At 42.1% G+C, this 72,089-nt stretch overlaps 1 protein-coding gene, 2 non-coding genes and 2 pseudogenes across 3 annotated transcripts; 2 read left to right on the forward strand and 3 right to left on the reverse strand.

The window, feature by feature from the left end:
• Positions 1 to 3,828: 3,828 nt before the first annotated feature.
• LOC136526226 (uncharacterized) lies at positions 3,829 to 16,819 on the reverse strand (annotated as a pseudogene).
• Positions 16,820 to 19,152: 2,333 nt separating this feature from the next.
• LOC136529842 (G-type lectin S-receptor-like serine/threonine-protein kinase B120) lies at positions 19,153 to 25,428 on the reverse strand (annotated as a pseudogene).
• Positions 25,429 to 43,029: 17,601 nt separating this feature from the next.
• On the reverse strand, positions 43,030 to 43,136 carry LOC136530236 (small nucleolar RNA R71). The gene has a single exon (XR_010777720.1). It is a non-coding gene; the product is annotated as a small nucleolar RNA R71 (small nucleolar RNA).
• A 4,199-nt stretch (positions 43,137 to 47,335) lies between these two features.
• LOC136530043 (small nucleolar RNA R71) lies at positions 47,336 to 47,442 on the forward strand. The gene has a single exon (XR_010777551.1). It is a non-coding gene; the product is annotated as a small nucleolar RNA R71 (small nucleolar RNA).
• Positions 47,443 to 55,547: 8,105 nt separating this feature from the next.
• Positions 55,548 to 68,593, forward strand: LOC136529841 (ABC transporter A family member 7-like). The gene is made up of 18 exons (XM_066522897.1): positions 55,548 to 55,797; positions 56,826 to 57,207; positions 57,324 to 57,400; positions 57,486 to 57,630; positions 58,346 to 58,465; positions 58,551 to 58,678; positions 59,076 to 59,234; positions 59,368 to 59,530; positions 59,612 to 59,737; positions 59,838 to 59,921; positions 60,151 to 60,512; positions 60,857 to 61,057; positions 66,151 to 66,260; positions 66,361 to 66,445; positions 67,469 to 67,597; positions 67,675 to 67,780; positions 67,897 to 67,985; positions 68,075 to 68,593. Exons 1-18 carry the CDS (start codon positions 55,552 to 55,554, stop codon positions 68,372 to 68,374), a joined length of 3,012 nt encoding a protein of 1,003 aa, XP_066378994.1. The 5' UTR covers positions 55,548 to 55,551; the 3' UTR covers positions 68,375 to 68,593.
• The last annotated feature ends 3,496 nt before the right edge of the window (positions 68,594 to 72,089 follow it).

Here is a 72,089-nt window from a genome sequence, read left to right on the forward strand (position 1 = left end):
CTTTCGGAGGAATACCCATTTGCATCCTACAGGGATGACCTTTGGAGATGTTGGGACTGCAGGCCCAGAAACCTCTCTTTGGTAAAGCGAGCGCAACTCTGCCTCAATTGCTGCTTTCCATTTGTCCCAATCAGAGCGCTTTCGGCACTCTATCATGGACTTTGGTTCTGGGTCCGGATCCATCGAGTCAGCAATTTTGAGGCAAAATATATGTCGACAACAGTAGTCTTTCTTTTATTTGACTCTCCTGACTCCACATAATTAGTGGCGATCTCCTCATGATCATCCTCCCACTCATTGTGATTTCCCATAATGATTGAGCTAGGGCATTTTGATCTACCAATGTGATAGTGTGCGCGCAACGCATTAGGATTTCCATCTTCAGGATGGGGTCCTTCAGGGACCATCTCAACTTTAGGTTGAGTTGCCTCTTTAGGGGTGTTCTCAACTTTAGGTTGAGCTTCTTCAACTGATTCCTTGAGTGATGCAAGTGGCTCAGGTCCCCGTCTTCGCGGACATCTCCGTGAAACCTTATCCTGAGCACTCGGAGTTCTTGCCCTCTTCCTAGGATTAGGGAAGACAGTAGAGATGGTAACCTTCTAGAGTACTTGTACTCTCTCCTATGCATTTACTGTAGGTATATGTGACCTTGTCACTCTTTTATGGTTAGTGAAGGCATCTGGCAGTCAATTTGCAAGATTTTGCAAATGTATGATCCTTTGAACTTCCAGTTCAGATTCACTGGTGTGTGGGTCTAAGGATTGCATCCCAGTTGCATTCCATACAATTTTCTAGCATTCTTCTGGATGCCTATCTCCCCCTAATGCTGGGAAATGGTCTTCATCGAAGACATAATCAGCATACCAAGCCGTATGAAGATCCCCAGTCATAGGCTTCAAATATTTGATTATGGACGGAGTCTCATAAACAACATATATCCCCAACTTCTGGTGGGGTCCCATTGATGTACGCTGGGGTGGTGGTATTGGCATGTACACCGCGCAACCAAATATACGTAGATGGGAAATACTTGGTTCTTTCCCACACACCTACTGTAAGGGAGATGTGTCATGATATGTAGTTGGCCTGAGTTGGATTAGTGCTATAGCATGCAACACTGCATGGCCCCAACAACTAGTTGGCGGCCTACAATTCTGCAACAACGGCCTAGCAATCCACTTGATCAAGGATTTAGGTAGACCATTTTGTGTGTGGACATGTGGTATTTGTAAGGAAAATGGACCCTAGGCCCATTTACTTTGGATTTTGGTGTTTGATGACCAACACAACCAAATTAGACTAATGAATTTGCAAGTGTTTGTTTTGTAGTTCAATAGGATGCAAAACGTGACTTGGACGAAGGCAACGTGATGATCCGATGATCAACACCTCAAGAAAGACATGTGAAAATGCATAGAAGACATCCAAGGTCAAGCAAAGTCCAAGCACGAAGATTGGAACTAAGCCGGATGCAAGATCGTGAAGAAACAAGCCTAGCGGAGGTGACCGGATGCGGCTCTATGAGTGACCGGATGCACCAATGCTCGGCAACACCAGGCATCGGCAGCTATGACCGGACGCTGAGCAATAGTGATCGGACGTTGAGCGAAGCAGTGACTGGACGCACTGATAACACTATTCATCATCACGACAGTGATTTCAGTGTGACCGAACACAGCACACTGGACGACCGAACGCACGAAGTGTAGCGTCCGATCATTTCCAAAGAGGTTCCAAAGCAGCGCCAGCGCGACCAGACACGTCTGGTCGATGATGACCGAACTCTGAGCTAAGTCCGATCAACATGCGTGCTCCAACAGTTGGGATGACTGAACGCGTTCGGTCAGGACGTGATCAGCGTTCGATCAGTAGCAGAAAAGTGGGTTTCGCCCCCAACGGCTACTTTCTCATTGGGGCTTATAAATAGACCCCCCAATCGGCTATTTGAGAAGTGTGGAGCAGAGGTAACATACCAAGGGTGTTGATACACCATTTTAGTGATCTCCACTTGTATCGTGTTTAGTGATTCATTAGGTGATTAGCGTAGGTGCTTAGGTTGATTAGACCACCGCTTATGCGCTTGCTCTAGGTTTAGGCCTAGTGTTTAGTGAGGTTTGCATACCTCTTACCACTCGGTGCTTGTGCACACCATTGTTGTACATCGGAGAGGCTTGTTGTCTTGTGAGATCACACCAACCGCGTTTGTGGTGTGGCCGCCACCGTGCACCGAAGGGAACATGGCCCGTGACGGTTCAACCAGAAGCTTGATAGTGAAGACGATAGGAGCGGTCCGGGAGAGGCTTGTCAGAAGGCACACCGAAGACCCACTTGCATGTGGGGAAGGCTCGGGGCTATCCATGGAGTTACCCGACCGGGAGCTTGGCCCTTGCGAGGGATTCCTTGCGAGGGGCTCCAACGAGGACTAGGGGGAAGCTTGTGCGCTTCTCGATACCTCGGTAAAAATACTGGAGTCATCAACGGGAGTTTGCATATCTCTACCTTACTCTTTAGCTTCCGCATTTACATTGTTTGCATAACTCCTTTTTGCGGTAGAGATAGCAACACACTAGCAAAACCGTAGTTGCATATTTAGATAGTTTATCTTTTGCATAGGTTTTGCTAAGGTTAGAAAAAGAGACCATAGTTTAGAGTTAGAGTTTTAAGTTACCTAATTCACCTCCCCTCTTAGGCGTCATGGTCCCCTTTCAGTATTGAATGCTCTACCTTAATGCCCATAGCTAAGCAGTAATCATCAAAAGCTTTCGACCTGAACTCACCAGCATTATCTATTCGAATGGACTGAATGCGGTTATCAGGGAAACTTGCTTTTAGCCTAATTATTTGGGCAATGAGCTTGGAGAAAGCATGGTTTCTAGTGGACAGCAGGTCCACATAGCTCCATCTGGTAGATGCATTGATCAATACCATAAAGTACCTAAATGGGCTCGATAGGGGTTGAATAGGTCCACAAATATCACCTTGTATCCTTTGCAGGAACACATGTGACTGATCCCTAATCTTTAGGAGGGATGGTCTAGTGATTATCTTCCCCTTTGCACATGTGGTGCAAATAAAATCTTTAGGATTAGGGTAGCTTCTGACATCATGGCCAGTAGAATTATTGATGATCCTCCTCATCATACTCAACCTAGGATGACCCAATCGGTCATGCCATATTCAAAACAATTCCGTGTTTCTGAATATGGTTTTCATCGCAACATATTCTTCAGTGGTTTTCTGAATATGAAGGGAGCATTTCCACCACTCACTTTTGATACCCATTGAATTTAGTGATGAGCAGGTATTTAGTACCATGCTCAATCTCTGTTTCTACATGGAAACCATTCGCACGAATATCTTTGAAGCTCAAGAGGGTGCGCTTTGAGTTAAGTCAGGATACAACAATGCATCCTTCACAAAGATTTGAGTACCCATAGGGAGAACTAGTGTGGCACTTCCAGTGCCCACGATATGAGCACTGCTTCCAGCAATGGTCATAATATTTCTATTTTTCTTTGTCAATGTTTGGAAATATCTGGTTTCTCTCAGTATCGTATTGGTGGTGCCACTGTCTACGTGATAGATTTCTGCTTCATCCATAGGGTTCCCACAGACTCTGTTAAATACCATAAAAGGAAACAAGAATTTAATATAAAGCATACATTATTAGAAAGACAACATTACATAATTCCTGGGAAACATTACGACGGTTTGGACCATCTACCATGTTACAAATGCTCTTTAGGAGCATGCATGGCCAAACTTTTATTGAAATAAAACTAGTACATGTGGACATTACATTTAACTAGCATGATATTTTGGAGATTACTACAGGTCCCCAAATATATCAAAGTCATCATGAAGGTTGTCCTCACTTTCGTCCATTTGGACGTCTCCACTGCTCATGCCGACAACCATGTCGTCGTGCTTCTCAGGCTGAGCTTCAGGCTCAGCGATGAAGTGGGACTCACGTTGAACTTTCCCTTTGTTCTTGCTCTATTGGTAAAGGTCAACAAGGTGTTTGGGGTGCGGCATTTACGGGACTAATGCCCCTTTGCTCCACATCTATAGCATTCACCTTGCTTTTCCCCACTACGGTCACCTTTTTCCTTCTTGGGTTTGAATCTTTCCTTGGGCTTTCCCTTTCCTTTGTCTTTGAACATGGCACCTCTTTTCCCCTTCCACTTCCCTTTTCCATGGCCCCTTTTATGGTTGCAAGAATTCTTAGCAACATTAGCATGTGCTTCAGGCACAACCATAGAGCTAGTAGGTCAGGTAGAATGATTGTTCATAAGAACCTCATTATGTTGTTGTAACACCCACAGTGTTATGCCCAAAACAAATTACCAAACCATGTCATGACAATCATGTTTATGTGATAATGCTTGTGATGGAAGGTGTAGATAACATTTTTGTAACTTCAGATGATCAATAAAAATGTTAAATGATAAGCTATTCCATAACTCATATGTATCAAGTAGGGTTTAAAACTAATTTTAATTAAACAAAAATACTATAGAACATATATGTGGTGCTTAAATAAAGTTTGGAATATAAACTTTGTAGATGACAATGAAATACTTGCTTTAGAAAATAACATTGCTAGCCAACATTTCTAATAGCCTAGAAATGCAACTTGGAATCAAATTCAGCTCATAGACTTAGAAAATTTTTAAGTATATAGATAGCTAGACAATGCCATGTTTGGCAATTTATTTTGCAAAATCGGGTTAAGAATAGGTGTTATGTTTCAGCTCGGTTTGGTAGCCTCATATGCCATCTTGAGCATGGTGAAGATGGTTTAGGTCTAGAAGCAACCATTTAGTTGTTATAGGTGCTTTAAAATGTGTGCACGACACATCCTTGGGTTGGTTGGCCGGGTGGACGTGGTCACCACGCTTAGGCGCACGACGTCACCGCACTGGTCGCTCATGCATGCGCGTGCTACCTCTAGCCTGGTCACCACTGGCCTCTACCATGTGGAGCCGCTGCTGCTGTTTGCGTGGCCATGTGGCACTACTGGCTATCCCGTTGTGCTGTCGCACTGCCGACCCATGCCACGCCGCGACACAGTCACTGCCGGTGCCGTTGCCTCACCGTCATGTCTACGCTTCTCTCTACACCTCTATGCTGATGCTGTCCCTGTTCGAGGCCAGCACTACCGCGCACACATGGCCGTGCTCGCCGTCTCATTGCCATTTATGGCGCTGCATCGCGCGGGCCATGGCCGGTCGGGGATGCACGCGCTTGTCCTTTGTGTCTACGCGCATGCCTTCCTAGTCACGCTAAGCACATCCCACCAAGGTGAGGCTGTGTTGTGCCACCTACCGACCCATCTCTCTCTCTACTGCCACCGTCGAAGTCACGCCCCATGCAATTGACCAGCGAGTAGTCATCTCCTTTCAATTCCATGCGCTTGTGTCTCCGCCATCAAGTCCTCCACACGTATTCCAGCTTGAGCGAATGAATAGGTCGATCCATGCATCATGAAAAGAGAATCTTGCTTAAACTAAACTCCCCCACACGTATAATTTTTTGGATAGTAAATTGATAGGATAATAAATAAAGAGAAATGTTTTAACTCTTAAGAAAAAGTTCTCGCTTGTAACCATTTATCGGGCCTTATCATCTCTCTAGCCGTTTGTTTCTAAGTATGGAGGCCTGGTCCCTAATGATGGATTCCTATTTGTTTACAGATGAACCTGAGGTCTGGTCATAGGAGCACCAGTGCTAGGATGGGCCATGGTCTTGGTGAAGACCAGGGCAAAAATGGTTGTGGCGATGATCATGGCAATGCCAACGGGAAAAGCCACGAGGCCCCACTCCTTGGTCCTCCTCCTTCGCCACCACCACCACCTCCGATGACCTATGCCAAGATGATGGCTGAGATGTTGGCTACTTGTCGTGAGTCAGCCCATGCCCTAGATATGCTGGCACAAGCTATTGGTGGCTTCGCTCGTGGAGGCCCCGATGGTAATGGCGGGAACGGGGTTGGTGCCTATGGTCCTAAGAGGTCCTATTCCTATTAGGACTTTTTGGGGACACACCCACCCATGTTCATGCCGACTGCTGTGCCTCTGAACACGAAGCATTGGCTTCGTATTCTGGAGCAGAAGTTTCAACTGCTCAATGTGACTAACGAGTAGAAGGTGCATTTTGCCAGCACAACAACTTTCAATGCTATGCAGCCTGTCGACCACCATGTGACTTGGCAGGAGTTTACCACTACTTTTTGTCAGTACTATATTACTGCTAGTTTGCTGAACAGGAAGTTGTCTGAGTTTCTTGAGCTGAAGCAAGGAAACATGACTATGAGGGAGTATGTGAACAAGTTCAACCATCTTGTACAATATGCGGGGACTCATGTGGATACTGATGAGAACAAGATGGGTCATTTCAATCATGGTCTCTCTTGCATCTTGCAAGAGAAGTTATATATAGGGGCTATAAGACCTTTAGTGTTTTGATGAATGCTGCCATTGCTATGGAGAGACTTCAGCGTGACTCTCAGGCTGAGTGGAAGCGCAAGAGGATGATCACTGGGTCTTCTAGTCACCCACAGCCTTAGAAGGTATAGGTTGTGAGGAGGGTGTCCTATCACTCTCTAGGTGCATAGTCATCTTGCCAGACTCAGTAGACTCACTAGGCACCTCCCACTCAATACCGTGCACCTACTCAGCAAGTGCAGCAGCCTCAGGGACAACAGGTTCTGCCTCATTGAGGATAGGGGAACAAGCCGAGTGCTTGTTTCAAGTGTGGCAAGGAAGGTCACTATGCCCAAGAGTGCCCTCAGAATCAACCTCCCTAGTCTTCTTAGCCTTCAGTCAACTCTCATTTGGTCAAGAGGACTATCATTAGGAAGAAGGTGCCCATAAGCTACCCAGGATAGGTTAACTTCACTGAGGCTGAGGGGATTCCGCAAGGAGAGCCAATGATGGCCGGTATGTTCACCATTGATTCCCACCCAGCATATGTATTATTTGATTCGGGTGCATCACATTCATTCATGAGTATGGAGTTTGCACAAAGGTACAATATATCTACTATTGCTATTCCTATTGCCTATAGAATTCGAACCCCCGGTGTGTAGTTGTGCGTTAAAACTTGAATGGACAAGTGAGACTAGTGCTAGCAACTCACTCTTATTGTCTCCAGTTCATGGTGCTACCTGGGCAAGGCATAGATGCAATTCTAGGAATGAACTGATTGAGAAACTATGGGGTAGTCTTGAACCTTAGGCAAAGAATTGTTGAGTTGAAGCTTCCTTCTTCTGAGGATAGAATGTCTCTCCTTATGTCTTCAGTTTCCACCCTACCAGTTATTGCTCATACTGAAGCCTCTCCTGACCTTGCCTCTATTCCTATGGTCTATGAGTTTCAGATGTCTTTCCTGAAGATCTACCTGGGTTACCACTAGACCAGGATATGGAGTTTGCCATTGAGTTAGAACCTGGTACTACTCCTGTTTTATGGTGTCCTTACCGCATGGCTCCAAAGGAATTGGCTGAGATGAAGAAATAGTTAGAGGAATTGTTGGAGAAGGGATTCATCTGTCCAAGTTCTTCACCATGGGGTTGTCCAGGTATTTTTGTGAAGAAGAAGGACTGCACTCTTTAGATGTGTGTGGATTATCGCCCTCTCAACACGGTAACCATTAAGAATAAGTATCATTAACCTCATATTGATACTTTGTTTGATCAGTTGGCTGGTGCCAAGCTGATTTCAAAGATTGATCTTTATTCTGGGTATCACCAAATTAAGATCTGGCCACAAGATATACCAAAGACAGCTTTCTATACTAGGTATGGGCTCTATGAATACCTAGTCATGTCTTTTGGTCTCACCAATGCTCCTGCATTCTTCATGTACCTCATGAATTTAGTCTTCATGCCAGAGTTAGACAAGTTTGTAGTGGTGTTTATTGATGACGTATTGATATATTCTAAGAACAATGAGGAGCATGAACAACATCTTCGCATAGTCCTGACCCGATTGCGGGAACACAAGCTGTATGCCAAATTCAGCAAGTGTGAGTTTTGGTTGGATCGAGTACAGTTTGTGGGACATGTCCTAATACCTAAAGGCATCTCTATGGATCCTGGTAAGGTGTAGGATGTGTTAAATTGGAAATCTTCAAAGTTAGTGCATCAGATTAATTAGTTTCCTAGTCTTGCTGGTTATTATCGGCGCTTCATCCCTGAGTTCTCCCAAATAGCTCAACCGATGACCAAGTTGCTCTAGAAGGATGTCAAGTTTGTATAGAGTTCGGCTTATGAAGAAGCTTTCTAAGCCCTGAAGAAGTTTCTTACCTCTGCTCCTATTCTTGCCCAACCAGATGTTAATAGGCCATTTGATGTGTATTGTGATGCCTCTTGGACTGGATTGGGTTGTGTGCTTATGCAAGGTGGATGTGTGATCGCTTATGCTTTATGTTAGCTGAAAAAGCATGAGTTGAATTATCCCACCCATGATTTAGAGCTGGCCGTAGTTGTGCATGCTTAAAAAATTTGGAGACATTACCTATTGGGAAATAAAGTATACATTTTTATGGATCACAAGAGCCTCAAATATATTTTTACTCAATCTGAGTTGAATATAAGGCGACAGAGGTGGCTTGAGTTAATCAAAGATTATAACTTAGAAGTTCATTATCACCCTAGAAAAGCTAATGTGGTGGTTGATGCCTTAAGTCGGAATTCACATCAAGTTGAAGAAGAATCCTTATCTCTCAACCATTCTGAGGTGTTAGCCCATATTGCTCTAGTCTTGGATTTACTTGAGCAAATTATTATAGAGCAAAGGCAAGATGCTTCAGAAATTCCACATATCAAGAAGTTAATTGCCGAAGGGTGTGGTCCTCATTTAAGTATTGATGATCGAGGTGTGGTGAAGTTCAAGAACCGATTGGTGGTTCCCTCAAGTGATGAGCTTTGGAGAAAAATTTTGGATGAAGCCCACAACTCCAAATTATCCATTCATCCAGGAAGTAACAAGATGTATCATGATTTCTGTCACTTGTATTGGTGGCCAAATATGAAACAGGATATTACCCAATACATCTTAGAATGTGACATTTGTGGAAGGGTTAAGGCGGACCATATGCATACGCCTGGATTTCTATATCCCTTGCCTATCCCTATTTGGAAATGGGAGGATATTTCCATGGACTTTGTTGTGGGTTTGCCCCACACGGCAAAGGGGTATGACTCTATTTGGGTCATTGTGGATCGCCTTACCAAGTCCGCTCATCTCTTTTTGGTGGATACAAGGTATTCAACCAAGAAGTATGCTAAGTTGTATTTTGATATTGTTGTGACCCTACATGGAGTTCCTCTTACCATTGTTTCCGATAGAGGGTCAGTCTTTGTGTCTCGCTTCTAGGAGCAACTCTAGAAATGTCTTGGTACTCGTCTCCTCAGAAGTTTAGCTTATCACCCGCAAACTGATGGTTAGACAGAAAGGGTCAATCAAGTACTTGAAGACATGTTGAGAGCTTGTGTCATTTCTTATCCAGAAAAATGGGACAAATGCTTGACTTTAGCTGAGTTTTCCTATAACAATAGCTATCAAGAGAGCATTCGAATGGCACCGTTCGAGGCCCTATATGGTAAGAAATGTAGGATACCTCTTAACTAGGTTGAAGTGGGTCACCGTGGGTACTTTAGACCTGATTTCATAAAGGAAGCAAGAGAGCAGGTCAGTGTTATTTAGAGTCATTTGAAAGCAACCTAGAACCATCAGAAAGCTTATGCGGACAAGAGGAGAAGGCCCTTGCAGTTTGAAGTTGGTGACCATGTGTACCTAAAGGTATCCCTGATGAGAGGTGTGCATCGGTTTGGAGTCCATGGAAAGTTAGCTCCTCGTTATGTTGGACCTTATAAAATTTTGGAGCGGTGTGGTTCTGTTGCTTATCGTCTCCAACTTCTAGATATTTTATCAGCAGTCCATAATGTTTTCCATGTCTCTTAGCTAAAAAAGGTTTGCGAGTTCCCAATGAAGTGGTGGAAATTGAAGGACTCCCTCTCCAACCTGATTTTTCTTATATTGAGCATCCCGTCAAAATCTTGGATGAAAAACAGAGAGTCACTAGGAACAAAGTGGTGAAATTTTATAAAGTCCAGTGCAAAAATCATTCGTAGGACGAAGCAACTTGGGAACAAGAGAGTTATATGCTAGAGCATTATCCTCGTCTTCTCCCCAAAGTATCGAGGTAATGGGTTAAGTAAAAGTTTATTTCTTACCCCTTTTCCCACACTAGGTATAAACATGAATCTCAGGACGAGATTCTGTTTAAAGGGGGGGGAGAGCTGTAACACCCTCAGTGTTACGCCCTAAACAAATTACCAAACCATGCCATGAGCATCATGTTTATGTGATAATGCATGTGATGGAAGGTGTAGATAATATTTTTGTAACTTTTGATGATCAATAAAAATGTTAAATGATAAGCTATTCCATAACTCATATGTATTAAGTAGGGTTTAAAACTAATTTTAATTGAACAAAAATACTATAGAACATATATGTGGCGCTTAAATAAAGTTTGGAATATGAACTTTGTAGATGACAATGAAATACTTGCTTTGGAAAATAACATTGCTAGCCAACATTTCTAATAGACTAGAAATGTAACTTGGAATCAAATTCAGCTCATAGACTTAGAAGATTTTTAAGTATATAGACAGCTAGACAATGCCATGTTTGGCAATTTATTTTGCAAAATCGGGTTAAGAATAGGTTTTATGTTTTAGCTTGGTTTGGTAGTTTCATATGCCATCTTGAGCATGGTGAAGATGGTTTAGGTCTAGAAGCAACCGTTTAGTTGTTATAGGTGCTTTAAAATATGTGCATGACACGTTCTTGGGTTGGTTGGTTGGGTGGACGTGGTCACCACGCTTGGGCGCACAACGTCGCCGTGCTGGTCGCTCGCTTGTGCGCGTGCTGCCATGCGTGGCCAACCGTGGTTGCCTCTGGCCTGGTTGCCACTAGCCTCTACTGTGCGGAGCCACCACCGCTGCTTACATGGCCGTGCGGCACTACTGGCTGTCCAGTCATGCTACCACACTACCGACCCGCCCCGTGCCGCGACATAGTCGCTGCCGGTGTCGTTGCCTCACCGTCACATTCATGCTTCTCTTTGCACCTCTATGCCGCTGCTGGCCTTGTTCGAGGCCACCACTGCCGCATGCACGTGGCCGTGTTCACCGTTGCCTTGCCATTTATGGTGCTACGCCGCGTGGGCCATGGCCGGTCGGGGACACGCACGCTTGTCCTTTGCTTCTGTGCGCATGCCTTCCCGGTTGCGCCAAGCATGTCCCACCAAGGCCAGGCCGTGCTGTGCCACCTACCAGCCCATCTCTCTCTCTCTGCTGCCACCGTTAAAGTCACGCCCCTCACAATTGACTAGCGAGTGGTCATCTCCTTTCAATTCAGCGCGCCTGTGTCTTCACCATGAAGTCCTCTTGCTGTCTGACCCCACCCTGCCTTGAATGGCGCCCGGTCGAGCTCCAATTTGGCTTTTTCCCGCTGCCGTGCCGATAAGGCCGCATCCGGCCATGGATGAGGGCAACCCTCCTACCGTCCCTCTCGAGTCAATTCACCTGCACCACTAGTTTTGCCTTGCCTCCATCTCTACCTTGCGCACGCCAGTGGAACTGCTACTACCTCCCCGTCACCACTGATGAGATCATGCCACCATGGTGTGCCGCTGCACGGCTCGGCCACACGTGGCCACACCTCCTCTACCATCCTCCACCCCAACCATCACCTTAGCTAGGTCCATGGTAGTCTACTGATGCTCCCTCGCTAGCCAGTTAGGTTCTTAGGTGCTCTAGATCATCGGGGCAGCTGCACCACCACCGCGGACGACCGTGCATCACTGTAGCTCGCTCTAGCATGTCCCGCCGCCATGTGTTGCTGCTTGGTGTAGGTGGTTGGACCGTAGTTGAAGGTCGGCCCGACCGATGGGCCAGCGCGAGCCTCTGGTGGCCGGCATGGTCGCGCCGTGTCATCGCCCGCCACGCCGTCGTGCGCTGAGTCGCTGGGGGTGCACGCGGGTGAATTAGGGAAAAGTCAGGGGGTTAAGTGAGAAGGTTTGAGAGAGGAGAAAATAGTGTTGGTACTTGTAAATTGGGAGGAGTTTGAGGTCTCTTTTGCCAAATCTCCAACATGCGTGGGACTCCCCCGCCGTGGGCTGGCCTCGCGTGGGCCACGCCAGCGGGCCATTGCGCGCGCTGTGTCACTCGGGCCACGCGTGTGGGCCATGCGGGAGATTTAGTTTTCTTTTTCATAAGGAATTAGCAATCGTTTTCTAAATTGATTTTTGAGCTGATCTTTGGTAAATCATATAAAATCATGTAGGTGTCAAAAAATTATGAAACAAATTTTGTTAGGTTTCTAAAATTGTGCTCTATCGGTTGGTGTATTTAGTTCATGTTTATACGTGTTGAGATTAGGAGCTATTAAATCGTTTGAGGATGCTTAATAATATTAAGTTAATTATGGTAGAAATTTTTGTGGTAAATTGGTGATAGATTTAGTCCTAAAAATTTTATAATAGATTCATTGTATTATTATGTGCTCACTATAATTTTTGTAGCCTTAGAATAGACTAAGCATTAGAGTAGTTAAATGCTCTTTATTTCAATATACATTAAAACATTAGTAGAAATAAAGATATACCCTTAAATTGCAAAACTGAGTGTTTGTTAGTTGAATCTAACACCTTGCTTGATGAAGATGATAGTTAGCTTAGCATCTTAGTCATTAGAGCTAGTTTAGTAGCTTGGTATGCACATTCTTAGTCTAAAGAGTTGCTGTTGCCTGAATGCGAAGTGTTGCATCATCATCGCATGCATGTAGAGAACGAGTTGGCGAAGATCGTGACCACCGGCGATCATGAGTTTGAGGAGATCGTCGAGGAGTACGAGGAGGAGATTCTCGTGCAGGAGAAAGTCGCGGAGCCACCACTGACTAACTCAGCTGACACCACGCCTGTCCAAGGCAAGCCCCGGTGCATAACCTCTATTTTATAATTCACCATATATATATATATGTTGTGCATTTACGCTACAGGAATTTTATAGAAACCACATGCATAGATACATTTGTCCTAAGAGTCTTACTAGTGCAGGTTCGAGTAGATGCTATGCTTAGGTCATCGGTAGCGTGAGTAACCTACCGTTGCTCACAATAGGGGATTATTATTACTCTCATAATAAAATGATGAAAGGAAAAATGGATACAGGGTAGGGATATGGTATGGGTATTGGTGGATGTAACAGGTTGTGTCCCACGGCCAATGGGGCTTAGCTTGGTTACACTGTTTTCCCTGTTCGTGTCACTTAAGGACCGTACATTGCTGTGGATGGTAGTCAGGTCACAGACTTATTATCCTAAGCACATACTTGCTTATGGGAGCGGAAAGGCTTTGTTAGAGTAACTAGGAATACTACCACATTGTCTAACCACGTGAGGTGTTAGTCCTATGTACTCTATATAATCAGCCCATGAGGCCTAATGCAATATAACATAATCTCCACCAATTATATTCTCCTTCATGGTATCATTCGTCTAGGTTTAGATCCTAACCCTAGCCACCGCCGCTTCCGCACCGCGCGCCCCCGGGGAGAAATCAATCTCTGCCGAGGGCAGCGCCACCTCTTTAGGCACTGGATCCTATTGATCTCATGCCCTCTTCGTCGTCGTCAAGTGGCAGATCAGGTCTTCTCGCGACGCTGCGCTACCTCGCCGCCCTCTCCGCGCTTGCTGTGGAGGATGCTGGGTGTCGCCCCATCCCGCGCCGCCGTGGTGGTGGCCCGGGCATATCGACCCCAACACCGTGCCGCCATGGTGGCGGCCGGCCAATCTGTGTCATCCGCGTGCGACCTCGCGTGACCATGACCCGCCGTGTGCCCCACCCCGTCTGACTCCGGCAGCTCATGCCGTGAGCTAGGACAAACCGCACTGAGGTGCACTATTGCCAAGGTACACCTGATCCGTTGCTGCTGTATCTTTTTGGTTTGCCCGATCACTGATCGGGATTGAGTCACCCATCGCCAGTCGACTGACATCGACTGCAATGACATCTACATCTTCAACTGTGCGGCCTAGCCGGGGTAGGCGATGCCAAGGGGATGCCTTCCCACATCGCTTCTCGGTCATTCAGTCCGCTTGTCTACATTGTTGGTTCGTCATCACCACCACAGATCGGGACGCCTCCGTCGGTTTCTTCCATCATCACTCCACCTCGCGCGTACTCGGTCCATACAACCGATTATGCGCGATCCACCTGGCTCCCATGACGTCCATCGCCGAGTACTATGCGCATCTTCTCCAAGCAACAGGGTTGCTGGCTTGCTGCCGTGTCACCTCGTCGGGCTGCAGCACCGCCGCCCGTGTGTCCGCTTCACCGTTGCATCTACATCACCGTCCCCTGTGCATCAACGACTGTACTGCGCACTCTTTGCTGCGCCATCTGTCTGCACAAGGTCTTTGTCCTGCTGATTAGGTCTTCGTCATCGAGCTGCCGCTACCTACGCCATCGCTGGGCCATGCTTGCCAGTCGCACCCCTCGCATTGTCACTGAGCCCTGCTCGTCGATGCGTCTACTCTCGCACTCTCGCACTACTTCTTCTTCGTCCAGCTCAACCACGTCGATAGCATCACCGTGGTTGGGGCCCTCTACCTTGTACACTCGGTATTGCCAACACCGACGCGTGCTTTTGTCCCCGATGCGTTGCTGGGACTGGCAAACCCAGCCCACGCCTCGGCGCATAAGTGGCTTGACTGCATCGACTTTGGCATCGACCCTCCTGTTCCTACCCCATCTACCTCGACTGCGTCATTGCCTTTCTTCTACATCTACGACGGCCTTGACTACGTTGACTTCGGCATCACCCCCTTCCATGATGACTGCCTCGATGCGTCTCTATCATCATCATGGTGCCCCTCGCGCGCCTACAGCTCCATCGATATTGCAATCCGACCACAACTATGTCGACCTCGACTATCTTCAGCACGGCTTCTTCGACCACGGCTATTGCGCCCTCACGCTCGGCTACCTCGACATCAGCACAAAGGGCTACCGCCTTGCATGAGGACTCATCAGCTTCTTCTCCAACCACATCATATGCGCCGCATCGACTGTTATGACTGCAGGGGATATTAGCTTCAGCTTCTTCTCCAGTCTCACCGTCTGCGGTGCTCCCGCTGTGACTGCGGGGGGATGTTAGAGTAACTAGGAATAGTACCACATTATCTAACCACGTGAGGTATTAGTCCTATGTACTCTATATAATCAACCCATGAGGCCCAATGCAATATAACACAATCTCCACCAATTATATTCTCCTTCAGGCTCGTTACGCTCTTATCGTGGGTTTCGGCTCTTTTCGGACCGACTGATTGGAGGTAGGGAAAGGTGGAGGTCTAAGCACCATACTGAGACCAGATCTCAAGTGTGGGGGCTTAGAGTCCAAGTTTGGACAAGGACCTAGACCCAGTGATAGGAGTGAAATGGGTTGGTCTTGTTTGTGCCTGGGGTACAAACGGGGCGTGTTCGAGGCACCCAGCTAGGATACATTAGTTCGTGAATCGTCATTTCTGTGAGACAGTACGACTTGGCTATGGTCTAGCATCGTAGTAAGAAACGTAAGATGAAAGATGGTGAAATGGTTCTGATTGCTTAACCCTTGCTTGAAAGTAGAACATGGGCTTACCTAGAATGGTTAGCTAATGAAGTAATTATGATTGCTAATAAAACTTGACTGTAAGGATGAACTATTAGTAATGCTTTCCGCAAATAAAAAGAAAACAACAAACCCATTTTGCCTATCATATCCTTGAGAGTCGGAAAACTATTTCCACTAGTTGGGTAAGTCTTTGCGAGTACATTGTGTACTCAGGGTTTATTTTACCCCTGTTGTAGGTGCAGCTTGAGGAGTAGCTCTTGTGTGGAGCATTCTTCCGGTAAGCATAGATGGATCCTTGTATCATTTTTGCTAGATGTTTATCTTCATTCCATTGTTTAATTATCGCACTCTGAACTCTGGTATTGTAATAAATAATTTTCAAGAACTCTTGTTGTATAGAATGGACTAAGTATTGTAAGCTTGTACTTATTATTGGATCCTGGCGGTAAAACATGGATTGTTTTGAGTTCTCCCTTGGGGTGTGCTCGACAGAACTATCCGATGTAGCTCACTTTCAAGGTGCTTAGTGTCTAGTGAAAGACGAGTGCCTCCGAAAACGTGTTATTTCGGACGGTTCTACCATAGTTGTTCAGCAACAGATAGTACTTCACTTAGCTCAGAGTACTTGGTGTACTTTGAGTTCCTATGCTGCTGTTGCAGTACTATGTTGCTAGGGTGGAAGGTGGATAGAGTCTTCTCGATCATATCAATGTCAGTGATCTTCTAGCCACATAGACGCAGTTTAGTCACAATCCTGTGCAAAGCAGAGTTGTACACTACCACAAACTTATAGTCTTGGAAGCATAGGTTGATCTAGTCTTGCTGTGCTCTGGGGAGCACAATTGTTAGTTGTTGGTTGAAGCGGTCCTTCAGGGATTGCCATAAGACCAATGGACCCCTCTTCGTCATATACTCAGACTTCAAGTCTGGATGGAGATGGTGTCGCAGAAAGTGCAATGCCCTTGCTTTATCAGGCTTTGTGCGTTCATCCTTGCCAGCTTCAGGCTGGACAATGGTATGATTGAGGCTCATGCCGTCAAGTTTGATCTCGACGTCGGTAGCCCAAGTGAGGTTGTTGCTGCCATCCACGGCAAGCGCTTCGAACTCCCTCTTTGCGATATCCGACATGCCTGCACAATTAATGTACAAGGTTAGTGAATGTTGGTGCGTAATCTTCAGGATTACGACTCTGCACAGTCTTGAGGACTATATAAAAATTTCTCACGTGTAATCTTCATGATTACTTTGTGATTAAATAATATAAATTGTAAAAAAGTCAATATGCAGAATTTAAATAAATGCATTGAATAATTTTTAAAAAAGTGCAATTATATAAAAGATATATTATTTTTACAGACTTTGAGTTGTATGTCCGTATACTGCAGTAGACTTCAGGTCGCTGCTATTTATTTGCTATTTATAGGTTTCATCAGAACCAAGAAACCTCTAGCACAACGCGGCTTTCCTACATGCGCCGCATCAGAACCGAGAAGGCATTGCATTAACGCTTTGGCGTGCAGCTGGAAAACAGGGCATCGCATAGACTCGCACTCTTTCTTCCTGCGTGTTTGTTTCTATAGGAACGCACAGCAGGAAAAGGAAGAGGAAAGCGGCGGCTAGCCACGGCCGGCAGGGCCCATGCCTGCACCGCTCTTCACGTGCTCGCCGGCGGCCAGGGGGCTGCGGCGGGGCCAAGGGCGCCCGTGCGCCCGTGCCAGGGACTGGGCAGCGGTGTCGGACAGCCAGGAGGGCAGCCCGTGCACACGCCGCTTGCTGCGACGGCCGGTGCGGCCAGTAGGGCCGGCTCGCTCGCTCCGGCGGGGCGGGAGGCGCCCACGCGTTCGCGCTGTTGGAGCTGCAGCGGCAGCCTGCAGCCGGCCGGGCGTGCTCGCCGGTGGCGGCGGCCCCTGCTGGTGGCGGACCGGATCCGCGAGCCTCTCAGGCAGCAGCGGCACTCGGCGTACCTGCGGCAGCGGCAGGGCCCGTGGCTCCCGCGCACGCTCACGTGGCCCGCTAGAGCGATTTTTTTAATTTTAACACTTTTTTAAACTAATTTTGAATCTAACACTGTTGGTTTTTTTTTTCCAAAACTAACACTTTTGGCCGCGCCTATTAACATGGCGCGGTGAAATGCCAGTGCCGCGCCATGCATGGTTGTGCGGCGGATGGCTGACGTGGCGACGACCGAAAAGACTGACCGGCTGACCGTATGTTCTCTCTATATGAACATTTGGGAATTATCTCAAACATATGGAGGACATGGTACCCACTACCCAATCGTGTGCTCTCCCCATGTGTCCACCCTTATCTTTTTCTTTTTCATCCCATTTGACAATAACGCTATAGTTCATTTCTATTTATCCTCACAATAATTTGAATGTAAATTGTCCAGCGCTTAACATTAAACAACAATTCAAATACAAATTCTGGTTGTCATAGGTTGAACTAAAATTCAACTTTTCCACATCATAATTATTTAAATATTAAAACATAGTCAACGACATGGGTCTTGAAACATTTGATTAACTAGCGTGGGTGCCCACGCTTCGCGTGGGAAGGAGGTGGGAAAAAGAAAAATGGGAAAAAAAATTATCGGGCTGACACTGTTCTTTTTTTGGGGGAAACGTGGTACTGTTGATCTACACCGTTCTGAGTCTGGGAAACACCGGATGAACAGTACGCGCCGGGTTGACACTTTTCCTTTTTGGGGCTGTTGAACAGAAATGGCGACCGGTACTGTTCAACAGTGCGCGACGATGTGACAGTCCTCAAATTTAAAGTTCTTATATAGATTGCAAGAAATACGGTCATATACTTTGTTTAAAGATTTGTTTATCGTATTTAAGAGTAGAAACCATTTATTCTAGAAAAAAATGCGACCATGTAGGCTTGCAGAGATCTTTTCTTTAGCCACAGCCCACAGGAGAACTCTTGTTGGATGCCTGGATGGACTCTGCTGCGGTAAGGTATGGGCCAGACCCACGAGACTTCTTGGCTCAAAACAACAACCATTCGCATATCGGACTTCGAATAGTAAAATTCATTATGCAATTCAATAATGTATAAAACTCCTACCATTCCATTCACAAACTAATCTATTCAGTCAAATGGGATCTACTTTATGTAAAAAAACAATACACCACATAAGGCTTTGTTTGGATACACTTGTATATCCACCGGAATCCATTTGTGTTAGAGTGGAACTAGTTTAATTTTTACTCCAATTCACTCTAACACGTATGAATTGAGATGCATATGAATGCATCCAAACAAGTCATAAGTGAAGAACATATCTTTTTATACAGTTATAGCCCAGACTTATTACATGGTTGCAAAATGCAAATTAACTGACATTCAAACACCCTATGCATGTACTAAATGATTTAGGTTTAACTTGAGTTTTGCAAAAATAATATTATGGCGGGGTTTTCCTCCTCCAATCAGTTATGAAAATCAAACATCTAACGACCCTCTAGCACAGTGAGACTTATATCATTTATGGACAATTGCTTGTTGTCAACTGTCTTTCTAGGTGGGCAGTAGTCTCAGTGCAAAATACGTAGGTTGCTTTGGCATTGGAAGCGGTGTCATTTTGTTATCCAGCATGAACACAACCACCGACATGAGTGGCCTGCAACTCGGATTGTCTTGAACACACAAGAGTGCTATATGGATGCATCGTGAAACTTCATCAAGGGAGCAATTCTCCATGATAGATGAGTCCACCAAATCTTCTATTTTCCCTTCTTTCCATATGTTCCATGCAACATTACACATCAGTCTCACATTCAGAGATCATATTTTGTCTCCTGTGGATAGTTCTGAATTCTGACCATGTCCTTGTACTTACATATGATATAAGGTTAGAAAAATCCATGATTAGATGTGCTGATGAGCTAATCTTTAATCCACTTATGATCTCCAACAATAGAACACCAAAGTTGTATGTGTCAGACTTGACTGAAAATGTGCCTTGCATTGCATATTCGGGAGACATGTAACCACTGTTCAAATAATTTCATAAAAAAATCTTTGCATATTTTTGAAACTGTAAAAAGCGAATGAATACTAAGAGTTGGCAGTGCAGCTGCTACTTACTATGTCCCGACAACTCGGTTAGTATTTGCTTGGAGTTGGTCGTCATCACCACAGAATATGCTAGCCATGCCAAAATCTGATATCTTTGGGCTCATCTCCTTATCTAACAAGATATTGCTTGATTTGATATCTCTATGGATTATAGTTAATCTCGAGTCATGATGGAGATACATAATTCCTCTAGCAACCCCCTGGATTATTTTGAACCTTCTTGGCCACTGAAGCAATGATTTTCTTGCAGAATCTAATAAAAATAATACAGAAGAACAAGGAATGTTAGAAGGCACACATGAGCATATTTATCTGTTGGGTTTTATTAACTCTTTGAACAATAGGAATTGAATGTACCAAAGAGAAAGTAATCCAAACTTTTGTTGGGTAAGTACTCATAAACTAATAGCCTCTCATCTTCATGAATACAACAACCGAGAAGCTTAACTAGGTTCTTGTGCTGCAACTTTGCAATTAAGGCTACTTCATTTTTGAACTCCTCGGTGCCTTGCCCAGAACCCTTGCTCAGCCTCTTGACAGCTACTTCCTTTGTGCCTTCCAACATTCCCTACATGATTTCATAATCCAGAATTATAAATTTTTTACAGCAATGTAATTTCCTAGGTAATCCCAAACTTTTTTATTCATACCTTGTATACTTTGCCAAAACCTCCTCTCCCAATCATATTGCAATCAGAGAAATTATCTGTTGCTATTGCAATGTTTTCAAAGCTAATAAATGGGAATTCTATTATGTTCTTGTCACCAGATTCATCCATAGAACTCAAGTATTCTAGCATCCTTCTCTTCTTTTGTCGTTTGCCTGAAAAAAGTAACATCAATGTATCCCTTTTTTTCTAGAACATCGGCACATTAACACTGCACACATTCTTTAAAACGATGGCTCTTGGTACCTGTTCTTTTCCATGCCCAGACAAGCGCTCCGAGTGCAAGTAATAGCACACATGCTATGATCGGGAGTAAAATGTTCAGCAAATTGATCGTGTTTTGATCTATACAAGGAAATGTATCATGTTAGAGTTTGCTGCATCAAGCATTGCTTACGATTGTGTGATGAGTTTACTTTACCTCTAAAAAAGACTAAAAGATGGACATGCGAATATTCAAGAACCTAAGTACCACTTAAAGAGTTTCCTCGTGGATATTACTGATTAGAGTTTTGATATCATGACGCTCAGTCAAGTTATATGCTCATACATAATTTTCCACTGCAAACATCAAAAGTGAACCTGATGATTAAACTTTTTCTTCTTTTTTGGCTGCTTCGGTAGTGTCAAAACTAGTACATAGGAAGAGATATGGTACGCTGTAATGGTTTATCTGATGTCTGATCGATCTAGTTGATGTCACGGGCAGGGTAGAATAGATCAGGGAGCACTACAGCACAACCCTTTTTGTACATGCTCAAAATTGATTTTTAAAGACGGTTTTTGAAACCGCTACTAATAAGGCGTCAATTGTAAAAATGAAACGCTTACAAGAACAGTTTTATAGCTGCCCTTGAAAATGAAATTTAATTCTCATGAATGGTTGACTTAGTCAACTGTTCCTAAACATATTTTGAAAATCACAAAAATACTAAATTGTGCCAATAAATAGAAAAAACATATTTTGCCCAAGCCACCACATTGCTATTCAATTGTAAAAATGAGATATTAAGAGGGACAATTTTAAAACCACCCATAAAAATGGAAATAATATTTAGAGGCAATTAACTTAGTCAACTATTCATAAAGATATTTTAAATATAAAAAAAATATTATTGCACCAAAAAGTAGAAAAAACTTTTTACCAAAGCAGGCATCTAACAATCACCACATGCTCATAAGGATTATTGCCACTGTACTGCACAATTACTTGTGACTAAGTATCTGATGCTATTTTTAATTAACTTTTATAAATTTAATATTCAGTACTTTAGCCCCTAGACAAACTTAAATAAGAAAATGAACTGGAACATTTTAGATCTTATCGAGTAATGCAACTTTGATATAGGAGAGTTTTCAGCTAAGGTCATTTGACAATTTTGAATTTCATAAGAACTTAAAACGTATATTTTGGCCTCTAAACGATCTCAAATAAAATCAACTATAAAGTTTTAGATCTTGTTGAGCTCTAAACTTTTTATATAAAGTTTGTCTTATCTAACTTTATTTTTCAAAAAATTTATGAGCATATTTGCTTAGCAGTTATTTTTTTGGGTGGTTGACCCTAAAAATTAATTTTTAATAGTGATTGACTAAGTCAACTACCCATAAAAATTAACGCTTTTAGGAATGATTGGCATCAGAAACAAAAAAATAAATAGTTTTTTAAGGGTGATTTTTAAGTCAACCGCTCCTGAAAATTGATTTCTAGATGATATTTGAAATCTACAATGCAACAAAACATTACTAGAGATGGTTTAATGTGTGAACTGCACCTAAAAAAATAGGAAGCGATTGTAAAAAAAATCATTTATGTAGTAGTGGAGTTGGATGGAGAATTACGGTGAAGGTAACAACTAGCCGGTCGGGTCTCAGCTGCTTAAGCCTAGGCACAAATACAATAACCTCACATGCTTTATCTCTAACTCAAACCCAAAATATCTCTAACTAATCAAGTATCCCGTCCTCCAGTTGGAACGATAGGTACATGTATGTGAATTATTGAGGAAACCCCACACGATAGCTGAAGTTTTAAAGTCCATTTAATATTAGGACATATGGTTGAAATCCTAAACTGTTTCTGAGTAATCTTGATCTTACAAATAGGCCATATGACGGTGATGGCATGACTCCTTGTCACGTTGACCACTAATGTCCTTTTGAGGAAAGAAGGATGAGGTGTTAGGGATGCACGTACCAGGAGATTTGCCAAGTCGAATGTACAAGACCTCTTCAAAGATTTGCTTCCCCATGTCGATGAGATCCCCAGCCCAAACCAAACACCTCGATGTGTCGCCCATAGTATCACCATTGGTTAGGTTGGCGTAGGCGTATGCCATACACGAGCAGTTTCTAGTGCACTCAGCTGCACACTGCTCAAAGCTTCTATCCCTAATGTGCAAGAACTTGTCAGGAAGCTTCATATTAGGCATGGCCATGAAATAGTCTTCCTTTCCACATTCCAGTGCTTCCCTTCTCTGGCATCCTCTAGAGAAGTTGAGACTGTCAAGGAGCTCAAAACCATCAAGACACCGGCATGTCGGGATTGCCTCCGTGCGGTCACACACTGGTACAGAGACGGGCTTTACTCCCGGTGGGGAACCCCCTCTAGTCCCGGTTCCCCACCCGGGAGCAAGTATCCGGGACTAAAGGGGGTCCTTTAGTCCCGGGTCAGGAACCGGGACTAAAGGGGGACCTTTAGTCCCGGTGGGTAACACCAACCGGGACTAAAGGTGCCTCCTGACATGCCACGAGGGTGCCCACCCTTTAGTCCCGGTTGGTAACCCCAACCGGGACTAAATGTTTTTTTTCCTTTTTTTTGTTTCTATTTCTATTTTCCTTTTTTTTTCTATTTTCACGCTGCTACCAGGTTTTTTTTGTTTCTATTTCTATTTTCCTTTTTTTCCTATTTTTAATTGATGATTCGTTTTGGTTTTTGAATACGCATTCTACGCTGCTAGAATATACGTACGTTTATAATGTTCAACATTTTATATAAACTATAGTACGAAGGACCTTTAGTCAACGATCAGCGGTACAATCCTGTTCAAGTTCGTGCTGCTTGGTTCGAGAGCTGAGCTTTTAAGTTAGCTTTCACTCTTCTGAGCAAGCGAGGTGGTGCTAATAGGTGGGACTGGCCAGCAATTCCAGCATATTGCGTACTGGGCCGGCCCATCGAGGCTCCTGTAAACGCCCGGGACTAAAAGACCTTTAGTCCCGGCTGATAATACCAGCCGGGACTAAAGGTACATAATACCAGCCGGGACTAATTGATTTGGTTGTGTTCAGTTGCATCGGACCAGCCGGGACTAAAGGTCTTCGTTTTCAGTGTCAGCAATAAATGCAAGCCGGGACTAAAGCTCATAAATGCAAGCAGGTACAAGTAAAGCACCGGGACTAAAAGTTCAGTGCTGGTCATCAGCTCGTAAATGCAAGAAGGTACAAGTAAAGCACCGGGACTAAAAGTTCAGTGCTGGTCATCAGCTCATAAAGCACGGCAATAAATGCACTAAAACTTACTTGTTTCAAAAGACTGCTTAGAGCTTTAGAGCTGTCCCTAGTAAAGTGCCGGTTGCATTCATAAAGCACGGCAATAAGTGCCGGTTGCATTTATGGTCATCAGCTCATAATGCAAGAAGGTACAAGTAAAGCACCGGGAGTAGAGCTTTAGAGCTTAGAGCATGGCAATAAATGTAACCGGGACAGCACGCTGTCAGTCCCGGCTCAAAAGACTGCCGGTTACAGTTTCAAGCTTTAGTCCCGGTTGGTGTTACCAACCGGGACTAAAGGGTCCTTTAGTCCGGGTTGATGTTACCAACCGGGACTAAAGGGTCTACCTTTAGTCTCGGTTGGTGTTACCAACCGTGACTAAAGGTTGGAGGACTTTTAGTCCCGGTTGGTGGCTCCAACCGGGAGTAAAGGTTCACCTTTAGTCCCGGTTGGTATCTCCAACCGGGACTAAAGGTCCACTGCCACTGTGCCGAGCGCAGTAGCTGTTGGGCAGGGACCTTTAGTCCCGGTTGGAGACACCAACCGGGACTATAGGTTTCTCTAGTCTCGGGCGTAAAAAATGCCGGAACTAAAACCAAATTTCGAAGTGGATCAAAAGTCGTTTCTCTACTAGTGACAGTAGCCGGACGGACCACAAGAGGCGTAGAGATCACAGCTATTAGGAACCTCAACGATGACTGCCCATGACGAAGTGGCGCTGCTCCAAGTGAGGAGCCTCCCCTTGCCTGTATAGTCCAACGAAATGCGGATGTATGGTGAGTCAGGCGAGACGGTGTACATATAGTACGACTTGTCCGCCGTGTTGATAGTTGTTTGGTACAAGTAGATCACGTCGACGCCATTGATTTGTTGCATGCCACCGGATACCGGGTTGCCATTCCAAATGAATAGCTGAAGGTTTGAGGTGGGATCCATGCCAAGAGAGAAATCTCCGGTTGATGGATCGTTAGGGCCCTTCCATGCAAATAAGTGTGTCGCCGGTTGTGCCTTGTAGCTTAGCAGGACCCTCATGGTTGGAAGAACGTTATCGGTCGGGTGATCGAAGCTTTGCCATAGCTCCGTGCCGTTCGGCGACCGAAGGACAAAGTTGCCGGAGCTGAGTAGCACCGCGGAAGCTCCGGCGCCACCTCCACTTGTGTCTCCTGTTGCCGACCAAAGAGTGTGGCCTTGGGAATCCGACAACACCAGCTCTGAGTTGCCGGTGATGGCGAGCTTCGCTGACAGTGTTTTGATTGGGTTGTCACGGTTAGCGACCCATACCACAGTGCGTTCTGCAATGTGGTGGTACCAGACTCCTATGTACAGCTTCTTGCTGGAGTTGGTAGGGGAAAAGAAGCCAAGAGCAAAGTCTCCGCCCTCCGAGATGAGCGTGTCTTTGGGCAACAGTGGCTTTGTTTGTGTTAGCTGGTTGTCGGATCGACAGAGTGAGCTCAGGAATGTGAGGATGACGAAGGCGGCAATATAGACCATATCAATGTCCATTAGGCCTTTCTTGTTCATCATCTGCCTAAGCAGTGTGGAGGAACTACTAGCGTCTAGTGTTTATATATAGACGAAGATCGAGCATCTCTGGATTATTGACGTATATATGTAACTTTTTACGGTAATAACGAGTGGACCTATACTTGCGATATTTCTGTTCGTGGAATCGAGTCGTAGTAGCTTTCAACCATAAACGTTGTACGGGCGAGCGTTGGATGACGGCGAAGGCAGCAATAATTCCCAGACGACGTTTATTGCCATCTGTTGCTAAACCTTAACAAAGCACCGAGGAGCAGAGCAGACAAGCAGCAGCGCAGCGGTGACTGCTGGTCAATGGTCAGAACATGTTCTTGTCAAAAAAAGAAAAATGGTCAGAACATGTGGCTTCTTTTCTTGGAAGAATTAAGGGGGTGTTTGGTTGCCCCCTCCTAAATTTTAGTCGCTGTCCCATCGGATATTTGGATACATGCATGGAGTATTAAATATAGACTAATTATGAAACTAATTACACAGTTTACGACTAATTTGCGAGACGAATCTTTAGGCTTAAAAAATTCGTCTCGTTGAGTACCAACGGATTATGTAATTTGTTTTTTTATTAGTATCCGAACACACCATGCAACATTCTTCCGATACACTTCCTAAATTTTAGTAGCCGGATCCCAACACCCTCTACTCCAAATAGGTGCATGGGAGATCGAGGGGCTGTCACTGTCAGCAGTCTATGCCGACTGCAGCGGCGGCTAGGCTTGCCCGGCGCATCGCTTAGCCACTACCGACGGAAGTGAGGGCGTGTTTAGATGGGATTTTTTTTTGTTTTTGCTACTGTAGCACTTTCGTTTGTATTTAGCAATTAGTGTCTAATTATGAACTAATTAGGTTTGAAAGTTTCGTCTCGCGATTTCTCATCTAACTGTGCAATTAGTTTTTTTTCGTCTACATTTAGTACTTCATGTATGTGCCGCAAGATTTGATATGATGGGTACTACACAAAATCAATTTGAAGATGGATAGGCGTACTAGGCCACCCTTTGACGCTAATATCTCCGCAGCATTTAGTGCCATCAGCGACAGCTCGTCGTCTCGCCTACGACTTCGATCGACTTCTTCAACAGTAGTCTACTCCCTCTATTAAAGTTTAATAGAGCACATCATCTTCATCTCAATTTTCAGTGAGTCAATCAATTTTAAATGTAAATAAGTTTATAGATGTACACTCTTTGGAAGAGGAGGCGGGGGACTTCATCGCTAGCTCGGAACGACGTGAAGAGAATGTAATGATGAAAACCCAACTTGCTAGCTAGTCGGTTCTAGCTCGGAGACATTAATATCATTTGATATTTACTAATCATACACTAATAACATCATTAGCTGAGTAAGCACTAAACAGGTGCACCAAGCGAGCCAGGCCCGGCAAAAACCGCCGCTCGTTTCCGTTGGATATAATATGGGCTTGACCGTATAATATTTAATAAATCAAATAAAACTCTATAGTACGTAATATTAAGCGTTGTATGATTTAAAATCATACGGGATTTTGACTGAACGTTGACTCAGCTTATATGGTTGAAAATTATTCATTTTAATTGAGAAGTTGAGAAAAAAACATAGGCGTGCCGCGCGCGCGCCACCGCTGCCACGGGCCAGGCCGCGGGCCATGGCAGGCAGGCGACGAGCCGACGTGGCTAGTCTTTTACCACTTAATCCACATAATCACGGGAGTTTCTTTATTTGATGGTGGAGGCGAACTGATTGCGTCAGTTACCGTCCTTTCCGCTTCCGCTTTTCCGTCTCTTGGGATTCTCCGCTGCCTTTCTCCCTTCCCGTCGCAGCCATATATCCGTAGTCCTCTGTCAGTTTCAGATCTCCGTCTTCTGCAACCGCTCCCGAGAGAAACCATATCTCAGCAGCCTTCTGGCTTGCCCTCGCCCGCCTGAGAACCTTTTATGGGGTGTGCGGCGATTAGGTTTCTGGATTAAATTGACAATGAAAATGCCGAAATTTCTAACAATCTAAAAACCTAATGTTAGGCAATTTTCTGTCAGTAGTTTTGCTGCTGCTTTGAAGCCAAATAATTTTGATGGCAAGAATTTCATGATATGGCGTGCCAAGATAGTATTGTGGTTGACTGCGATGAACTGCTATCACGCCGCGCAGGGGAAGCCTGAACAGTTTACTCCTGACGAGGAGCAAAAGTTCTTGGCTGCCGATAACCTGTTTCGAGGCGTCGTGATTAGTACACTTCATCCTAAGTATGAGAAAAACTATATATCTTGCACATCAGGCAAAGAGTTATGAGATGCTCTTGAGGCAAAGTTTAGAGTTTCTGATGCTGGCAGTGAGTTGTATCTTTGTGGAGCAGTTATATGACTACAAAATGGTTGAAAACCATTCTGTAATCGAACAGGCTCATGAGATACAGGCGCTAGCAAAGGAACTAGAACATTTCCTATGTTTGTTGCCCGATAAATTTGTGGCCGGCGGTATAATCGCTAAGCTGCCACCTTCTTGGAGGGATTTTGCTACTTCTCTAAAACACAAGAGACAGGAGTTTAGCGTGGCTGAACTTATCGAATCTCTTGATGTTGAGGAGAGGGCGAGAGTAAAAGACAACCGTGAAAAAGGAGTTGAGTCTTCCGCTACTAATATGGTGCAGAAGAAAAACTCATTTGCTTCCCATAATAAAAAGAAGAAGAACATGCAAGAGAACAATAATGCAAAGCCTAAGCAAACTGCACAGTTTAAGAAGAAAAATAACAAGAAAGGTGGATGTTGCTTTGTTTACGGGAGTGATGAGCTTGGGTAAGTGCGTGCCCAGACCGCAAATATAAGCAAGAAAAGATATCAGCAAACGTGGTGATTAGCGAGACTGGAGGAGGAACATCTGGGTATGGTAATCCTTTACCTTTTGTTCTTTCAGTTTGTCTTTCACCTGAGTGGTGGATGGACAGCGGTGCTAATATCCATATATGTGCTGATGTTTCTCTGTTTATTTCCTATCAGGCTGGCAGGACTGGAGCTATACTGATGGGAAACGGTTCACATGCATGTGTTCTTGGTGCTGGTACGGTCGTTCTAAAGTTTACTTCAGGAGAGATAGTGCTATTAAAAAACGTGCATCATTCCCCTCCATCAAGAATAATCTTGTTAGCGCTTCTCAAATGTGTTGTGATGGCTTTCAAATTGTGCTTGAGTCTAATAAATGTGGTGTGTCGAGACATGGAACATTTGTTGGAAAAAGTTATGATTATGAAAGCTTGTTCCGCTTATCTTTGCTTGATGATGTGTGTAATAAAGTGGTGAACAATGTTAATATTTTGGATGAGTCGAATATATGGCATTCACGACTTTGTCACATTAATTTTGGCTGTCTCACGCGGCTTGCAAATCTGAATTTAATCCCGAAATTTAACTTAGTCAAAGATTTTAAGTGTCAGGTGTGTGTACAATCGAAGCAACCGCGCAAGCCTCACAAGGCTACTAAGGCGAGGAACTTGGCACCATTAGAACTCGTTCATTCTGATTTATGCGAAATGAATGGCGAATTAACTAAAGATGATAGACGATACTTTATGACATTTATAGATGATTGTACTAGATTTTGCTACGTATATTTATTGAAAACTAAAGATAAAGCATTGCATTATTTTAAAGTCTATAAAGCTGAGGTAGAAAATCAACTTGAGAAGAAAATCAAGCGTTTGCGGTCCGATCGTGGGGGAGAATATTTCTCAAATGAATTTTCTGAGTTTTGCGCGGTGCATGGAATTATTCATGAGAGGATGCCACCATACTCACCACAGTCCAATGGGATTATAGAGAGAAAGAACCGCACTCTAACTAATTTGGTTAATGTCATGTTAGAGACTGCGGGACTATCTAAGAAATGGTGGGTGAGGCTATATTAATAGCATGTCATGTTCTGAATAGAGTGCCCACAAAGAACAAAGAAATTACACCATTCGAGAAATGGGAGAAGAAGAGATTAAATCTCTCTTACCTGCAAACTTAGGGTTGTTTGGCAAAGACGAATGTGCCAATAAATAAAAAGCGAAAGCTTAGACCGAAGACTATTGATTGTGTTTTTTTGGTTATGCTATTCACAACGTAGGTTATAGATTTTTAATCATAAATTCTAGTGTTCCTGAGATGGCTGTTGATACAATCATAGAATCTAGAGACCCTACATTTTTTGAGAATGAGTTTTCCATGAAAAATACACCTAACACGACTAGTCATGAATTTATAATTCCCCATGAGCATAAAAATTTGACTCTGATAAAACAAACTGAGGAACCCTATTTGCAAAATCCTAAGAAGGATGACACTATAGTCACTAGAAAGAGTAAGAGACAGAGGACTACAAAGTCTTTTGGTAATGACTATATTGTATACCTTGTGGATGACACATCAACGACCATTGAAGAGGCATATTCCTCTTCTGATGCTGACTTATGGAAGAAAGCAGTACGGAGTGAGATGGATTCTGTTATGTCTAATGGAACTGGGGAAATAGTTGATCGTCCCTATGGGTGAAGCCTATAGGGTGCAAATGGGTGTTCAGGAAAAAACTTAGGCCTGATGGTACTATCGAGAGGTATAAGGCAAGGCTTGTGGCCAAGGGCTATACTCAAAAGGAAGGTGAGGATTTCTTTGATACTTATTCACCGGTTGTCCGATTGACCACAATTCGAGTTTTGCTTTCCCTGACAGCCTCTTATGGTCTTATCGTTTATCAAATGGACGTTAAGACAGCTTTCCTAAATGGAGAGGTGGAGGAGAAGATCTATATGGATCAGCTGGATGGGTTTGTAGCAAATGGTCAAGAATACAAGGTGTGTAAATTATTAAAGTCATTATATGGCCTAAAATAAGCTCCTAAGCAGTGGCACGAGAAGTTCGACAGAACTTTAACATCTGTTGGCTTTGTTGTGAATGAAGCTGATAAATATGTGTACTATCGGTATGGTGGGGGTGAAGGAGTCATTTTGTGCTTATATGTTGATGACATACTGATCTTTGGATCCAGCCTCAAAGTGATTGAGGAGGTGAAGGAATTCTTAACAAATAATTTTAAGATAAAAGATTTGGGAGAGGCTGATGTTATTCTTAATATCAAGCTTCTGAGAGAAGGTGATGGTGGGATAACTCTGTTACAATCCCACTATGTGGAAAATGTGCTGAGTCGCTTTGGGTTTAGTGACTGTGCACCTACTCCTACACCTTATGACCCTAGTGTGCTATTGAGGAAAAATTAGAGAATAGCAATGGATCAGTTGAGATATTCCTAGATCATTGGTTTGCTCATGTATCTTGCTAGTGCAATAAGGCCTGACATCTCATTTGCTGTGTCCAAGCTAAGCCGGTTTGTGTCAAATCCAGGAGATGATCACTGGCGTGCTCTTGAGAGAGTGATGCGCTATCTAAAGGGTACTATGAGCTATGATATTCGTTATACCGGACATCCGAAAGTGCTGAAAGGCTATTGTGATGCCAACTGGATCTCTGATGCTGATGAGCTTTATGCCACAAGTGGATATGTGTCTTCGCTTGGAGGTGGCGCTGTTTTCTGGAAGTCTTGTAAACAGACTATCTTAATGAAATCTACAATGAAAGCAGAACTCATAGCATTAGATAGTGGCTTCGTGATCTCCTTATGAATTTATCGGTTGTTGAAAAACCCAAACCAGCTATTTCTATGAACTGTGTTAACCATAGAAAATAAAAAATAAAATGGAAAATTAAAAGAATGGAAGCAAAAAAAGAAAAAATAGAACCAAAGCAATGAAAAAGAAAAGAAAGTACCGATCCTGGCATCCACACGCGCGCTCTCTCTCTCTCTCTTACCATGGCCCGTGGGGGTGTCGGAGGGTGGATCCCATCTGACTGGTTATCAGTGATGGTTTCCGCTCGCTCGCAGCCACGCCGGGGCTTGCATAGGCTACCAATCAGACATGGAATCCTCCGCCCCCAGTCACTTTCAAAAAAGGGTAAGGTCTTGGTCGCGTGTTCTATCCCTTAGGTCTCAGTTTGAAACTGTATACAAAAGGATAAGGCGGTTAGAAGCAAAGAGTTGTATATATAAACATGGCTGGTCTTGAGTTTTTTTATTAGCAAATATACCCGTGCGTTGCAACGGAAAAAAATGTATCAAATGTTTATGAAAAACGGAGAGAGGAAATGCTGCATAACTACTTTCATTTTTTATTAAATTTGACTGTTATACTTTATTTTGCGACAATTATATGACATCTAAAACACAACAATTAAATAATACGACAATGTATAATTCTCACGTTTCTAAGAACAAAAATATTTGCTCGTACATAAATCACAAAAAATATTTGCTCGTACATACATCTGTTGGTACAATTAAATATCAAGTTTCAAATTCTTTTTAACACACGTAAAAATTTGTAATTCAAGTTGACGTAGAGTTATAGTTATTGATATGTTAGGGCTGGTATGTCCGATTATTATGAAAGGAGGCCTCTCTCAATTTTTCACATGATGACATACTCGGGGATTGCACCGGTGCAATAATTGAGGATATACAGACCGCACATTGGGTTACAAACTACTTATGATCTAGTCTCACGGTTTGATTAGTTGGACTATCCACAGAAGCGGGTTATAAGAGTTTTTCTTTTAATAAAAATTACATTAATAACTTCATGGTGGAAAACATTTCGTTTTCAATGAAAGGTTATGAGTTCAAAGCCTGTTGTCTTGCTTTTATTCTTTATTTTTACTTTTATTATTCATCTATCAGTTTTTTTCGCATTCATATTTATTGAACATGTTGGAATGGGAGAAAAAAAGACAAAAAAAAAAGGAAAAAGGCATCCAAACGGAAAAAGAAATTGACCCTCTGCGTGACACACGAAAACTCACGGACGGTACTCCTATGCGTGACGAATGACTCTATCTCTTTCTCTTGATGAAAATTGGAACGTCCTAGAAAGAGAAAAAGAAAAAAGATTGATACCAAGACGCTTCCGAGGTCGGTGGGTGTGGAAACAGAAAACAAATGGCTGACCATGCAGAATGGCAACAAAAGCCAGAACGACTCTCAACTCCAGAATGGTGCAGAACAGGAGCAAAACAAAAAGGAGCGGCAGAATGACTCTTGACTCTTGAGTCTCAAACGGGCACGGACATGGCGCGAGGGGCAGAGCGGGAGCAATACAGAAAGCAGCGGCAAACCGACTCCCAGACAGGCACGAACTATATCTTGTTTATTCTTATTCTATGATAAAGAACATAAGACAAAAAGAAATTGGATGATCCTAATCAGGTCAAAAAGATCTATTATTTATTTTGAATAGTGTATTTATTTTTAATGTATAAAAACATATTCTTTATTATGAATGTAATATACTGTATTTATTATTTTTAATATTTACTTTTTGGAAACAATAAACCATAAGACTATAAAAGCGGAGGCAGGGTCGGCAGAAAAAAAGATCTCACCTAATCGGAATCATTTTTTTTATTAAAGCGTGTGGAGGAATAAACAAAACCATAACCTCTCACATACGTACGGCTGAAAAAAAAATCGAACTCTCCTTAATATAGTATTTTAATATTAGAATCTAACTCGTATGAACATGACTCATGAGTCTAGATACGGAAGGCGCGATTTAATACATCTTAGAATCGATATCGATCATCATGGGACACGAGCTGTTCTGACTCGTACCGTGGTACGGGTCATATAAATGAGAGTGAGATAGGATTAGGATTCTTACTGGGGTCACTCAAGACTTAAAGGACCTATTTGGATTAGGATTTGGATTCATACCTATCCAGGTATCCAGGTTACCTTGAGATAGCCTACGTATAATAGAAAGTTGTAGAGAGATGAATAGAAATAGTTTTCACATTCATGGAATTAGTTAGAGGAGGCCATACAAAAAAAAATGGTACCAAAAAATAGGCTAAAATTTAGTCTCTTTATTGTTAGGTATAGATTTACCCAGAAAGAAACTAATTTTTTATAGACATAATAATACTAGTAGTATTACTCATTGCTAAAATCGTTTATTACGACTAATAAGCAATTAACTGAATGCAAAAGCAATATTTATTTGAAATAATTTGTATATATATATATATATATTAAGTTACCTAAAAAATTTCTCCAAACATTCCTCGACGCGAAGTCATTGATGATGGTGTCAATATCAATCTCATCCAACAATCGCTTCTCAATGCATAAGTATACTTTCATTTGTCATTGCCATAAGCATATTTCTTGATGATGACATGGTACTTTTTTAAAAATTTAGAGAAACAATTAGTGCCTGCAATTTCAAATAATATCAGTACGCTAGACAAGAACATTCACAAAAACTAAAGAATTATACACTACCTTGGGGAGTCAAGTGCCTAGCAGATTAAATATTTGAATACTCAACTAAATCATAATTTGCAAATCCCAAATGATGTCCGGGTCTCTGAATCACTGATTAATCAATCGCAAAAGCATAACTACTCAATTACATAAAATAGGGCAGCGTCGGCTGGTTGCTGCCGCCTGCCGGCTAGAATACGTCATCGTAGACAGGTGGACTCGCCCTCGCCCTACACGGAATTGCGGATCACGTGCAGACATGCCCGAAGCCCGGCCGGCGTCTCGCTCTGCCTTGCGGCGGTGGCATCTAGCATGACCGCGTGAGGAAGGCCAACAGTTGAACCAGACCGAGAAGTCGGAGACGAGTAGCGTCGCGCGGAGCGTGATCTGGTCTGGCGTATGTTACTAGGCTGCGTACTCCATGTTACTGGGCTCAAATAATACTGAATAGTATTAATGTATGCACAGGCCATTGGCTCCCTGGGCCTCGGACACGGCTGCCCCTCTCGCCCCCTCGGGCCGGGCCTGTATATACACACACAAAAAGCCGGAAGAAACAGGCTTCCGATCGATATTTTGCACACCAAGGACCACAGCCATGAATTAATTATAGAAAAATATAGACCTAAAGTTACAGTAAAAAATTTATACTAAAACATAACATATTATATGTTCACTGTATAGATCTACTCACGTGGAGTCCAACAAAATTGATTTTTTATTTTATAATTTTTTTTAATTTACTATAATTTTTCAAAGATTCAGCCTAAATAAATAAATAAATAAGATAAAGATAAAACCGTCTTTGAAATCCGCTTATAACCGGCCAGGGAGGTAAAATGAATTGTTTTAAAAGTCCAGGGAGTTGGTTTACCCGATTTTAAAGTTTAGGGAGAAAATAGACTTTCGCAAAAGTTAAAGGAAGTAATGTTGATTTATTCCACTGCTGTATGCACCGTTTGCCTTGATCGTAAAACAAACCAATGATACTGAGCTGGAGCGAGGACGTGGTTTTAATTTCTTATGCTTCCAACACACAAGAGAAGAAAAGGATCGATCCCCCACCCGGCCCAACCCCACCAATTCAACGCTGCCTCACTTCACATGTGGGTCACCAATGATGAAAAGTCAACCACCACCCTTCCATTAGCGTCATCTCCGAACTATGTGAGTAAAAGTTGTTTTCTACATCTATACTTAAAAATAAAAAGATTTCTTGAGACCGGCCCTAGGATAATAGAGACGGACACAAAGTTTGTGTGTCTCCTAAAACATGTACAATGACTGTGCAATCCTTAATAGTTCACAATTAGCTGCTAGCTACACCAGGTGCATTTCCCCAAGGATGCCCCAAAGTTCATCCACCAAATTGTAATACGGAATCATCTTCAAAGATTTCGATCAGAGTTGGCATATTCTAAACATAAATAGCCCTGAAGCCACCGATATGACACCTAGCATGGATACTCAGTCCTGAGTGAAAAAGATACCGTGAGAACGATCTTTTTTAATAAAATCATCACACAATAAATCAACAAAACCTAAATTTCAGTACAGGTAGTGATTTGGTTGCTATAACATGAAAAAGAGTAATTTTGTTTTTATTTTTTGCAATTTTAACTCTGTGCTTCGTTTAGTGTTTGGACAAAAAAATGTGAAGGCGGATTTTTTGCCCTTAGGGGCATGTGCTCCCACCCCTTGCACCTTTAGATGTGTATGGGATGTGTGCACTGCAGGAGAGAGACAATATGCAGCCTTAACTTTCCCTAGTCACGACGTACTGTGCCTGTGGCCTGGTCTAGATGGCAGGCGTGTATGCAGCTTCGTCGATTCGAAATGGTGGGCCAAGACTCCATCTGTCTGCCACACGTGGCTCCAAATCCAAACTCTATCTTGGCGTCAAATACGTGGACGACTCCAACTCTAAGGTAGTGTTTGGTTCATGGGATTTGCAGGACAAAACAACCTCCTTAGCTCATTTGGTTCAGAGTTGCTGAGAGGCAGAGACATCCTAGTTGGAAATATAACTATAGATCCCTTGACTCTGCATCCCACCTATTTCGATTTTTGACAGACAGAGTCATCCCCCCCCCCCGCCACTCATACCCCTCACCACTTGACTCCGCTCTGTATGCAAACAAATCCCTCAATCTGGTGGCGATTATGCATCCAACAGGCGCAGGTGACGGTGGTCTAGCAACCCGCATAGCAAAGGGCCACCAGGAGGATGCGTCCGTGGTGGGGCGGCTTGCTGTCTTATGGCCAAGAGCAGTAGCGCACAAGCTCGATGACCAAGGGCGGCGGCACAGGCCAACTTGTAGTTGCATGAAGCGGCAGCGTGCCCAACTGTAGCGTCGAGATGGTGGACTAAAGTAGGGGTGAATAGTTCTTTCAAAAATTAATCGCACATGCTAACCGGAATAAATACGGAGTTAAAACTAACGGTCTAGCCAAGACTATACCCCTCTATCTAAGTTCTCTAGCACCTTACAAAGATACTAATTAAACAACTAAGGTTTTGGGCTAGCTAGAGCTCACCTAACAATTATAGCTTACAAGGTCACACAAACCTATGCAACTAATACTTCAAGCAACCAGGAGAGCTCCTACACAATCTAGTAAGCAAAAGCACAAAGCTCCTAAACTCACTAGCAATGCTCAATAACAAGGCTACACAAGCCAAATTAGAGAGTGCAATTTACTTAGCTACACAAACTAAGCAAGCCAACTAATTTACTACAAAAGTAAACTAGTTACACAAGGGAGCTACTTCTATGCTACATAAGCAAGAAAGTAACTAGCAAGCTACACAAGCTAACTAATTACTAGAGCAATTACACAAGCACAATGTATATGAGAGTAAATATAAGCTTGTGTAAAGGGAATACAAACCAATGGGAAGACAAGGATGATACAGTGATTTGTATCCCGAGGTTCACTTAGTCGCCACCAAGCTAGTCCCCGTTGTGTCGATCGCTGTTGACATTTCTTAGCGCAATCATCAAGTATGGAGGTTTTAAGTCTATCCCCGGCAACAGCGCCAGAAATGCTTGTTGGCATTTCTTAGCGTAATCACCAAGTATGGAGGTTTTAAGTCCATCTCTGGCAACGGCGCCAGAAATGCTTATTGGCATTTCTTAGCGCAATCACCAAGTATGGAGGTTTTAAGTCCATCCTCGGCAACGGCGCCAGAAATGCATGTTGATATTTCTTAACGCCATCACTAAGATTGAGTAAACCTTAGTGACTTCGCTAAGAAACACCAACTACGATAGTTCTTAATGAATACAGAAAATATTTGTAAGCGCACGAATCTATCGTTGTAGCATTTCACCCGAAAGTATTCAAGGTATCATTATTTATATTTTCCCAAAGGAGGGCAAGGTATAAGAGTCTAGCATGAGCATGAACTAGATTACATACTTGCATAGTGAACCATAGACATGACATGGGTAAAAATGGTATTTCAAGGATAGTGGACACACATCTGAGCCAACCTCAAGAATAAAAGGAAAACAAAGAATAAAATAATATTCCTACATGGAGCCAACATGTTCTAATATAGCCATGTAAAGAACAAGTGATGATCATACAAATTACATGATTAGAGCTAGAACTGAGTGTAAGAAAGGTCGGGAGGCCATTGAGTACTAGTCTGTCAGCAACCTCGTGTGACAATTTAGACTCCTACACCGTACCCGAACGTGGGGGGTTACAAGGGACAGACATGGCTATCACCACCTGCCGCCTACCCCTCAATCGAAGAGTAAGAAATGCATTCACCTGTTTCTCCATACCCAAGCACCATGCTTGTGTACACAGAAACTACCCAAATTCCCCTGGGTTCCTAACCCTATGGATCGACAGATAAAGAACTTGGGCACAGCCAAAGGCACAATGAACCGCCACCTCAACTTAGCACTAATTCTACTCATATATGTTATATGAATGATTAAACATAAAGTTATACATGTCAAGATCGTAATAGACAAACTATAAGCTAGTTCATATATCATGATTATAACATGAGAACTATAGTCTAGTTCTATAGCACAACTATATTTAGGATATGAGAGCATGACTTTGGAAGAAATCTTCATAATATTCAAACCAAGCTTTCTCTCTTTTCTCCCAAGAAGCCAAGCCCTCCTTGATAGCTCTTGCCAGCTCCAAACTACTACTAAAAGCTAAAAGAGTACAAGAGTGTGATAGTGAGGTAGAGGCTTCAAATGTTAGTGTGTGTTGAAAGGTGAGCACTACCCTCTTCTTATACTAGTGAGATGGTCGGTTTGGCATTGAAAAAAAAGGAAACCACTGTGAACCGCCTATGCATGGCGGCATGCAACTGCCGGAGAAGCATGGGCCCAAGAGGCGGCAGCTAGGGTATGGCCGCACCCCTGGTGCGCCTGCACCCTGGTGGGCCTACCTCGTGACCGCCTTTGTGTGGTCAGTTCTTGGGTTGGCCTGGGCCTCATCCACATCGGTGCTCAGCCCAGATTCACTAGTTGCTTGGGCCTTTGCTTGGCTCTTTGATGTAGGATCTGCATTACGCTTTCTAGATTGCACATTTTGATCATTTTCCCATTTATTTGATATATGTGCCCTGTAAAACACTAAGTCTCCAATACATGTGAAAATAGGTCAATAATAAAAGCATATGTGTCAAAAGTATATTCATTTCTCCTATTTTGGATAGTAATTGGAAGTCAAATATTGTCGTTAAGGACTGCAAACAAATCCCCTAGGCTTAACCTTTGCTCGTCCCTATCTAAGTACTTGGTTGTTGATCAGGAGTTGATACTATACCGAATATATTTCATAAGTGCCATGCCTATAATAAAGTATTCTTCCGCAATCTAAATAAGTTGGTATTTTTATCCACCCTTTACCTTGATTCGTGTGGGGCGTATAGCTTTTCCAAGTTCTTGGGTGGTTGCAAGATAGAACGGTTATAATAGAATCACCAATCATTCATTATTTGATTAACCATCTATCCGGAGGTTTTATGAGTTTTGCAAGATAAATGTAAGTTCCTCAAATGATTCTCTCGATCGCTCAAAGTGTATGAAACCTCACCAAGGCATTTGGTATTTTGCGTTCTTTTTCATATCCTACCACTAATGGTTTTTGAGTGGAGTTTTAGGTAGGTATTAAAGTGTGGCATACTTGTATCATATATTTTGCTAAGTTAAAAATTGAACCTCAAGGAGATGCAAGTCATACACTTTGATCAAGACGTGCAAGTGTATGATTTTTTTTTCATAAAGTCCTAATTCTAAATATTTTTGGTACTCCTTTGAATCATGAATCTCTCTCTTTTTGGATGAATGCATTTTATTTGAAAGTATGGGCTATCTTTATTTCTTTCTTTCTTTTTCTTTTGTTTTCTTCATGCTTTTTGGCATGCATTTTTTTCTCTCATGCCTTTTGGCATGGACATTTTTCTTTTCTTTCTTTTTTTAGCATAGCACATACTATTCTTTTTGGCATACAAAATTTTTGAGAGAGAGACACATGATACAGTGAATGGAGTAATTATTTAGTGGATGGAAAGACATGTTTTGCTTAACTTTTAGTGTAAGAGTCAGCAATTTATTTGTGGGTGCATGTGTGTCTTGATCATGGGTGCATGACGAGAATCTCAATAAGGGTCACAACAATTTGACAAAGCTTAATGTAATAACAAGTAGCATATGACTAAGGTTTGAACTTGAATCATGTCATATGGCCTTGGTAGGTATTCATAATCATTGAGGAACTTTTGAATTTTAGTATTTTTAAAAGTAAAATCTCCGGATGTCAAGTTTCTCCTAGAACAAAGTCATAGTAAATTCTATTTGTACCATATCATAACTCATAACAACATAGAAAAGGAGCATGTATTTGCAAACCCACAAGCTTTCAGGTTTTTAGGAAGAGACATTTTTTTGCCAGCAAACTTAAATCTTGGAGAATACTAAGTTACACCCTAGACACAGATGAATTATAGACAGAGCAACTATTCATTATTTTAACATAGGAGAAACTAAACATTCATAAAACACATAGGAGAGTGGAATTCATATTTTTGGTATTTTTATTATATTTTTTTGGTATTTTTAATTTGTCAGAATTTTTGAAATGCCAATAAATACTTAAATACAAAAAATAAATGCAAAAATTAAGAAGATACAAGGGTAGGGGGTCCTCCCCCAAGCTAGCTCAAGGCCGGTGGTCCAGGATTGTTTGCTTGGTGATGACTCCGTGGTACATTATTTATTTTAAAATTTTATTTTATTTAACTCATCCATGTCTATACTCAGCAGTTTTTGGTACAGTGATCAAACTAATTTTTAATTTGGTCAAGGTAGGCTATATAACCTAAGCACCATGCTTAATTTAAAAAGCCTATCAAAGTATGATCGCTAGAAATCATACCTCAAACCATAACATGCTTGCATAGATCATGAAAGGATAAACAAGATTTATTCAAGTGTAGATATATGAAATGTGAACTAATTGTCATTATTTTAGCATAATTTAAAGCATAGTCTATAGTTTATTATCTAATATTTCTAAGCTAAGTAACTGTTTATTAAATCATGAATATAAAGGATAACAACCGATTTACCTTTGGCAAGGGCTTATCGTTTTAAAGTCCACTTAGCAGGACTTCTTCTCCTTCACTCTTTGCTTGATGAAGGTATGTCCGAGCCTAGAGAAGTAGGCTGTACCTTTTTCACCTGCCATACCTACTTAACACTTTTTCGTGGTTGTTTCTTGGGCTGTTTGTTTTTAGTATATTTATGCATGTCAAATCCATTGAATGGACATCTCATTGTTTGTCTTTGAATGTGAAAGCTAACATGCCCAGATCTCACGTGGAGAACTGTATTTGTAGTGTTAAGAAATGGTCACCCTAGGAGGAGGGGAACTTCCTTATTGTGGCCCATGTCTAGCACGACAAAGTCTATAGGGATGTATGTGTCTTGAATTTTCACCAAGATATCCTTAGCTAATCCCTCCAGTTTTTGTGAAGATTGATCTGCCATCTGTAGTCGAAAGTGTGCAATGGACAAAGGTCCACCCAAAATCTTATCATATATTACCTTGGACATGACATTGATGCTTGCTCCAAGGTCGCAGAAGGCATTGTGGAAGAGATACGGGTGTTGACGGTAGTTATCATCCATCATAAGCCATCAACTTAACTTGAATAAATGCATAAACAGAATCACCAACATAGATTTAGGGGTTTAAACTGATAATTTCCATAAGTTTTGGTGAATCTATGTTTCAGCAGGAATTATCCAGAAAACTATCATAAGGGATCAAATCATCAAATAAAAACACGTTTATCCACAGCGAAAACTACCCTAGAAGGTTCTAGAAGACTCAGGAAGACACCACACCAAAGCGGAGGCCAATACACTGACATGTGGGGCTAGCCAGCCCCACTTATAGGTCGGTTGGCCCCTGTCCCCACCTGGCAGTCCCTCCTTCGTACGTCGGTTCTCCACTGCCTTAAGGATTGCATCTACGCCGTTCTTTCAAGTTGGTTTAATCCGAGGGCTTAGGATTGACGTTTCGGCCTATATAACTGGCCCCTGTCCCCCTCTAGAACACGATGTCATAAGTCAAGATTAGACAAAAAATTAGGGTTTCCAGAGAAAAGAGAATAGAGCTCCAATTCCTCAAGTTTCTAGTATAGGCTGGCTAGCAAGGTTCAAGTAGAGTGTGGGCTATTGCTCAGGATTCCATATCTGTCGTCTGGAGACTGGTATAGCCATTGTATCTCTAAATTTATGACTTTGTGCTACTTCAATATTATGTTGCTATTTATTATGTTCCTAGTTTGCTCTAGTTATATGCTTGATATAGTGATGATTGATGATGAATTTATGCATATGTTCGCAAAGCTCTTAGCTTAGCACTCGGGTGAGTTAAGTGGTCAACACTATGTAAGCATGGTGCTTAGATATTGTTTGCTTGTGGATGCATTCTGCACTCTAGGTCATGTGGTAGATCGCGGATGTGACACTCCCATTAGGTCCTTTGTAGTCCACTCCCTGTTTGTAGAGCAAGTAGAACACGATTGTAAAGGGAGACAAGCTCTGTTCTTGATCTTCCTTAGTAATGTTCCTTATGCATAGATTCAAAGTTAGTTATGCTATAGATGAGAGTATATATACTTAGGTGTAAAAAAGACTTAGTAAATAAGGAATGACTTAGGAATCTTTTGCTCTTAACGAATCTCCTACTTAGCCATACTACATTTTATGAGTCTCTATTTATATCTCTGGAATACCATTATTACCTTACACTTATTATTCATTTATCATTTGACTTACCCCTACCATAGCATGAGAGTGGTTATATCATAAGTATATATATTTGTCAATATCTCTATGCCAACACAACTCCATAGCTCCTCCCTGTGGATAAAATATAAATAACGATACCTAACATACTCTCGGGTGAAATGCTACAATGATATATTATTGGTGTGCTTGCGGATACTTTAATATATATATATATATATATATATATATATATAATTTTCCTCTAAGTTTTGAAGTGTCATTTATAATTACCAACAACGCATTTCTAGCATCATGCTAGGAATGACAACTTAGTAAAGAGTGATGCTAAGAAATGTCAACAAGCATTTCTAGCGCCGTTGCCGGGGAGGGGCACATGGCTAAGAGAATTGACCAAATAAATACTTATTGATAAAATTATAACACCTCTGCTTTAGCAGGCTTACCCTTGTTTGTCTTTGTTCATATCTTATACAGGGTATTACAGGTTTGGTTGTGATTTACCAATAATTTCCATCAATCAGGATCAACCAAATCAAGAGGAAGCTCAACACTAGTTTTTGAAGCTATGACCAACAAGACCCTGCGTGAGTTCTCTACTCCAAGCACCAAAAACATTCACACTGGACCAACACTCAGAACTACCAACCTCGAGTTTGAGCTCAAGCGAAGCCTCATCAACATGGTGCAAGCTACCCCATTTAGTGGAAAGGCACATGAAGATGCTAGTGCTCATCTTCAGAATTTTCTAGAGATAAGTAGCACGGTTGTCATCAAGGACGTAGCTCAAGACATCATACTACTTCGCTTATTTCCATTCTCACTTGTGGGACGGGTGAAGCAGTGGTTCTACATCAATAAAGATCACATCAACACATGGGCAAAGTGTTTAAAGGCCTTCCTAGAAAAGTTCTTCCCTGTAGGTAAGACCAATGCCTTAAGAGGAAAGATTTCCAATTTTCAATAGCAGAAGGGAGAAACCATTCTAGAAGCATGGGATTGTTTCTAAGAATACGTTTCAGATTGTCCTCACCATGGAATGGAAGATTGGTTGCTCATGCAAAGCTTTTACCATGGATTAAATCAGAAAGTCCATTAACAACTGGATGCTATTGCTGGAGGATCATTTATGTCACTCACTCTTAGAAAAGCTAAAACTCTTATGGAAAAGATAACCTCTAATCAAGGCTGATCATCATGCAACATTTAATTATGCAATAAGAGCAAAGAAGTACCAGAAGAGATGTGTGCACTGTCAACCAAGATAGACGTCTTGTTGAATTGCCTTGAATAGCAAGCCAATTACAAGAGAGATCGTCATACCATTCAAGATGCATTCAATGCTCAAAACACCTATGGAGAATATTTGGGGGTTGAATTCCCTAAATATCAGGAGGATGCAAATATCATCATCAACAATTCTGCTCCGTAATAACAGAGACAAGGATAGAATCAATAACAACGGTTAAATTAACAAGGTAAGTACCCAGGTAATTACTATAACTCTTCTAATTCTAAACAACCATCCTTGAGAGACCTGATCTTAGAACAAGCTAGGATTAATGAGAATATTTCTAAGAAGCTTGCTTTTAATGATAAGGTCCTGGAAAACATAAATGCTAAAATGAATAGTTTTTCTTCCGCCATAAAAGACCAACTTAGCTATAATAAAAAAATAAAATCACAATTAGCCCAGTTGGCTGCTGCTCTACCTTTTGCCACTAACCTTGAGAAGGTAAACGCCATAACCACAAGAGGTGGCAAGTCTACTCATGATCCACCATATCCAACAAGGACAGGTAAGACACCAGTGGTAGTGTAGGAAGAGAAGAAGAGAACCGATGAAGTTGAAGAAGTTGGGCCACAAGAGCGAGAGTTACAATAAGATTTTTATGACACGACCCTCCTACCTTTTCCATGCAGAAATCGAAAAGCCAAAATGAATGACCAGTTTGGTAAGTTCGTAGAGGTAATTCAAAAGTTATATATCAACATTCTGTTGCTAGATGCCAAATAGGTTCCTACCTATGCGAAGTATATCAGAGACATCCTCAACAACAAAAGACTACTGCCTTCCACTAAGGTAATCAAGTTAACGGTAGAGTGTAGTGCAACCATCCTAAACACTTCACCTGTCAAGAAGAATGATCCAAGATGTCCCACTATCGATTGTTTGATCAGGAGCCAGAATTTTGAGATGTGTTATGCGATCTTGGAGCAAGTGTCAGTGTCATGCCCAAAAAGGTCTTTAATAAGCTTGACTATTCAACACTCACACCAACATCGATGTGTTTGCAACTGGCCGATCAATCGGTCTGCTACCCTATAGGGATCGCTGAGAATATTCTGGTAAAAATACAAAATTTCTTTGTTCCTATAGATTTTGTAGTACTTGACATGTAGGAGGACATGAAGACACCCCTCATACTTGGGAGACCCTTCCTGAGTACTATAAATGCTCACATTGATGTAGGAGCCGAAGAAATTAAATTCCATATTAATGGAAAGGAAGAGCGGTTCACTTTCAAGCCAAGACCAGAATAATGCTCCAATCTAGAGTGGCATGAGAAGCGAGTATCAAGGTCTCCATCTCTAAGACCAAAGGATATACCTAAAGAATAAACCAGAGTGGAGAAGTCCTGTCCAGTGGACTCAAAATTCTGAACCCTCGCCGAGAGGTAACTCGGTAGTTATCCATAATTACTTTTTGCGTTATATTTTTCTTTGGCATGTTTACTTTTTAATACTTAGAAAAATGAAATAAAAATTCATATCATGGCATCATAAAAATTCAAGCCCCCATGAAAATAATTTTTATGGAGCACAAAAACCCATAAATAAATATTTACCGCGGCGACGTAAAAATTAAAAATACCATCATTCATCTTCTTATATTTCATAGTATCATAAAATATTTTTGCATTGTATTTTCATACATATATACAGTAGAAATACGGGCACCAGGACCCATAGACACTTGGGGCCCACCACCATCACCTCCATCTCCACTCAACCTCCACCATCACCTCCATGTCTTCACCATATCTCCACTTATCTCCATTCTGCATCGTCTAGAGCAAATATCCACCAAAAGGAGCACTCCATTTACTTAACCACGAAGCAAGGATCCACCAGAAAAATGGAGAGGCCATTTGGCCATGGTGTGGGGCTAGCTGGCCTGCTACCTTCCCCTCTATAAATACAACTCCTTCCTAGTTGCTCTCGGCCTCAGACACAACACAAAACAACCTTCCAAGTTCAAAATTCTAGTTCAAAATTTCATAGTTGAAATTTCCTTGGTAGAAGTAGTGTTGGAGTAAGAAAGAGTGTGAGGAAGTTTGGGTGTGAAAGTAGTGCTGAAATCTTGAGAAAGAGAAAGAGAGGTGCTACTGAAATTTGAGCAAGAAAAAATAGAGTTTAAGAGTGGTAGTGCTGTCCAAATTAAGAGAGGAAATTAAAAAGAATTAGGGTGGAAGTCATGCCACAATCTTGACTTTTGGACAGCTAACCACTAATATTTTTATTTTCCTAATCCCGTTCCATGAGTTGTGTTGTTTTTTGCAGGAAAATGAGCAAGATCGCTGGCAAGCTCAAGCGGGCGATATCATTCCGTTCAACAAGAAGTTCTTCATCCCGAGCAAGCACCAACATAGAGGTTGATCCTCCATCTCCCGCTATTGGAGCATCGTCCCTATCAGCCTCCATGGAAAGGAATGTTCTTCTACATGAAAAATAGCTCAAGCTCTGGGGAGATAGAGAGAAGAACATCTACATGAAGCCGAAGACCTATGATTTTGTCCTCACTCCTACCTACGATCCAGCCCTACTACAAGCCATAGAGAAAGGAGGAAGCACCTCGTAGGAGTGCCTCTATGAGGATCACTCGCTACCCGCAGCCTCGATACCATGGAGAGGACCGCATTCCAGATGGTCCTGCCTTCAGCATCTACACATGATTTGATCAAGCAGGACCTTCCTAGGTGCACCATCTTGTGCATGTAGGCTAGGACCAGTCGGGATCTTCCCATATGCACCAACCTAAACATGCTGGGTGAGAGCAGCTTTCTCCGCATCATTCGGAGAGTTCCTAGCATCAGGGCTCAAGTGCGCAATGACAGGATGACAACTTTGACTACTATTAGCAACAGCCATATGAGGAGGTCTCTAGTGGCTATCAGGGAGGACATATGTCCTTCTCTACTCGTGGCTTCTATGAACACCCCATGGGCTATCATGATCAAGACATGAGCCACCATCCGTCGTCCATGGGTTACCATGAGCAGCAGATGGAACACGCTCGCTTCGACACTAGGCTCACTACCATCGAGGAGAGCCAGCATGAGATCCAGAGCATCCTGCACCAACATTCCCAGTGGCAAGAAGAAGTAGGACAACGCCTTGCCACCATCCAACAGCATTAGGAGCAGGAGAATGACAATTGGCGATACTTGTTCTAGGGTCTCCACATCGACCCGCCTTTTTGAGAGACCGCAGCAATACCCAGCTTAGGGGAGGAGACCCATTATTTTAGGTAAGTTTTCTTTTTGGTATTTTATTATTTTCTTTAGTTTATTTAATTTTTGAATTTGTATTATTAAAAAATACAAAACTAAGAAAAAAAATTGAGCTATTTGAGTTTCAGTTATTTTATTAAAGCTCAATTGATTTTTAATAGGGGAGCATAAATCTTCTATTTTAAAGTTAATATTTTCTAAAATTTTATCATTATACGTTAGCTTTTTAGTAATATTTTCATTTATTTTTGCCTGGCCTAGGACCAGGTGTTTCAAGGTAGGTTGATGCGAATTGTAATTTGAATTGAAGTTTGAATTACCTTCTTGCGGGCGAGACTGGTTGTTGATATATGCAGTGTCTTCACGGGTTTCAGGGCAGTTGTTCCCCAAATGTCTAACCGCACCACAGACTTCGTAAGTCATTTACGAGTCCATGGCCTGAATGGTGGCCTTCATAGCTTCCTCCTCATGGGCCCTTTCATTCAGTCTTGATAGTAACAAATCTATTTTTGTGGCAAGCATATCCACCTCCTTCACGGTATGCATGACTTTTTTGTTGTTTTTGTTCCTCCGCCTAGCTTTGATTGGCCACCATATTCTCGATGAGAGTCATAGCTCCATCGATGGTTTGGGAGAGAAACACTCCTCCAGCAGCGGCATATACGTGCCCCTTTGACATGGGTGTGAGCCCCTCATAGAAGTTATGGAGCACGAGCCAATTTTCCATCCTGTGGTGAGGGCAGGCCTAGATGTAATCCTACAGCCTCTCCCATGCCTCGAGGATCGATTCCATTGAAGTTTGCTAGAAGTTTGAAATCCCCCCTTAGAGCATTGGTTTTGCCCATGGGGAAAATTTTTGCGAGGAACGCCGTGGAACATTTGTCCCACGTACTGACAACTTCCTTCTCTTTGTAGAACCACTATTTCACCTTTCCCGTGAGGGAGAAGGAAAACAGATGGAGCCTTATGCTAGCTGGTGCGATGTCTTTGATGACGATGGTGTCGCACATCTCTAGGAAGTGTTGCAAGTGTGCACTTGCATCCTTGCTTGGCAAACCACAGAATTGGTTCGCCTACACCATCGTCATTAGGCCAGTGCATAGCTCGAAGTTTTTGGTACCTGTGTTGACAGTGGGCCCAATGGGCATGTTGGGGACAGCGGGGGTGGAGTAGTCGCAGAGTGTCTTGGCCATAGCGGTAGTAGCAGATGGTACGGGGGTGACTGGTTCACTTGCCGGTGGAGTGGCGGAAGAAGAAGCGGCATGAGACTGGCTCTTCCATAGGAGTGCCTTTGGGTTTTCTATATAGTTATCCGGTAGGTCGAAACCACTCATACACTATCCTATTTTCATCCACAATAGGAAGAAAACAAGCAAAATTAGCCTGCATAAACTATGGCTACCATTACATACATGTGATCATGATCATGTCCTACTAGATTCTTTAACTTATGCCCTCTCCAGCAATAGCTCTAGAAATGCTTGTTGGCATTTCTTAACACAATCACCAAGTATGGAGGTTTTAAGTCCATCCCGAGCAATGGCGCTAGAAATGCTTGTTGGCATTTCTTAGCGCAATCACCAAATATGGAGGTTTTAAGTCCATCATCGGAAATGGTGCTAGAAATGTCTGTTGGTATTTCTTAACATCATAACTAAGATTGAGTAAACCTTAGCGACGCCGCTAAGAAACACCAACTACGATAGTTCTTAACGATTATAGAAAATATCTGCAAGCGAACGGATCTATCGTTGTAGCATTTCATCCAGAAGTACTCAGGGTATCGCTATTTATATTTTCCTAAAGAAGAGCAAGGTATAAGAGTCTAGCATGAGCATGAACTAGATTACATACTTGCATAGTGAACCATAGTCATGACAGGGGCAAAAATGGTATTTCAAGGATATGAGAGCATGACTTTAGAAGAAATCTTCTTATTATTCATACCAAGATTTCTATCCTTTCTCCCAAGGAGCCAAGCCCTCCTTGATAGCTCTTGCTAACACCAAACTACTACTAAAAGCTAAAAGAGTACAAGAGTGTGGTAGTGATGTAGAGGCTTCAAATGTTGATGTGTGTTGAAAGGTTAGTACTACCCCTCTTCTTGTACTAGTGAGATGGTCGGTTTAGCGCTGAAAAATAGGGAAACTACCGTGAACCACCTAAGCATGGTGGCTTGCAACCGCCAGAGAAGCATGGGCCCGAGAGGCAGCAGCTGGGGTGCGGTAGCGGCTGGGGTGAGGCCACACCCCTGGTACGCCCACACCCTATTGGGCCCGCCTCATGACCGCCTTTGTGTGGTCGGTTCTTGGGTGGTCCTAGGCCTCGTCCACGTCAGTGCTCGGCCCAGATTCACGAGTTGCTTGGGCCTTTGCTTGGCTCTTTGGTATAGGATCTGCATTATGCTTTCTAGATTGCGCATTTTGATAATTTTCCCATGTATTTGATATATGTGCCCTCCAAACACTAAGTCTCCAATATATGTAGAAATAGGTCAATAATAAATCATATGTGTCAAAAGTATGTTCATTTCTCCTGTTTTAGATAGTAATTGGCGATCGAATGTTGTCGTTAAGGACCGCCAACAACCGCACACTTGGTGGTTCGGTGGCTAATTGGCATCACCCACCAAGCCCATATGTTGGGCACCACAAGAACCTACCCACAAGTGAGGGTAGCTCAATGACATGCTCTACTAGCGTTGCTCTTCATGGCTCCCACGGGGTGAGCATGGTACCCCTTACAATCACTTCTTCGGAGCACCGCATAATATTCTTTGCGTACTTCAATGGAGACCACCACCAAACCATCTAGGAGGTGGCAAGCTCCAAGAGTAACAAGCACCACTGGCTTGCAACTTAAGCACCTAGTGCCACTCAATGCAACCTCACGATGAAATCGCACTAGAATCACTCTCACACTCAATCGGATGATCACTATCAAGCGTATGTGAGTTAGAGGGCTCCCAAGCACACCTACACAAGCCACCAAGGCTTATGGGTGCTTAGCAACTAGCCTAAGGCCGAGCTCCACCTCTATTTATAGCATCCAAGCCAAATAGAGCCATTGGAGCTTTTGGGCTGCTGTCTACGAGGGCACCGGACAAGGTAGGGCGGTGCCCTCCAATGGTTGACTCCAATGGCTAGAAACTAGCCACTGGTCACCAGACAGGGGTGGCGGTGATCACCCAGGCCAACCCCTCAGTTTCCCTCCTCTCTAGAAAAATAGGGCGGTGCACCGAACATAGGGCGACAGTGCCCATGGTGGTGACCCCCTTGCTCAAACACCAAACTCGCCAGCCTCGGGTAAAAAGGGGCGGTGGCACAGACACACCCCAGTGGTGCACCGCCATCCTAGGGGCGGTGTACACTGGACATGGCGGTGCCACCCCTTCTCTATTGTTCATGGATGAGGCCAAGTGGGCATCACTCTAGGGGTGGCGATGCCCCCATGGCAGCACCCGAGCCCGGTTTCTCTACACACCTATAACCGGTAAAATGAAATGCCCTATAGGTTATATCTTTGTCTTGCGCATTCCATTTCATTTTCTCCAATGTTGATGCAACACATGCACCAACAATATCACAAATGATATGATTCACTTCATATCATCACATGACCTTATTGGTTCATCAATCTTGACCTCACTTGCTCTTCATCGTTGCCTTCGTCCATCGGTGATAAGTCCTGCTCAAGTTTCACCACCACACGGTCCATCGCTCCAGAGCCTCTAACTTGCCTTTCATGCTAGCAACTAGTCCATCAAGCCAAGTCTTGTCTTGATCTTCTCCACCTTAGTCATATGACTCAATATCATGTGTCATATGCAATGAGCTCCTTCATCACATGTGTGAGCCTTGCAACAAATCGAAGCCATCTTCACCGTCATGGCATGAGATGCTCACACAAGTATACCTATGGACTAATCACCTGCATATCTCATATTTAAACACATTAGTCCATCTAGATTGTCACTCAATTACCAAAACCAAACTAGGGACCTTTCAATCTCTTTCTTTTTGGTAATTGATGACAACTCTACAAAGATATGGAAATTAAGCTCAAATGGATTCATGTTGCTTGCCCAAGCAATTTTACTATGTGTAAATGATTTTGGACAAGTACCACAAACCCAAATTGGTAGTATTAGCTCCCCTACATATGTGCTAGAGTGTTTGGTTTGAAACTTGCACATATGCATGGATTGGAATCATGGGAGAGTAATTACCACCAAAATGATGCTAAGGTATATAGAATAAACCTTTGAAGTGTGATACCATCAGAGTTACACCTTTAAGTTCATCCTTAGCATCATGGTTAGCTAGATACCACTTGGAAACAAAAACACTAGATACCCTGTGAGATCAAAATTAGAAGCAAGGTACTAGTATTACTTGAAAACATACCAAGTGTCTAGCTATCATCCTATACATGCTAGTTTTCAAATCATCATTCAAATTCTATAGCTGGCATACACTACACAAGCATGCATATCAAATTTAAAACTTATGCAATGCAAGCAAGCACATGAATATGCACATATCAAATGCAACCGATCAAGTTCATGAGCTTGATCCCCCTACTTATGTGCTTCTCTTGTCCATGTGTGCTTCTCTTGTCCAAGAATTTTGATCCTTCTCCATTCTTCAATGTTGCTCCCTCTTTGTCCATGTCCAACTTCTACTTCTCCCCATGATGCATTTACATATCGTTGTTCCAACTTTTTCCCCTTTGTCATTAATTTCCATAAAAGGTGTGCTTCTTATTAATATAAAGGATTGTATTAGGGTAGATGGTTGATACTTAAATCTTGCATTTTTTATAGACACCACCACATATGTTGGAATGGCACAACTTGTAAAGTTCTTGAGATACCACATATAGGATCTTTGACCTTGATACCAGTCGGTGGGGCACCTCCCCCTATGTCATAGCATGGGTCTTCCACTTGATAAACTTGAACTCTTGTTGGTGAGAAAACTTTCTTCACTTGATGATCACTTAAAGTTGAGGATCACTTGTGGAACCACCATTTGATATGCTAGATACCACTTGTATGAATGCTACTTGTAACAAGGTAATAATCTAGATATATCACGTGTAAGAACAATCATGGAACCACTCATTGTAGGATTTGTCAATTATAACCATTTCTTGAACACTAGTCATCTTCATGAGCTTCTATGTTTGACTTGAACTAGATTGATTTGTCTAAGCTTACAAGTCTTATTCTTGCTTCTTCATCTCTCTTTCATATCTTCTCTTGCCCCATCTCTTGCCTTTGATCTTGCTCTTGTTGAAGCCAATGCCACTCATGTTATTGTGGCTTTCTTAATGATTGACTTTGCTAGTCTTGAAGCTAATGCCACTCTTGTCACCAAAGTTTCTTTGAGTCTTCAATATATGCTCAAAGGTGACTTGAGAGTTATAGCACCTCTCTAACTTGTTGCTTAATTTCTTCACTTCTCTTTTGAGCTCATTGTTCTCGTTCAAAATATTAGTCTCACAAGACATATAAGTAGAACAAGCATCTAAATATGAAGAATATGGCATAGCTAATAGATCATCACAAGAGGTGGATACATGCTTCTTCCCTACATCACAAGAGTTAGTCACTTGACTCATGTGATGAGCTCTCATTCTTTTTAAGTTTCTTTGAAAGTGCTTTAATGAGAGAAGCATGTTGTTCTAATAATTCTTCATGAGATACAAGAAGTTTCTCATGAGTTAATTTTAGCTTATCATGTGAAGCTCTAAGAACATCAAGTAAGTGCTTATGTTCTTCACATGAATTCTTTAGAAATGAGTTTTTATTTTTCAATTTCAATGTTTTAGCTTTCTCATTTTCTAAAGTTATGGTCATGCTAGCAAGTTGATCTACAAGCTCATCATATGAATCAACATGATCAACCATATTAGTATTTTATACCTTTGTGTCACCTTGTGACATAAAGCAATGTGGTGATGGAGAGCTTGTAGAAGCATCACTCTCATAGCTCGAGCATAAACCATCATCACCATCATCAAGTGTGCATGGAGTAGCATAATCATTTCCATCACTTGTGGTATCATCATCAACCTTGTCAAATGAACTTGTAGTTGATCTATCATCATCATCACTTGACCATGAGGTGGAGCAATCTTCCATAATCATCAAGTTGTGGTCATGCTCTACATCCTCATGCGCCACCTCCATGGGCTCATCATCTTCATCACCGGAGACTGTCCCATATTTTTCATTGAGATAAATTCAAATCTCATGGGCGGATGTCATATCTATGATCTCACCAAATATATTATATTTCATAGATTGATAGAAAATGTTAGTAGCTTGGCAATCGAGATGTAGGCATTTCTTTTGCGCTTGAGTTGCATTCTTTTTGTCCAGCGCATGAGAAAAGTCCACATCTATGATCCACCACGTTTGAGGGCAAATGAACTTAAAATTATTAATCATCCAATTTTTTCATCGTGCAAAGTGTGTGCCATAAAAAATTTATGGACACTCAACATCTAGACCGTAAGTCACTATCCTCTCGGGTCGGTGAAGACCACAAATGAGAGACCTAGCTCCGATACCACGTGTAGAGTCGAGATGATGGATTAGAGAGGAGGTGAATAGTCTTTTCTAAAGTTAATCGCACCGGCTAACCGAAACAAATACGAAATTAAAACTAACAGTCTAGCCAAAACTACATCTCTCTGTCTAAGTTTTCTAACACCTTAACAAAGATACTAATTAAACAGATTGTTCGGTTTCTTTTTTCAGAACAGTGTTTTTTTCATAATATTTCAACTATAACCGTATTTTTCGACTAATTTCAGCTCTGATTCAGCAAGCCGGACGTGACGTAAGTCGTGACGTAAGTTGCCGTAGCTGCAGACCCTGGCGTGGCCGGCTGCAGTACCTCCGTGGCCAGCTGCAGACCCTGGCGGACAGCAGGCAGGTGGTTGACGATGACAAGCGGATGGATGGGGGCACCAATGATACGAGCGAATGGCGGCGGATGGATGGGGGCACCAATGATACGAGCGAATGGCGGATGGATGGGGGCACCAATGATACGAGCGAATGGCGGCGGATGGTTTGCGGCACCGACGAGGGCTTGCCCGTGTTGCACTGGATCACGGTGTGGCGCGTGTGAATAACGATAGAAACGGATCCAGTCGATGTGGCCCATTAAATATGGATTACAGAGTTGATTTTTTTTCTCTCGATCACACAAAAAAATTTACGCATTTTTTATATTAAAAAAGAGAATTTTGTTTACAGCACGCCCTTGAGACGCTCTAGAGGGCTAAAAAGTTTTATAGATAAGCATTAGCCCTCCCTAGAATACACTAGCTAGCTAGGCTACTACTCGCTGCACATGACAGCCAGTTATTTGCGCCGGCTTGCACCCACAGTTCCGATTCTCGCTTGATCGTTGCCAGGAATGCCGGCACTTGGGTGACTCCACCACGAAAGCAACGCGCATTTCGCTCCTTGCATATTACAGAGTGGATTAAAGAAGCTGTTGTGGTATCCTAGTAATTTGGAGAGCTATCTACTTTAGAGATTCTCTAAATTGTGCTTTTTAGAGATTTATTTTACAAAATCTCTTGGAGATGCTCTAAAAAATGAATTGAATTTTGTAAAAAAAATAAATAAATAAATTAGGACACTCTGTTCGGCTGATCCAGTTGTGGTTGATTTTGGCTAATTCAATAGTATTCTGTGAGAGAAAATAAGCTAAAACAAGCTGAAACAAGCTGGAATATGACCGGGCGAACACGCCGTTTTCTCTCATTTAGTTCCGGCCTCAGCGTGTGGAGACTGGTACTCTACGCTGCTCGCTGTTTGAATCAGCTGAGCGCAAGTCAATTCTGAAATTTCCACGAGCGAGCACATTGTAAGGGATCATAGTTGTATTAATTATTGTATTTTTTTTAGCTAAGCTGCCGAATCATGCGGCATCGTCTTGACTCTTTAGAGACGTCAAAACTCAAAATGAAATCCCGTCCCACGTGTCCACGTGGACACTCGATAGGTTGCTTCGCCCCAAAAGCCAATATCGACACTATCAGCAACTTTTGACTGATCTGATCCGGCCGGATCGCTGTCTGTTCGCGGGGAGAAATTTGAAGATATCTGAATAAATTTAAAGAAATCTAGGAGAGAGTGAACAGTATTTTTCTATCCACGCACAGTGAAATCCGTCTGGAGCCGAACGAGCCCAAAGGTGTTTCGTGTATATTTATACTCCTCCGTCTCAATTAAAAGAAAAAGTAAATCTAGCCTCCTAAGAGGTCAATTAATTTTAATTTTAGCTAAATTTATATAAATTTAGCCTCTTTTAGATTAATGATAAATTGTATTTTCTGAGCACACATGACCAGCTAGTAAAAAAAAGCGGAATCGCGTCCAGAATTCAACGAACCGCGTACATAGACGTAACTGAGAATTTCCGGATAAGAGCGGTCTCGGAGGAACAAGACTTGCCACAAGAATCGTCAGAGATGGCAAGATGCGCATACGTCTGTTGAAACCTGAAAGTAAAGCTTGCAAACAAATGACGCAAACAGTTTGCGTGTGATGACATTTTATTATGGTATAAACGCGTGAAAACAGTCTGCTATGACGCCCGTGGGGATTGGTGATGCGAGGCGACACTTCATCAGATCAGATAATCATAACAATTAACCAAAAACCTGCAACGTCAAGACTTTTTTTCAAATGCTGGATTTTTTCGCGCGCGTTTCACGATTTCGTAAGTTGGCAAATTGTTTTCACCAACTAATAACACCAGGAAACCGGAATGGTTATTTCGAGGGAAAAAAAGAAACCGAAATGGTTAAGGTAGAAGAGCAGCAGAGTTTGACCCGAAAATTATAAAAAATTTCCTCTGTGGCGGGACGCAGCATCTCTCGTCCATTCGCCTCTATAAAATTCCCCCTTCTGATGATCTTAACAGCTAATGCTAGTTGCCCCCCTCTTGTGCTTCTCTTCCTCCTTCCATCGAGTCCAAGCCTTCAGAAAAAAAAAAGTCCACGCAGAGAGAAGGAATTGAAACAACAGCGACGAACCAAGAACTGCCGGGGCACCATGGAGCTGCCTTCTGCCGCGGCGCGGGTGGCGGCTGCGCCAAGGCCGCCGTGCTTCGCGTCGCAGACCAATGCTCTCCTGCGCAAAAACCTCATCTTCCAGGTCTGATCCCTAATCGCTCTGGGCTCTGGCATTTCCCTCAGTTCTTTTTTCCTCTGGTTCCCTCTCTTTTTGGTAATATATAATTGGATTAACCAAAACCAATTGGCTTCCCGTTTCGGGTTGAGTGCTACAGGCTAACGACTTTGCAAAAGTACAAAACTCTTGGGTCTTGACTCAGTGTGGATACAGTGGCCAGAAGTTTCTATTTTCTGAAAAAAAGACTTTTACTTGCCAAATGGGCATGTGGACATGTGGTTTCAGTTTTCATTGTCCTGCTGTTGAGGAAGAGACTTCTATGGATCACAATCATTACAGGATGTTCTTTTGGCCGTGTGCTGCAGGAAGTCATGGGTTGAAGTGGCCACTTATTCCCTTTTCAGAAAATACTGCTTAATCTTCCTTGCAAAATAAAAGAAAAACAAAACATCATTGTATATTAGTACTTATGAACTTATGGTGATGTATTATATTGTAAGGGCAAGGGCTAATTGCACCTTTGCGCAGATGTGCCTCTTTGAATGAAGGGCCACAATTTTGACACTTATCTCCATAGTTTCTGCTATTGTTGAAATTTTGGGCATATTTGTGGTCAATTGTCCTTTTGGCAGTTGAGGGATTGGGAGGACGGGGATGAGGCCCAAACACTTCGGGGTAGAATGAAAAATCAGCTGATTTCCCTGCCAATCCAGAGGGCTCTGATCTAATTCCTTCCTAACCAAACAAGTCCTCAATGTTGGATGGGATTTGTTGTAAGTCAAAATGGAAAGAATTGAGATCGCTGTCCACTGTCCACAGTATATGAAATTTTGTTTCTAAACATCAAAAGACGTAGTGATGCCACTTGCACTGAAGTTTCTACTCTAATGATGTTTTTTCGCTTTTCATCTTATGAGCTTAAGACATGCCAAGCGATCCTTCCAGGTTTATTAATGACATAGTGGCACTGGCATTTTCCATAGTTCTTTAATTATATACTGGTTGTATGAGTCAAACTTACAGGTGTTGCTCCATTTCTTGTCATCTTGCAGAAACGTAATAGGAAGGGAACCATTCGGTTAATCATAGTTCCCATATATCTCTGTCTCATAATCAGCGTTCTTCAAAGAGTCATCAACAATTTTCTAGATAAGCCGAAATACAGGTGTGGTTGCAAGTGCATTGATGTCAATGGCACAGGCCCTTGCCAAAATGTGTGTGGAATTCAGTACTCTACACTGGATCAGGCACCTAGTTGCCCCATTCCAAATCCTCCAAAATGGCCTGCTCTCGTGCAAGTACCCCTCCCAGAGTATCGCGCTGTGCAGGATTCCTCTGGCTTGTTTACAGGCTTCCCTGACGAGTCATGTAGAAAGACACAATCATGTGTTGTCAGTATACCCTTTGCTGGAGCAAACAGGACTCTATCTAATAGTAAGCAGTTTGGACCATCTTCTTTTATTCCCCAAATACAGTTAATACAGGATTCTTAGTTATTAACCATGTTCCTCAAAAACTCAACTGCTCAACTTTACCCCTTTGTTTGTCAGGTATCATGCAGAACCTGTTCACAAGCTCACCGCTTTTAAATATTTCTGATTACACAAGCATATCAAGTCTTTTGCTTGTAAGTTGAAATCTCTGTGCTAGTACTTCTATCAATGCTTTGCCAATAATGAAAATAAAAAAAACTTTCTAATATATAAATCCAGGGTACAGATGTACCAGGATCTTCTACAGGATTTGTTGAACCTGCTTTTATCTCGGCTCGACCTATATATGTTCTTCAACCACAATGCAAGTCCAGTGCTTCAGTTACAATCCCAATTAACGTCGGTTCTGTTAATGCCCAGAAAGGTATTGTGTTCTTTCCTTGTCTTTTAGTCGAATAGTGGCCCCTAAGAAATAAGTGGACCAATCACCAACCTCCTTGCCATGGACCTTACTAGTTGTCAAAGTGTATAAAAAAAAAGGAAAAAATGATTATTCCGTAAGAGTGCCAAAGGAGTTGAGGAAGGGACTGAATTCCCTCATTATCCTAGTTTCATGAGAAATCTAGAAGCATCAGAACTCTTGTGTGTTTGAAGGAGCGTCACCAAATATTCAGGAGCTTTTACAGACCATGGGGGATGAATGCAGCATTTGGTGCATGGCGGGCGCTTCAAAACTCATTGATCTCCTAGCTAGGTCGCTGACCCTGGGGGTTTAAACACCAGTGTGGTCAGTTTTTTTTTGGTCATGCCTCTTATCTAGTTGCGGTGAGCTTATAATCTGTTTTTGGGTGTGTGTTTGGGTGTTGTTCCTCAAGTCCATTTTTTTTCAAACATGGTTCATTGTACTGTTTCTCTCTTAAGGAAATGATACATAGGTCTCCTGCATAGTTTGAGAAAAAAATCCTTATCCTGAGTCCTGGGCCATGCAATTTCCAGCATTGTCTTCTCATAATTATCATTGATTTTTCTGCATTCCAGAATGTTTTTCATCCTCTTATTGTCATACTTACATGCTTCTTGTCTTGTTGGGGATATTTTGTTTACAAGCATTTCAAACTTGAACAACTTATTTTTGGCAGAGATAAAATGTGTTCAAGGTTTACCCTTGTGGCGGAACAGTTCGGCAACAATTAATGAGGAAACATGTCAGGGCTACCGGAAAGGGAAAACTGCTGAAGGGATAAATGAAATTGCGATGGGTATGTCACCTCCCCTTACCGTGCTATAGTGCAATATTTGAGCATTAAAAAACATGAGTACCTCTAACCACCTCTGTTACTGCAGGCTATGATTTCCAAGACTCAAACAAGAAGCATTTTAATGTCCTTGCTTTGTATAACTCGACGTATGAGAATGCCTCTTTCATTCCAATGCCATTTGCACTTCTGCGCATTCCACGCTCATTGAACGCGGTGTGTGTCATTTACTTCACTGATATAAAATTGAAGTTTTCTCATATTTATTTTCCTATTAACCCACTGAAAAGGTTGATTTTCTGTTGTAAAATGCTAACCCTTTCAAATAATGATGAATTGATGAGCATGCACAGCCATATATAGTTTTTAATATTTTTTAACATATATTAGTAGGGTATTTTGCTTTTGTGTGTGCTTCAGTTATAACTTTATCTTCTGTTTAACATTTTTACTTATGGAACTAATCTCATTATTGCTAGAATGATTTCACCTTTTAAAAACAAAGATACATTATTACTCTTACAGTCTTACTTGCTCATTTTTCAATGCAATCAAAGAACCTATACAGTCAGTTACCCTCAAATAACAACACATTATCTTGACATCTGTTCAGGTATCAAATGCCTATCTCCAACTTATTCAAGGTTCAGGCGTAAATATGTTGCTCGACTTCACAAAAGAAATGCCTAAGCAAGCCACCCGTCTGACATTTGATTTTTCTGCTGTCGCCGGTCCACTATTTTTCGAATGGGTTGTTGTCTTGCTTTTTCCGGTATGATGTTATTGGAGTTGGTTTCTTTCTGTGAGTAACATATTATATACACAGAATACCAATGTGCATCACAAAAACTTTTAAACTCCATTCATGATTTCAATAACAAAAATACTCTTGAACTACAATTCAGGTTATGCTGACCTACCTTGTATATGAGAAGCAACACAAGCTCCGAACAATGATGAAAATGCATGGACTTGGGGATGGCCCTTACTGGAATATATACTATATGTACTTCCTTATTTTCTCCACATTGTATCTGATTGTATTTGTCATTTTCGGATCCGTCATAGGTAGGATATCCAACAATGATCATCTTAACAAAAATGTACTTTGTTTGAAGCTGTTTATCTAATTCAGCTGTTACTTTGCAGGTGTGAACTTTTTCAAGATAAACGACTACAGTATACAGTTTGTTTTCTTTTTCAGCTTCATTAATCTGCAGATTGTATTGGCCTTCCTAGCCTCATCATTCTTTTCGAAAGTTAACACTGCTCAGGGTATAACAAAACTGCACCATTTTATTTCTGTGTTCATACCAATTTGTTCAGTTATGGAAGATATGTGATGTTTTTTTGTTTGTTATCTTATTGCTACCAGCAATTGCATACCTGTACATATTTGGGTCAGGGTTGATGGCAGGATATCTTATTCGCAATTTTATTGAAGGGGGAAAATTCCCAAGTAAGTTTAGTGATCACTTTAAAATACTACAGTCTCTTTTTGTGTAAAATTCACATAACTGTATTGCTAAGTCAATTGTCATCATAAGATCACATTATGGTTTTAATCATGAATGAATAATAAGAAAGTAGATGCTGCATTTCCTGCTTCTCTCCAAAATGTTTCAGGTGTGGTTCTTTGATGGATCAATCTAAAATTATAGCATAATATTTCTTCCATGCTATTACAGGACACTGGATTACAGTTCTGGAGATAATACCTGCATTTTCTTTATATCGAGGACTATATGAGCTTGGCCAGTATGCTGTTAGATCTTCAGAAACAGGAAGCCCTGGCATGCGATGGAGTGATTTAAATGACCACACGAATGGAATGAGAGATGTGTTAATCATTATTATTTTAGAATGGTTGGTTTTGCTTCCTGTTGCATATTATTTCGACCATGCTTCTTCAGTTGGACACAGATCTAGTCTCCTTTCTATAATCAAACATCTCCTAAAGAAGGACCCCACTTCAAGAAGGATAACTGTTAATGACATAGCTGATAAGGATGTTCACATAGAGATGGAGAAGCTAGATATTATCAAAGAAGTAAGTTTCTTATTATGTAGCCATTTTTTCCCTTTAAAATTTTCCCACCTCCCAGTATTGTTTAGGTGTACTTTAAAATTTTTGGATTTGGCTATTGAATTATTTTTTTATATCTATCACTACTCTAATAACTTTTGTTGCTTTGTTGTATTTGCTTAGTCTAAGTTATCTCCTTTTTAATATAATCGGCAGCTCTTCTGCCTGGTTTGTTTTAAAAAAAAACTACTCTAAATAACTATATATATTTTTTCCTATGAATAAAATTTAGTCTGCAACTTCATTCATATCATTTGTGAGCAAATCTGAGTCTCAGATGTCACCGTACTACTTTATTTGTGCCTCAGAGAGAGACTGTTGATCAAGTGCTACAGCAACAAACTAGTGGCTATGCTGTTGTCTGTGATGACCTAAAAAAAGTATATCATGGAAAAGATGGTAACCCTGATAAGTTTGCGGTTCAAGGTGTATCACTTGCTTTGCCTTATGGAGAGTGCCTTGGTATTCTTGGTCCTAATGGAGCTGGAAAAAGCTCTTTTATTAGCATGGTTTGTCATCATATCCCTCTACATGATACACTTTATCTAAGCTCTATTGATTGTGAATAATAGAATAATTTCTAGTCCACTCTTTTCACATGCTTTATTTTTGTTTAAAACAGATTAGTTAGAATTTAATTCATCCTAGTATTTTTCTTCGCAATCTTCTATATTTTCTTTGAGCCACACATTGCCAGGAAATTTAGCCTTTCTTGAACCACGAGCTCCTCAAATCTCACAATGAAGACTATCAAATGACTTGTCTTTTTTCCCAACCCATATTGTGGTATGGGCCTTGCTATGGTACTCCGGTTTCCCCATAGGAGGTAAGAGCATGAATAAATCACAGTTCTTGATTTATAGAAAAGATTTTTTTTTTCTCGAAAAACGCAGGAGAGCTTTGCGAAGTAAAAATGGGAAAGAACCCATACAACACACCCCAGGCCAGCCAAAAAGGCAAGCCCTCACACCAACTCACTCCAACTCACGCCAAACTCCACCAAACTCTCTGATCCTTGGGATACAAGCACGCCCATGTCTGAATCAAAGGGCGCCCAACACCAGCACTAGGAACCTAACTTTCTGAATGGGGGGGGGGGGGGTAGTCAAGAGGGAAATTTCTTAAGCCCCAGTCATCGACCAAAGTTTTCGCTCTTCTCCAGCAATGATCAGGGCTCTTGCAATATCAGGGGCTGCTCCATCGAAAACACACCTGTTGCGATGAGTCCATATAGTCCATGCCCCAAGAATTATGAGAGAATTGATTCCTTGCAAAATTGTGTCACTAGTAGCATTACTTACTCTATCCCACCAATCAAAAAATGAGAGATCAGTGGGCTGAGGGGAGACGGATTGCAGGCCAACTTGTGACAAGAAACTGAACCAGAATTCTCTTGTAAAGACACAGAGAACGAGGAGATGATCAATGGTTTCTGCTGCTTGGTCACACAAAGGACAGCGCTCAGGGTAAGGGAGACCTCGGCGAGCTAATCGATCCGCTATCCAACATCTATTATGAGCAGCCATATTTATAGAGATGAAGGCGAGCTAATCGATCCGCTATCCAACATCTATTATGAGCAGCCATATTTATAGAGATGAAACTACAAAAAAAAAAATCAGGAAAAAGGATAAAAGGCCGGCTATCTCGGGCCATCCCCTACCTTCCTTGCCATAATGGTTACTGGAGCATGCACGCAGTTACGACACCTAATCCATACGGCAACAAACCAGATGTTTTCTTCTATCTTGCATGATTATCTCTTCATTGCTGTCTTGTACGGTAGCTAAACCATAAATGGAATAGTATTGCATAATTCATCCAAATTACACTTTCAAAAAGTATAGAGCCATCCTTTTAAAAAGAAAATCACAACGTTATGATTACAAACATTATTTTTCCAAAGTTGTTTCACACATGTTTACCTTTGTTCAACAACAACAACAAAAACAACAACAAAGCCTTTAAGTCCTAAACAAGTTGGGGTAGGCTAGAGTTGAAACCCAGCAGAAGCAATCAAGGTTCAGGCACGTGAATAGCTGTTTTCCAAGCACTTCTATCTAAGGCTAATTCTTTGGGTATATTCCATCCTTTCAAGTCTCCTTTTATTGTCTGTACTCAAGTCAACTTCGGTCTTCCTCTACCTCTCTTCACGTTACTATTCTGACTTAGGATTCCACTACGCACCGATGCCTCTGGAGGTCTCCGTTGGACATGTCCAAACCATCTCAACCGGTGTTGGATAAGCTTTTCTTCAATTGGTGCTACCCCTAATCTATCACGAATATCATCGTTCCAAACTCGATCCCTTCTTGTATGACCACAAATTCAACACAACATACGCATTTCCGCGACACTTATCTGTTGAACATGTCGTCTTTGTGTAGGCCAACATTCTGCACCATACAACATATCGGGTCTAATCACCGTCTTATAAAACTTGTATTTTAGCTTCTGTGGTACCCTTTTGTCACATAGAACACCAGATGCTTGGCGCTACTTCATCCACCTTGCTTTGATTCTATGGCTAACATCTTCATCAATATCCCCATCTCTCTGTAACATTAATCCTAAATATCGAAAGGTATTCTTCCTAGGCACTACTTAAACCTTCCAAACTAATATCTTCCTCCTCCTGAGTAGTAGTGCCGAAGTCACATCTCATATACTCAGTTTTAGTTCTACTGAGTCTAAAACCTTTAGACTCCAAAGTCTTCCGCCATAACTCCAGTTTCTAATTCACTCCTGTCCAGCTTTCATCAACTAGCACTACATCGTCCGCGAAAAGCATACACCAAGGGATGTCCCTTTGTATGTCCCTTGTGACCTCATCCATCACTAAGGCAAACAGATAAGGGCTCAAAGCTGACCCTTGATGTAGTCCTATCCTAATCGGGAAGTCATCCGTGTCTCTATCACTTGTTCAAACACTAGTCACAATATTGTTGTACATGTCCTTAATGAGTCCGACGTACTTCGTTGGAACTTTATGTTTGTCTAAAGCCCACCACATAATATTCCTTGGTATTTTATCATAAGCCTTCTCCAAGTCAATAAAAACCATTTGTAGCTCCTTCTTCTCCCTATACCGTTCCATAACTTGTCTTATTAAGAAAATGGCTTCCATGGTTGACCTTCCGGGCATGAAACCAAATTGGTTCATAGAGACCCGCGTTATTGCTCTCAAGCGATGCTCGATAACTCTCTTCCATAGCTTTATAGTATGGCTCATCAACTTAATTCCCCGGTAATTAGTACAACTTTGAATATCCCCTTTATTCTTGTAGACTGGTACCAATATACTTCTTCTCCACTCACCAGGCATCTTGTTCGATCGAAAAATATGGTTGAACACCTTGGTTAGCCATACTATAGCTATGTCCCCGAGGCATCTCCACACCTCGATTGGGATACCATCCGATCCCATCGCCTTACCTTATTTTATCCTTTTCAACGTCTCTCTGACCTCAGATTCTTGGATTCTCTGCACAAAGCGCCTATTGGTGTCATCAAAAGAGTCATCCAACTGAAAGGTTGTGTCCGTATTCTCACCATTGAACAATTTATCAAAATACTCTTGCCATCGATATCGGATCTCATCCTCCTTTACCAAGAGATGCTCCATTTCATCCTTAATGCACTTAATTTGGTTAAAGTTCTTTGTCTTTCTCTCACGAACCCTAGCCATCCTATAAATGTTCTTCTCTCCTTCCTTCGTACTCAAATGTTGGTAGAGATCCTCGTACGCTCTACCCTTTGCCATACTTACAGCTTGCTTTGCAGTCTTCTTTGCCACCTTGTACTTCTCTATGTTGTCCACACTCCTGTCATGGTACAAGCGTCTATAGCATTCTTTCTTCTCCTTAATAGCCCTTTGGACTTCCTCGTTCCACCACCAAGTATCTTTAGCCTCGCCTCCACTTCCTTTGGTTACTCCACACACCTCTGAGGCCACCTTCCAAATGTTGGTTGCCATCTTCTCTCACATGTTGTTTATGTCATCTTCTTCCTTCCAAGAGCCCTCTTTGATAACCATTTCCCTGAATATCTCTGACGTCTTTCCTTTCAGTTTTCACCACTTTGTTCTTTCATTCTTAGCTTGTTTATCTCTACAGGCACGCACCAGAAAACGAAAGTCTGCCACCAAAAGCTTATGTTGAGAAATAACACACTCCCCTAGTATCACCCTGCAACCCAAGCATGCCCGTTTGTCCTTTCTTCTTACGAGGACAAAGTCAATCTAGCTAGAGTGTTGTCCGTTACTGAAGGTCACTAGATGAGATTCTCTCTTTCTAAAGAAAGTGTTGGCTATCATCAGGTCAAAAGCTACCGCGAAGTCCAGAAGTTACTCCCCCTCCTAATTCCTACTACCATACCCAAAACCTCTATGAACTGTCTCAAAACTTACGCTTGTAGTACCTACATGTCCATTAAGATCTCCTCCTATAAAAAGCTTCTCACTACTAGGTACATCTCTAATCATGTCATCTAAGTCTTCCTAAAACTGTCTCTTAGCACTCTCGTCGAGGCCTACTTGGGGGGCATATGCACTAATTACGTTCAAGACAATATCACCAACGACAAGCTTGACTAAGATAATCCTATCTCCTTGCCTTCTCACTCCCACCACACCATTCTTGAGGCTCTTATCAATCAAAACTCCTACTCCATTTCTATTCGCAACTGTCTCTGTGTACCAAAGCTTGAAACATGTATTGTACACCTGCTTCGCCTTCTGACCCTTTCATTTAATCTTTTGAACGCATAATATATTTACACACCTCCTAGTCACGGTATCAACTAATTCTCTTAACTTACCTGTAAGCAACCCTACATTCCAACTACCTAAACGGATCTTAGTTGGTTCAAATAGCTTCCTTACCCTTCACACCCGTCGACTCAGATGTGAAGACCCTTGCTCATTTTTCACTACACCCGGGCGCCGATGTAGCGTGCCACTAAGGAAGCGACGACCCGATCCTTGCTCACTTGACACCATGCCCAGATCGCGATAGGACGCGTCACCAAGGGGGTGCCGACCCGGCCCTTGCCCATTTAACACCATATCCGGGTTCCGATATGGCGCGTCGCTAAGAGGCTTACGCCCCAACGGTTTTCTTTCTGGTTTCATCTCCATGTCATGCATCTATTACAATAAGTCACATTAGCATACCCACCTCTAAGTGTTGCCTTTTTCTAGCACATTATTCAATAAAAGAAAAATTACTTATGCCACGTTCAAACAAATACATTACATATGTCGAGTTCAAACAAAAACATTGCAAGGAAGAGTTATGTTCCAACAAAAGAACACAATATGAAGAGTTATATTTGTTGGGAAAAAAAGGTTACACGTTGGGATCTTTGACCACATGCATCTTAGATATAATTCCAAGATATTTTGCCTATGTTTCCTAATTATCTTCACTGTTTTCCAGAATAAAAGATATATAAATATATATTTCTCTAATTACCTCCTAGGATTAGGAGGTAATAAGTGATCAAAACCATCATGATCTACTAAATTGGATGGTCCACAGTTATTAAGAAGTACCATAGCAAATCCATTGTGGTGTTGATCCATCCTTCTCGTGCCTGCCAGATGATTGGGTTTGTAAAGCCAACATCAGGAAACGCATTTGTACGGGGTTTCAGCATACAAAATGACATGGAAAAGATATACAGCAGCATGGGAGTTTGCCCACAGAATGAGTAGGATATGCACTTCTTTATTCCTGAAATGTTCTGAGTAATATTTTTGTCCGGGACAAAAAAAAAATCAATTTAAACAATGCTCTTTATTTGAATGCAGTATGCTTTGGGAGACACTAACTGGCAGGGAACATCTCCAGTTTTATGGCCGACTGAAGGGCCTTAGTGGTTCGTCTTTGGATCTCGTAAGTAATCACATATTCACATGTATATCAAATGCTTACTCCCTCTGTTTCAAATGTCAGGTGTTTCAATTTCCTAAGTCAAATTTCTCTATTTAGACCAAGTTTATAGAAAAATGCACACCATCTACAACATCAAATTAGTTTCATTAAATCCACGATAACATATGTCTTGTGATGGAAGTATTCCGTGCACATTCTACTAGCTTACTGTTGAGTTTGTTAGAGTCCTTTAGTCTTTCAGTTGCTTCAAAGTCATTCAGTTGTTTCTGTTCAGGTTTGTTAGCAGTTGGTTAGTTGTCCTGGTCTTCAGGAAGTAGAGCTAGTGGGTCAGTTGCCTAGTGGTGTCGTGAGCTAGAGAATAGGACCACTTTAGCCGGTTGTTATGGACTTATGGCTTGCTGACCATGTAAACTCTTTGCTAGGCAACATAAACAAAAAAGCCGCAGTCTTGCAGCACCAATCCCACTGTGTTCTTGAGTGCTCTAGCATCAACAGTGAGTTGAGAGAGACTTGCATCTTGATGGTGCATTTCTTTGGTATTGTGGATGTTAATATATTTTTCTATGAACTTGGCAAACGTTAGACAAGTTTGGCATAGGACAAAACTTAAATACCTTACATTTTGGAACAAAGGAAGTACCACATAATTTGATAATAAAATAGGGGGTGTTCGGCTGGTACAGATTTGCACTGTAGTTCAGCTGATTTCGGTTGATTCAATAGTGTTCTCTGAGAGAGAATAAGCTGAAACAAGCTGAAACAATCCAAGACCAGATTAGCCGAAAGCTTGTTTCAGCTTATTCTCTCTCACAGAACACTATTGAATCAACCGAAATCAGCCGAACTACAGTGCAAATTTGTACCAGCCGAACCTATTTTATTATCAAATTAGTTTTATTTGGATGTTGTGAAATTGTTGTTCTGTTTACATTCTCCTATTGGATTATGTGAAACAGTTATGTACTTTTCTTTGGTGAAGCTTCAGCTTTGAGAAGAAATTTACAGCAATGACAATATTTGCAGGCTGTTGATGAGTCTTTAAGGAGTGTAAATTTGCTTCATGGGGGTGCTCCTGATAAGCAAGTGAAGAAGTACAGTGGTGGCATGAGGAGGCGCCTTAGTGTCGCCATCTCATTGATCGGAGATGCTAAAGTACTACTTTATACAGAATCTCACATTTCCATTAAGATACATGTAGGGACTTCTGACACTTCCTAATTGTGCCTCAGGTCGTGTACATGGATGAGCCAAGCACTGGATTAGACCCAGCTTCTAGGAAGAGTCTCTGGAGCGCTGTGAAGCAAGCAAAGCAGGATAGAGCAATCATTCTCACCAGTAATGTTCAGACAAGAAAACTGTGATCATTCCATAGCTTTTGCTTGGCCATAATTTGCTCTCCTGTTGTAATATTAACCACAGATTTTTGTACTTATTTTTGTGCACCTTTGCAGCGCATTCCATGGAAGAAGCTGAAACTCTTTGTGATAGACTGTGTATCATGGTGGATGGAAGCCTCCAGTGCATAGGCACGCCCAAAGAGGTATTCCCATACCACAACATTATACATACTTGATTATGGTTGCAGCAGCTCTGTTCAAACGGAGATTGACATACAAAATCATGTGGCAGCTCATAGCTAGATACGGAGGGTACTATGTTCTGACGATGACAACACTGCCCGAGTTCGAACAAGAGGTCGAAAATCTGGTGCGCAAGCTCTCACCAAGCTCCAGGAAGGTGTACCATCTGTCTGGGACGCAGAAGTACGAGCTGCCGAAGCAGGAAGCGAGGATCTCAGATGTGTTCATGGCCGTGGAGAGCTTCAAGAAGAGGGTGGAGGTCCAGGCCTGGGGCCTCGCGGACACCACCATGGAGGACGTGTTCGTCAAGGTCGCCAAAGGGGCCCAGTCCAGCGAAGAACTCTCCTAGACTCGTAGTCTAGATGCAATGGTGCTAAGGCAACGTCAAGGGCCTGCTGCTGGTGCTAGGTGTATATATGTACAGCACGTATAAATTCTTTTGTTACAAAGCAAATGGTTTGGTTTACCCCCCTTTGATTTTGGAATTTTGATAACAAGGATTCTTTGGATGGAATTGATTTTTTTTCGTCATTCTCTATCTTGGTAGGTGATGTATTTGTAAATTGATCATTGATTTATTGTATATTTTGTACTGTAAATTTGCAACACTGTATAATAGTTGTTGCTGCACGTATATGTGTACTGATGACAGCGTTCAAAATTCAAATAAAGTGATGTTATCTATGTTGGTATTTCGGGTGTGTTTGGTTAACTACCTGGGCAGTGCAGCATGTAGCCATAGGTGGGCCAGTCGGCGCCTGGAGGCAACAGGCTCAAGCATGTTTGTTTGTTTTTTTTTCCTTTCCCGTTAGTTTCTACTTCTTTTATTTTAATTTTTTTTGAACTCGAAGCATTTATATATACCCTCCGAATTATAATTAGTTTAATTTTGTTCTAAGTAAAATTTTCAGAACTTTCATCATGTTTATACTTTATAGAGTTTCATGAGATTTTTTCTATAAATCTTGATGATACAACTAGTGAATTCTCCCAAGGTATTTTTAAATAATCATTTTATTTCTTTATAAAATGATACATGCTTTAGAATATTTACAAAAATATTCTAACAATGTTAAACAGTAGCTTGATCGTCACTTGGACATGCCAGGCTGAAAGCGGACCACTCGGATCGCCACAAGGTAGACTCATTCGAGCGAACAACCTTCTGGCACCCGGTGTCCCACACCATACAAGGAGACGGTCAAGGATCCAACATGGGCGGCCGATTGGAGACATCGTTATTAGACATATATTTACTTTCCCTCTACTTGGAGGGGTTTTCTATATATGTGTATACACTTTTGTACGTCTAGTCTTTTTGGCCTTTGCAATAGAGCTAATTAGACATATACTAATAATCATGATGTGTCCCTACACAAGATCTGCTACAGTGACATCTACAATAGGTGCCACGCCTATGGCATGGTCCTGCCACAACGACATGAGTAGTTGTAAGGTCAGGATGGCGACTAGAGGGGGTTGAATAGTCGTTTCTAAATTTAATCGCGTCGGGTAACCAAAACGAATACGGAATTAAAACAATTCGGTCTAGCCAAAACTACACCCATCTATCAAAGTTCACAAGCACCTTATAAATATCCTAGTTAGGCAACAAAGGTGCCGGGCTAGTTAGAGCTCACCTATATAATTCAATGAGCAAGATCACACAAACCTATACCACTAGTATTTTACACATCGGAGAGCTCCTACATAATTCTAGTAAGCAAAAGCACAAAGCTCCTAAGCTTATTAGCAATGCTCAATAACAAGGCAACCAATGCCAAATTAGAGAGTGCAAATATTCAGCTACATAAATTAAGTAATGTGACTAACAAGGTTACACAAACCAAATTAGCCACGCAAAGGAGCTACTTCTATATTACACAAGCAAGAAGATAGCTAGTGAGCTACACAAGCTAACTAATCACAAGAGCAACTACACAAGCACAATGTATATGAAAATAACCACAAGCTTGTGTAAGAGGATTGCAAACCAACGGAAAGAACAATGTTGACACGATGATTTTCTCCTGAGGTTCACGTGCTTCCCAACACGCTACGTCCCCGTTGTGTCGACCGCTCACTTAGTGGTTCGGCGGCTAATTGGCATCACCGGTCAAGCCCGCACGTCGACACCGTAAGAACCTACCCCAAAAGTGAGGGTAGCTCAATGACACGCTCAACTAGAGTTGCTCTTCGCGGCTCCCGCGGGGCGAGCACAATGCCCCTCACAAAGCTCTTCTTCGGAGCACCGCACAAGCTTCTTGTGGGCTTCGATGGAGACCACCACCAAGCCGTCTAGGAGGTGGCAACCTCCAAGAGTAACAAGCACCACCGGCTTGTAAGACGACCACCTAGTGCCACTCGATGCAACCTCACGATGCAATCGCACTAGAATCGCTCTCTCATACAATCGGATGATCACTATCAAGCATATGTGATATGGAGGGCTCCCAAGCACTCATAAGCATGGACACAAAGTCCCCTGAGATGCTCAACACAAGCTATGACCGAGACTCCCATCTATTTATAGCCTCATGGGCTAAACTAGCCGTTACCCCTTCACTAGGCAAAACTCAGGGTGACCGGATGCTCCAGTCACCCCGATCGGACACACCCTGCCAGCGTCCGGTCAACGGATGACTGCCACATCATCCCTGCCTTCAAATATTGAGCGCCCAATCTCAATGGTTAAGTTACGACCGGACACAGCACAATGTATGACCGGACGTAGGACCCCAGCATCCGGTCACTTCTAGTAAGGTTCCACTCGTGACCGGATGTATGTGATATGGAGAGAAACAAAGATATAAGTGAAACAAAGACATAAGTGATAGGGGGAGAAATAATAAATATATTAGTATATGGGGAGAAATAACAAAGATATTAGTACATGGGGAGAAAGAAAGTGTACTAAGATAGTGAAAAGACAACAGAGGAGGAGAATTTGACATAGGAGGAGGAATATGACAAAGAAAATGGATCAATTAAAATTTTGAGCACACAAGTAGGGGGAGCAAGCTCATAAACTTGTATGATACATTTGAATGTGCATTTCATATGTTTACTTGCATGGCACAAGTTTTAAATTTCAATATTCATGCTTGTGTGGTGTACGCTAGTTATAGGTTTGAATGATGAAATGAAAATCTAGAATGCATAAGTTTATCTAGTGATTTCATTTCCAAGTGTTTCCAAGTGGTATCGAGCTAACCATGGTGCTAAGGATGGTATAATGGTGCACTCTGATTGGTATCACGCTTCAAAGGTCCATCTTTTATACCTTAGCATCATTTGGTAGACTATGTCTCCTATATTTTCTATCTAAGCATATGTGCAAGCTTCAATCCAAACTCTTAGCACATATGTAGGGGGAGCAATTGCTACCATTTAGGGTTTATGAAACTTATCCATATCCTTTTACACATGGTAAATATGCTTGGGCAAGTAACATGGATTCAAGTGAATTTCAATTCATATCTTTGTGAAAGGGTTGTCATCAATTACCAAAAAGGGAGAGATTGAAAGCTCTAGTTTGGTTTTGATGAATTAATAAAACCCTAAGTGCTAACATAGTTTATCAAGTGACCATGACATAGATAGCACATTCCAAGTGGCAAAGAAAATGAAGATCATGACATGATAATGGTGATGCCATGGTGATGATCAAGTGCTTGGACTTGAAAAGAAGAAAGAGAAAAACAAAAGGCTCAAGGCAAAGGTATAAATGGTAGGAGCCATTTTGTTTTGGTGATCGAGACACTTAGTGAGTGTGATCACATTTAGGATTGATAGCCATACTATTGAGAGGGGTGAAACTCATATCAAGATGCGGTTATCAAAGTGCCACTAGATGCTCTAACTCATTGCATATGCATTTAGGATCTAGTGGAATGCTAACACCCTTGAAAATGTGTTATGAAAATATTCTAACACATGTGCACAAGGTGATACACTTGGTGGTTGGCACATTTGAGCAAGGGTTAGGAACTTCACCGGCGGAGTGTTCGCCCGTAGAGTGCAGATAGTCCGACGGTGCCACCGGCGCCCTAGACAGAAAAGAT

This window comes from Miscanthus floridulus, chromosome 19, assembly GCF_019320115.1.
Source record: "Miscanthus floridulus cultivar M001 chromosome 19, ASM1932011v1, whole genome shotgun sequence".
Taxonomy (NCBI): Eukaryota; Viridiplantae; Streptophyta; class Magnoliopsida; order Poales; family Poaceae; genus Miscanthus; species Miscanthus floridulus.

Coding starts and splice junctions, on each gene's coding strand:
- LOC136529841 (XM_066522897.1), top strand. CDS start 55,552: ATGATCTTAACAGCTAATGCTAGTTGCCCCCCTCTTGTGCTTCTCTTC. Junction 58,466..58,550: donor GATAAATGAAATTGCGATGG/GTATGTCACCTC, acceptor CTGTTACTGCAG/GCTATGATTTCCAAGACTCA. Junction 60,513..60,856: donor AGCTAGATATTATCAAAGAA/GTAAGTTTCTTA, acceptor TTTGTGCCTCAG/AGAGAGACTGTTGATCAAGT.